General features: G+C 30.8%; 3 protein-coding genes and 2 long non-coding RNA genes across 5 annotated transcripts; all 5 read left to right on the top strand.

The window, feature by feature from the left end:
• Positions 1-25,624: 25,624 nt before the first annotated feature.
• LOC114180868 (receptor-like protein EIX2) lies at positions 25,625-28,934 on the top strand. The gene is made up of 3 exons (XM_028067159.1): positions 25,625-27,011; positions 27,075-28,169; positions 28,224-28,934. Exons 1-3 carry the CDS (start codon positions 25,625-25,627, stop codon positions 28,838-28,840), a joined length of 3,099 nt encoding a protein of 1,032 aa, XP_027922960.1. The 3' UTR covers positions 28,841-28,934.
• Positions 28,935-37,563: 8,629 nt separating this feature from the next.
• Positions 37,564-38,016, top strand: LOC114180254. Its single transcript, XR_003603649.1, has 3 exons — positions 37,564-37,644; positions 37,736-37,857; positions 37,942-38,016. It is a non-coding gene; the product is annotated as an uncharacterized LOC114180254 (long non-coding RNA).
• Positions 38,017-38,233: 217 nt separating this feature from the next.
• On the top strand, positions 38,234-39,558 carry LOC114180866. Its single transcript, XM_028067158.1, has 6 exons — positions 38,234-38,365; positions 38,445-38,599; positions 38,690-38,810; positions 38,878-39,057; positions 39,158-39,235; positions 39,349-39,558. Exons 1-6 carry the CDS (start codon positions 38,234-38,236, stop codon positions 39,556-39,558), a joined length of 876 nt encoding a protein of 291 aa, XP_027922959.1.
• Positions 39,559-42,355: 2,797 nt separating this feature from the next.
• LOC114180865 lies at positions 42,356-48,393 on the top strand. The gene is made up of 9 exons (XM_028067157.1): positions 42,356-42,443; positions 42,551-42,607; positions 43,245-43,301; positions 43,373-43,549; positions 43,772-44,210; positions 44,293-44,721; positions 44,842-45,221; positions 45,311-46,528; positions 46,742-48,393. Exons 1-9 carry the CDS (start codon positions 42,356-42,358, stop codon positions 48,391-48,393), a joined length of 4,497 nt encoding a protein of 1,498 aa, XP_027922958.1.
• Positions 48,394-51,457: 3,064 nt separating this feature from the next.
• On the top strand, positions 51,458-55,090 carry LOC114181202. The gene is made up of 5 exons (XR_003603770.1): positions 51,458-51,761; positions 52,119-52,218; positions 52,307-53,017; positions 53,102-53,268; positions 54,370-55,090. It is a non-coding gene; the product is annotated as an uncharacterized LOC114181202 (long non-coding RNA).
• The last annotated feature ends 16,999 nt before the right edge of the window (positions 55,091-72,089 follow it).

The raw sequence follows: 72,089 nt of genomic DNA, 5'->3' as shown, positions 1-72,089 counted from the left end.
AAATATTAATTCAAAATTTATCAATTGTTAATTTAATGTAATTAAATATTATTTTTATTTTTAAAATAGAAAAATTAAGAAGCAACAAATTGTGAAAGTAAATAATTTAATAATATAAAATTTACCAGTTAATTTAATCTAATTAAATATTAAATTTTATTTTTTAAATAAAAAATTATTAAATTTATTACGATATGTATAAAAGCATTATAGTTAACGGGCACAAGTTTTCAATCACTAATTTGAAGGGAAAGACCAAAACAAAGTAAATATTATTTTGGAATCCAAAACACGCACAAGGCGTATTTAGACTTGGATTAGAAGCTGCATGAATAATAGCGTCATTATTGATATCAAGTATTTGTACAAAAATTAGGTATTTGTACAGAAATCAGGTATACTAGTGCAGAAATTGATTTTTATCTCGGTTGTCCAGGAACCGAAGCATATAATGGCGCGGTGACATTTTTGCAATTTCAGACAACTTTTATGCCTCGGTTCAGCTTAACCCAAAGCAAAAGAGATGTATATGCTTCGGTTCGCCAAAAACCGGTGCCAAAGGAGGCTCATATGCTTCGGTTACACAGACCCGAAGCCAAAAACCCACTAGTCGTTACCTCTTTGGCCTCGGGTGGGTCTGAATCGGTGCCAAATAGGGCTATATGCCTCGGTTCAATTAATAACCGAGGCCATATGGTTTAATTAGGGCACCAAATTCGCGAGCCCCCTTTCTCTTCTTCTTCCCCGCGCCCCTCTCTGCAACAGTACCCTTTCTCTTCTCCCTCTGGCATGGTTGTTCCAGGCGCAGTGGTGATGGTTGGATGCACTGCTACCTGTGCTTCTTCTTCTCTTGTGATGTGGCTGTGCGACGGAGATGGTGGAGTTGCGGTGGCTAGTGCAGGTTCCATGGCTCGTTGACGCTGCTGTTGTAGGTTGTGTGTCGCGGCGCAATGAAGCTTTGCGTGAGCGTTAATGGTGCATATCAGAGTTGGAGCGTTGCGAAGAATGCATCTTGCTCTCGTTGCTGCAATGGAGGCGTTGGTCGCAGTTTTAGATCTGCGCAGCGTTGATGATGGTTCGAATCTGGCTCGCGTGCAGGCAGTGGATCTGTGTTGATGGTGAACGTTGCAGGTGCTGCCTTGGTGGTTGCAGGTCCAGACAGTGCTGTTGCTATTGCGGAACGCTGACTGTTGTTGCGGTGCCGGAACTCGCGGTCACGGTGGAAGAAGATGGTGGTGGCTGCTGCTTTTCGCCGGCGAGGTTACAGAACACTATGGCTCCGGTTCATTTAGAACCGAGGCATAAAAGGAATTTTATGGCTTCGGGTAACGACCGAGGCCAAAAGGGGTGTCTTTAGGCCTCGTCCCAATATGCCTCGGTTCCAGACCCGAGGCAAAATGAGGAAAACAACAGGGGCAAAACGCCCTTACTGCACTAGTGTATTTGTACAATAGATATACCTTGGAGGTATAACAATAAGGTATTTGTAAGTATCAATATTTAACTCTTTAATTATTACTCTTGGAGGTATCACTCTTTCCCAAACTGCTGGATGTGTGCTCCTAACAGCCTTCCACATGAGTATCTTTAATATTTGGCCAGAGAATCTTTTTCTAAAGTTTGCATATAGATGCCTCATGCAAAACCTGTGCTCAGCAGTGGGTAATAGGTCCTGAATGGCAGACACTAATCCTGTGCAATGATAAGATTATTAGTACTTACAACATTAAACAAAACTTAATAAATTGAACATCATGGAAGTAATTTAGAAACCATGCAGAACATCACAACAATCGAAAGACAAACAAACCCCAAAATAGAATTACGAAAACCCTAACCCACGAGCAAACACAACCCAAAAAACCCTAAACCCACTTACCTCGTTGATGATGATTAACTGGAAAATTGACATGAAGAGCGCAACTGCAGTCCAATGATGAAATGGCAAGTCTTAGCTGCTTCCTCTGCAAATTCGAGCTCAAGACAGATAAAGATGAAGAAATTTCCCTAATTGAAAAATTTCCCCTAGATTGAAAAATTAACGTTAATTAGCCATATGTACAGTACACGTAAAACACCCTAATACAAATCGTGTCACATGTACAATGCTCCGTTAATTATTTAAACGGCGTTACAGAAAATGACCAAATAAAACACAAATTGCGAAAATGAGGACCATTTTGAACATTCGATAAAAATGAGGACCATTTTAAACATTCTATAAAAATAAGAATCATCCGCAACAAACACTACAAAAATGAGGACCATCCGCAACAAACACTATGAAAATGAGGACCAAAAAGTATTTAAGCCAATAATGAATAAGAAAATCAAGAAACGTTGAGGAGGAAAATGAAGATGAGTGAGACTCACTTACCGGCGGAACGGAGGAGAAACATGATGTGTTTTTGGCGGAAAGGAAAACCTGCAAGAAAATGCAAGAAAACAGAGGATGTGTGAAATGGTTGGAAATACAGTTGAGACAAAATATCTATAATCAACCGTGGAAATAACGGAATTGGAACTGAATTGTAAAATTCCTATGCAAAGCTGACTTGAGAAATTTTTTTTTTTAATTTTAAATAAAAGTTAACTCAACCAATTAATATTAAGTGTGATCTGTAATTTATTTTCACTTAATTAATCTTGTTATTTAAGTTGTGGCTTTTAGTTGACATGTTTAGTTTATGAATACAACTATCGTTTGTTGTTTGAATGTATTCATATGAGTAGAGTTTTCTAAAATTAAATCAAATGTCGACTAATTTTATCAATTTTGGCGTTTTTTGGCACAATAAAATTTATTGAGATTTATTAATAGGCATCATACATAAAGATTATGTGTTGATAAAGAATAGGAAAATGGTGGTATTGTGGTTTAAGGATGTTAAACTAGTGAGAAGATACGAAGACATTGTATTTGACACTAAACTTGATGCGTTTAATGACTATACAAAATTGAAATGTTTATTTAATCAAAATGAATATTTTTTCTGATGTCAATACAATATCTAATGTGGTGAAAACACAGTTAATTTGAATTACTCTGTATTGCATAATAGATCAAATTTTCAGGTCATTTATGTATTATTTTCTGTTATTTAATAATATTTGAAGGGCATGTCTAGGGATGTCAAAAATATCCGTACCCGCGGGTATCCGCGGATAAAATCCGCAATGGGTAGGAAACAGATATTAAAAATGGATATCCACTATCCGTGGGTACGAGTATTTTTGATACCCGCATGTTAATGGGGTGGGTACGGGTTGCACATCCGTACCCGTGGATACCCGTACCCGTTAAACTTTAATTAACAAAAATACCCTTACATATATATATATATATATATATATATATATATATATATATATATATATATATATATATATTAGTAGAAAACATTCTGATATATTATTTTCTAAGTTGCACATCTTATCTTCTTCGGTCTTAATTCTTTTAGCTTCAACTATTGGTATGTTGTCTTCTTCCAAGTACACCCCTTGACATTCTTCTCTTTTCCTTCTTTGAAATTGGATATATACATCAAACTCTAGATAAACAGTGACATTTATAGTATGTTTGTTGTTAAATGATGAAATCAAAATAAGAATATTTGACACGTGGCAGTTGGGGTTTATTATTTGATTATTTTCAGGAATCAATTGGAGAAAGTGAGCTTGTTGATCAAAACACTAATTATATTTATTTTTATAATTATTTGGACTTGTATGAACTTGAGTTTGTTTGAAATTTATTTAAAATTTATGACAATGATGTATTTTATTTTATTTTATTTGAATTTATGATTAAATATTTATTTTTTAAATAATTTTGTAAATAGCCGCGGGTACTCGTGGATACCCGCGGATATGAAAAAAATTGACGGATACCCGCATAACGGATACCCAACGGATATGGGTACGGATACGGTACGAATATTTATCCAGCGGATAGGATAGGGAGGAACTATTACCCGTACCCTACCCGCCCCGTTGACATCCCTAACTGTTTATGTGTATTTCATATTAGAGGATGCGTGCAGTTTAGAGTGACTCATTAGACCGACTTAATTGTTTGAGATGTAGTACTTTTGGTGATGTGTGTAACTAAGTTCAGAGTCACTGCTTTCATTGATTGGTAGTGTTAGTTTAATTTCATTTCTCAGTTTTTAAAATATAATTTAATTTATTTTAGCATTTGTATAGAAAAACAAAACAAAATGAGACTCTGTACAAAAGACAAAGAAGTGAAAAGGAAAAGGAAAAGAATTTTTGAATTCGCTCATTATTTGCATCCATTTCCCATATTTATTGTTTGGGTACCTTTATTCAGTCACTTATTCTCTTAGCTGACCAACTCTTCTAGCCATCACATGCTAATTAATCAACAATTTTGTTCTTTCTGCAACCAAATGTAACTTTAAACATTGTGTAAATAGTCAAAACAGTAGGCATTGGGTTTAGTTTATTAGAGGCTAGGGTATATGCTATCATAATTTTTTGTTGAGTACGAAAATCACCACATGTATGGTTGAGTTTTTTCTCCTTAACTTTTGCTTACTTCAAACAATTCAAATGCCAAATGGGACTGTGTCTTCCACTTAGCAAGAATATTATTAATGTTCTCGTTTATAATGGTATCATATTAGTCAGAATTACGGATGTCGTCAAAAAAATTCGTATGCACATGTATTTAAAGAAAGACAGATGACAAAAAGACAGATACTTTTGAAGGCCAACATTTAGTGTGGACGTATAAATCAAACAATCCTTTCATACTTTTTTAGCATCTAAATTACGTGTTTCTCGTCCTTTAAAAAGAATATTCAAAATTTGATTTTAACATTTAGTATAGAAAATTTAAATTGTTAAATAAATATCGTATATATTTTCCTACTTTGAGGAATGGATTTTGATATGCTTATAATGGTTTAATAAAAAGTTCCCTGAAAGAATGGTGCATCTTGAAGAACTCCTTCTCCAAGGGACTTCCATAAAAGAACTACCACAATCAATTGAATATCTAAATGGGCTAAAAACCTTACTCTTAGATTCTTGCAAAAAGCTTGAGCATCTCCCTAGTACCCTTCATAATTTACAACACCTTACTGCAATTGGTCTCAGTGATTGCTTTCCGCTCAAGGAACTTCCAAATCTTCCACTAAATACAGAATATATAAACACAACCAATTGTAGATCATTGGAAAGCTTTCCAATACTATCCAACTCATCAAATTTACCAAGGTTTTCTCAAATGATGTTCTAACTGTTCTAAACTGATCTATAAACAGTTCCAGGACCACATAACAAATCTCTTATACCATAAGGTACACTACGTGTATGCTTTGTATGTGTTCTGCAAAATTATCAAAACCTTAAAACTAAATTTTATGCTTTAGAATCGGTTCGTGAAGTAATGCTTCCGGGTATCAGCATCCTGATTGGTTTCATCACCAAAGTACTAATGGTTTAATTTCTCTTGAGGTGTCTTCAAGGTTGTATGGTAAGGCAGCGGAGATGTTTTTTGGTGCAGTTTTTGAGTTGGACAAAGATGCTATTACAACCGGCATGCTTTCATGTGTATACGAGATTATAATCAATGACCAGAAGATACTTGCGATAGAAAGGGGTTTTGATTCATTGGACAGAAGTCATGTGTGGCTGACTAAGGAGAACTATGGTCGTTTGGTATGGCCCCTCAACAATATACATCGTTGGAATCACTTTAGGATTTCATTTGGGATATGTGAAGCCTCGTCAAAGGTGAAAGTAAAAGCATTCCAAAAGAGTGTTGGTTTTCATGTTTCATGAGTTTCATATAAATCAAAGATTACTATCGTATGACTTCCATCATTTTAATAGCATTTTTTAATATTGTATTATTTCATGAGTTTCGTATGTATCAAAAATCACTCACGCATGAGTTTTATTATTTTAATCACAGAGGACACAATTTTAGTTTGTCAAGATTAATGACAGGTATAATTTATGTATACTCATCCTATAAATTGTTTTTACAACCTCTTTGATAAAAATTTTTATAGTAAAAACATTAAAAAGTCACTTCATTTTGTACATTTATAATATTCTAAATATATATATATATATATATATATATATATATATATATATATATATATATATATATATATATATATATATAAAAGGATTCAGTTAATGAATTTAAGAGTATAAAACACGAATTGGAAAAATGAAGACCATTTTAAATATTCAATAAAAATGATGATCATTTTAAATATTCTATCAAGATGAGGACCATCTGCAACAAACACTACGAAAATGAGGATAAAAAGATATTTAAGTCAATAATGAATAAGAAAATCAAAAAACATTGAGGACGAAAATGAAGAGGAGTGAGACTCACTTACCGGCGGAACGAAGGAGAAGCGTGGTGTGTTTTTGGCAGAAAGGAAAACCGGCGAGAAAATGCAAGAAAACACGTGAAATGATGGAAATACAGTTGAGACTAAATAGTTATAATCAACATGGAATAACGGAATTGCAACTGTAAAATTATTATGGAAAGAGAAAATCTATTTTTTTTAATTTTAAATAAAAGTTAACTCAACCAATTAAAATTAAGTGTGATCTGTAATTTATTTTCAGTTAATTAATCTTGTTATTTAAGTTGTGGCTTTTAGTTGACATGTTAAGTTTATGAATACAACTATCATTTGTTGTTTGAATGTATTCATATGAGTAGAGTTTTCTAAAATTAAATCAAATGTCGACTAATTTTATCAATTTTGCCGACTTTTGGCACAATAAAATTTATTGAGATTTATTAATATGCATCGTACCTAAAGATTATTTGTTGATAAAGAATAGGATAATGGTGGTATTGTGGTTCAAGGATGTTGAAAACTAGTGAGAAGATATGAAGACATTGTATTTGACACTAAACTTGATGCGTTTAATGACTATACAAAATTGAAATGTTTATTTAATCAAAATGAATATTTTTTCTGATGTCAATACAATATCTAATGTGGTGAAAACACAAAGTTAATTTGAATTACTCTGTATTGCATAATAGATCAAATTTTCAGGTCATTTATGTTTTATTTTCTGTTATTTAATAATATTTGAAGAGCATGCCAGTTTCTGTGTATTTCATATTAGAGGATGCGTGCAGTTTAGAGTGACTCATTAGACCGACTTAATTGTTTGAGATGTAGTACTTTTGGTGATGTGTGTAACTAAGTTCAGAGTCACTGCTTTCATTGATTGGCAGTGTTAGTTTAATTTCATTTCTCAGTTTTTAAAATTTAATTTAATTTATTTTAGCATTTGTATAGAAAAACAAAACAAAATGAGACTCTGTACAAAAGACAAAGAAGTGAAAAGGAAAAGGAAAAGAATTTTTGTATTCGCTCATTATTTGCATCCATTTCCATATTTATTGTTTGGGTACCTTCATTCAGTCACTTATTCTAGCCATCACTTGTTAATTAATCAACAATTTTCTTCTTTCTGCAACAAAATGTAACTTTAAACATTGTGTAAATAGTCAAAACAGTAGGCATTGGGTATAGTTTATTAGAGGCTAGGCTATATGCTATCCTAGTTTTTTTTAATGAAACAATTAATTTCTTTTTTTTTTCAAGAATTTAGATTTTTTTTAACGAAATGTTCTATTTGGATAAAAAAATTAAAAAAATATTTAAAATGTAAATATTTTTTTTTAAAGTATTTTAATTAGTTAAATTAATAAAAATTTAAATAAAGGTGGAATTTAAAATCATTTCCACTCATGACTTGACACCTTGAACTTGTGAACCTTAAATAGTAAAAATTATTTAAATACTTTAAGTTGTCTAATATTTTTTAAATTTAAATTAAAAATTTTATGTATCAAAATAAAGTTTTAAATATGTTTTAAGTCCTTGAAAAATTTGAGAACTTTCAATTAAGTCCCTAATAAATTTATATGGCTCCTTAAAATTTTAAAAAATTTTAATTAGGTCCTTACAATTAAGTATGATGGTTAATTGTGTGATGCGACTGTAACATCCCGAAAATGTAACATTCCCTTTTAATAGTTTTTATGCTATCAAACAAAACATTAAATTATGATAATTCAAAGGCAGATGATAGTAATAGGCCGGTATAAGGTATCAATACAATCATCCTCAAAATAACTATACATGTACTGCCTATACATATAGCCTACACTAAGAGAGGGTTACAAAACACCCAAACATCTAAGCAAAACTAAGGGTGAAATATACTTCTGGAAGCGCTCAAACACTACTCAACTCCTATCCAGGAGGGGTGTATCTTCACCTGCACTTTTAGCTGCCCACGCCAAACGAATAGGGGCGATCATTGCAAAAGAGAAAGACACACAGAACAAACATATGCAAGAAGGGTAAGCTAACTTAATAAAGAGAAATCATGCAATTAAATAATTAAGCTTCAATCAAGGTTTATCACATTTATCAGAATTGTTCAAATCACCACAATCATACCACACAATCACCATTCTAGACTCGATATTCGGATTATGTAAGTGACATTGGAGCTCTTGGTGGCTTGCACCTATGACAGTTCCCAAACTCTGCAGAGTTTTGGGCACAAGGGGTATTCACCCAACCACTCCTAGGGTAAGCCCCCTTCGCATCTATGACAGATCGGGTCCATAGATTAGGACCTCCTGCTACTCCTCCCGACATAATCCATTATACCTCTATATGAGTCTTAATGGTTATAGGAGCGTCAGGATACCACCAATTTGAGTCCTCATGTCCTTACATTCACTAAAACCATCATCTTTAGAATTTCCCTTGAAATCCTAATTCCACCACATTCTCATACGGACCAAATTCACACAATTCCATCACACTGACTATCATTCATAAAACTCACATACAGGATAGACAATTATCACATCAATCCACTTAGCACAGCTTCATTTAATCTAAAACAGAGAAGGAAATCAAATTCGGCAATGAATCTCGCTCAAGCTAGAGGATCTCGCCTGGGCTAGAGAGTTGTCTCGCTTAGGCAAGCTGCTCTCGCCTGGGCGAGACCTCTTACAGTGACAATTCAATAATCCTGAGTGAATTCTCTCTCAGGCTAAGCTGGTTCGCAAGATGAGAGGACCTCTCGCTCAAGCGACCCCAGCTCGCCTAGGCGAGACCTCACGCAGTGACAGATGCAATCCTCTGATATTTTCGCTCAGGCGAGAGCTGCTCGCCTGGGCGAAATTACTAGGATTCTCATCTGTTCTTCACATGCAGAACCACGCAAATTCATCCAAAACTCAATTTCACACAACAAGCAGTTCCAAACATCAATTAAACACATGATCATGCAATTCAATCACCCAGAAACACATTTTACACGAAAATTGAGTGAAGAGTTAACTTCCCTTACCTATTTTTGGTGAATGCTTTGGGTGAAAGCAACTTTAGAGAGGATAAGCATAATTCTTTAGATCAACCTAGAGAATTCATCATCAAGACACAGGGAAAGGAGGAACACTTGATCAAACTCAGAACAGAAACATAATTTCGAGTTGTAATCTGAAATTGAACCCCAAAACGAAAATGGAGACTTACCTAGAGGGAGGGAGGCTAAGAGTGGAGGCAGCATGAGGCTCTTTTGAGGCTACTTTCCCAGAATTTGTTCCAAGAGCAAGGAGAGAGATTTAGATAGAGAGGAATTAAGGTGACTGTGCAGAGAGTGGTGGTGAAGCAAGGAGAGAAAACGCATGAGTAGTGTATGGCTTCAGTGTGCTGGAATGAGGGAAGAAGAAATAATAAAAGGGTTATCACAGCGACAGTTGTCTTACACGGTCACTTTTCATAAATGTCGTCATATAACTTTTAATTTTTTTATAAATTTATAGTTTTATATTTTTATCTTTTTTATAGTTTTATAATTATTATAAAACTATAAAATTATAAAATTATAAAAATAAAAAATTACATTTGTATATTTATAATTTCTTAATTATGAAATTATATATTTTTATAATTTATTAATTGTTGTAATTTATATTTTTTAATTTTTAATTTTATACTTTTGTTTTTGTGATTTTATAATTATATGTTTTATATTTTTGTAATTTTGTTTTTATTTGATTTTAATTAAATTTAAAAATATATTTTATTAAATACAGTAAATATTTGGAAAGGATTTTGTCTTCTCTTATAACAAAATATTATCTAACGACATACAAAGAATAACCCATCCGGTAACCAGGACGGGTTGGGAAACGCATTCCATTACGGGGAATGGTCCCGGCTGGTATTCGAAGTACTTAATAAACATAAAAATTTATTAAAAATTCAATTAAAAGTATTAAACCTAAAATAAATATTATCAAAATAAATTTTTTATCTTAAAAAAAATAAATTGTTTTATTTAAAAAAAAATATAAAATATTTTAAATTTTTTTATTTAAACAAATTATTTAAAAAAAATTAATTATAAATAATTTAAATATAATCCATTTCAATTTTTCAAACTTCAATCAAATCCTTCATCTAATATTTGTTTATGCCAGTCATGCGCTTAACTTTTTAACAAGTAAAATGAATTTGGAATTATAGCGCATGTAAACTAATCTTAATCTACTTATATTATAATCCGAACAAAATAAATAGATTAAATTTCAGCAGAGAAGAATGATTTTTTTTTTTTAAACAGGCAAATAGTGACAGAACTTTCTCTGAAATAATACATCTTACCATTTGATGTTTTGTTATTGTGTGAGGTTTATTTCTATGAAAGACTAAGTTTAATTAAGTCTTTGCAATACTTTGTTTTTATTTCTTTCTTTCAATCTGATGTCATTCATCTGCATTATTATTTTTTGTTTCCGCGATTGAAGAGAGTTCTAATACAATTTAATAAGATGAGACAATAATTTAATTTTTGTAATGACATCTTAGATTCATGCTCTTGTATTCTCCAAAAAACTTTCAATTCTAAGATTTTAATTGGCTTAAATACATTTTTGTCCTCATTTTCGTTCTGTTTGTTGCGGATGGTCCTCATTTTGACAGAATGTTTAAAATGGACCTCATTTTTACCGAATGTTTAAAATAGTCCTCATTTTCGCAATTTGTGTTTTGTTTGGTCCTTTTCTGTAATGTCGTTTAAATCATTAACGGAACATTGTACAGGTGGCACAGTTTGTATTAGGATGTGTTACGTGTACTGTACAGGTGTGGTAATTAGATATTTGGGAATAAATAAGTGAGCTAGGATTTTGGTAAGGAATGTTTGGGCACTTTGTGAGTTTTGGCAATCTTGTTCCTCCATTCTCAATTGCACTTTGTATTGTATCACTTCGTGCACTGTTGGTAGTTCAACGAGAAATGGATTAACCCCAATTTGTAGCTGCGAAGATATGGGAGCTGTGAGGATGACAAAAACTCCAAAAAATATTGGTAGAAAATTTTGGGTACAATTTCTTTTTATTTTTGTGTTAATAATAAATTGCTTTTAATTTTTGGTTTATTGATTTACAGAGTGGTGGTTTCAATAATGTGGGCTGCAACTTTTTCAAATGGTGGTGTTGATGAAAATGATGTCATCATCATGACACAAATGAGACAGATTAATGATTTGGAGAAGTCATTGAAGGTTACTGAGAAGAAGCTGTAATTCGTAATAGGGTTCACTTGTGTTGTTATTGTATTATTCGTACTGTTATTGTGTGTAATCTTTTAAAGTCCAATCTGTTTTGTACTATTGTTAAATGAAGAAATGAATTAGTTTGATTATGTTGATATTAGTCCCAACATGTTCAAAATGATATCTTAATCTTAGCATTGAAGTAAGTGATATTGATTTAAGCTTGGAAAAAATTAAATTGATCTAAGTCTGGAATAAGTTAAATTCATAACATTAATTCATCCTTATCAAAATGCACTACATCAATGTTTGGCAAAAGTGAAATTGAACGAAGTTTAAGGAAAGTCAAAATGCAGTATATCAATAATGAATTCTACATAAGAAATTCCAAAAATAACTAAGACGTTTGTAGTTGCTATCATGGCCTCCTCCTAATTTGTAATTTCATCATAAACTGCTGAGATGGTTCTTCTAGTGTTGGTAGTGGTGCTGGAAGGAAGAAGAAGATTGGGACCGTTACATACATATATAATGGGATTGCAGGAAGAAGAAGATTGCAGCAACACCAATTGAGAATGGAGGAACAAGATTGCCAAAACTCACCAACTGCCCAAACATTCCTTACCAAAACCCTAGCTCACTTATTTATCCCTAAATATCTAATTACCACACCTGTACAGTACACGTAACACATCCTAATATAAACTATATCACATGTACAATGCTCCGTTAATTATTTAAACGGCGTTACAGAAAAGGACCAAACAAAACACGAATTGTAAAAATGAGGACCATTTTAAACATTCGGTAAAAATAAGGATCATTTTTAACCACAACAAACACTACGAAAATGAGAACCAAAAAGATATTTAAGCCATTTTAATTTATGTAAACATTAAAAATAACACAATATCAAACCCCAGTAAACTATCAAGCTTAGAAACTCTGTTAAGTGCGTTTTAGAAAACAATATGCTGTAAATTATTTTTATTTTGAATAAAATATAGAAGTTAGTTTTAAAAAAAAAAAATTAATCATCTACTTATATTGGATTAAATAAAAGCTATAATTAGGTTAATAATACAGAACCTGTGTTGTTTACTTAACACAAGATTTCGTCCTGGAATGCCAAGGTTGGGAAGTAGGAAAGTATTAAAATAATTAACGGTAAAAATTATTCTCATTAAATTTAATTTTATCTAACAGTGACACTTATTCATGTCTCCGTATACCACCAAATTGAAATTTAAATATTTTATCCCATTACTCAATAAAAATAAAAGGAAATTATGTTTTGACATTATCAACAAATTTTTGATAAAGTACATGTGACACTATCTTAATAGATGAAAAAGAAAAATTTGATATAACTTGAAAAGAACAACAAAAATTAGTATGTGTTAAAAAATAAACTTCATCAAACTTTATTAAAAAAAATTGTCAAAAATATCATAGTCTTAAATAAAAATGGAGAGATCTTCTCCTCTCAAATAGAAAATTGTATGAAATATTTTACACAATAAAATTTTGAATAATAAAATTTTTCAAAGGGAAGATTATTGCGTATAAGGATGAGAGACAAATAATATTTTTGAAAAAAAAAATCCACTCTTTCTGAAAGTCGTTATATTTTATTTTTTGTGTTAAATTTACCATGTGTGAAAAATAGATAGAAACTTTTAAAAGGAATAATCAAACCATAAATGTAAAATTTACACATGCACTTTCCACAAATAACTTTTTTAAACAATTGAAAATGAAAACAAAAAGTTGCATATAAGGAAAAAAAAAATCTTTAGAAGTTAGGGCTTTTCATGACTTATATATTTATTCTTTTTTGCTTCAACTTAGAATATTCCAGCACATAAGAAAAAACAATCTTTAATAATTTTATTATGAGAAAACTTCTACTGAATAAATATAATGATTTATAATTATCGTTAATAATAATGATCAATTTAAATACTAATTTATGAAATTAAAAGTTATTAATTATTAAAATACTCATTATTATAAATAAAAAATTATAATTATTTATTAAATTAGTATTTAAAATTAATTATCATAATTTTAACTATCAAATAGGTCACTGCAAATCAGCTACCTAGATGTTGGATGTAAGACCCGTTAATATTATTCAGTACTCTTTTTGCCCTAAACTAAAGGGCTGCCCTTGTAAGTGGGCCTAAGGGGCTGACCCAGTAGATAAAATCCTTTTCAGTTGCACTAAGTCACATTTTCATTCCATTTTCAGAGAACTTGAGCTGCAGCCGTCAACCCCCTCCGCTAGGGTTTTGTTCCACTGTCACGTTAGGCTGAAGGAACTTATACTCCATGTAAGTGTCTCTCCCAGTCGTGCTAGTTCCCTTTTGCTATCTTGTTTTGTATTTTCGATTAAGAGCCTTCGTTAACTCAGTTTCCCTGGTTCTGTTCCGATGTCCCGCAAGTTCTACGAGCCCATCTTTGAGTTGTTGTGCTCCGAGGTCCCGTGTCAAAGCTCGGTTAGCCCTTTTCCAGGTACGGGAAGTTAGGGTTTCTAGTTTCGAGTCGTTTTGAACTGTGTTTGAGTTGGTTGTTGATGCGTGAGAATGTCTTGTATGATTTGTTTGGTTGGGAAACATGGCTGTTACAGGAGAACAGTGGCGAGACATGTTAATCTCGCCCAAGCGAGCCAATCTCGCCCAAGCGAGCCAGTCTCGCCTAGGCGAGATGAACAGGGAGCTCGCCCAGGACTTTTGCAAGAAAGGTCGCCCAGGCGACCAACTCGGCTTTTTGAGCGAGCGAGCATCTCGCCCAGGCGAGAGGGGTCTCGCCTAAGCGAGATCCCGCGAGTGCTCCTGTTGTCTTTTTCGAGCCCTCGCCTAGGCGAAGGGGGGCTCGCCTGGGCGAGAACGTCTCACCTGAGCGAGACCCTCCAGCCTAAGCGAGGTGCTGGGCGAGACAGTGCAATGTGAGATTGTTTTCTTGGCTTTGTATGGATAATGCTTGCTTGGTTTTGAGTATTGTGCTAAAGGTTTGATATGAATGAGTATGATTGAGTGATGCAAGTCATGAATTATGAATAATGGGTTAACATGAGTTTTGCATGAGATTGTAATGAAATGGTTGGTATGAAAGAGGCATGATAACGATATGATTTGGAAGTCCTTGGTACATGGATGGTTTATGATGAGATGAAATGAGTTGGGCCTGGAACATGAAAGGCGTTGGCTTTAAGGGTTGGTACAATTAACGTATACATGCATGGTGAATATTATTTTTGGCTGCGTGATTATGTTTCGTATGTGTCAGTGCATAATTCCTTGGGGTCTCTAGGTGAGACTTTCGAGGTCACGCTTCAGTGGTCGGGACGTAATTCCATGGCCCCTGTTAGTGGGTGTCCATGGTGGTGCCTAATCGGTATAACTAGGTAAGGATTCAAGATAAGGTTGCATCCTGACGCTCTAAGGAGTTAGTTAGTCTCATCTAGAGCGGACTGACTCCCGTGGTGAGAGTAGCAGGAGGCCCGAAACTCATTAAGGGCTAACCTTGTGGTGAGGAAAAATTGATCCATCGTAACTAGGGATGTCAACGGGGCGGGTAGGGTACGGGTAGTAGCTCCCCCGTACCCTACCCGCTGAATAAATATTCGCCCCGTACCCGTATCCATATCCGTCGTGTATCCGTTATGCGGGTATCCATCTATTTTTTTCATATCCGCGGGTATTTACAAAAGTATTTTAAAAAATAAATATTTAACCATAATTAGTGCTTGGATCAAGAAGTCTCTTTTCTCCGATTGATTCTTGAAAAACAAACAAATAAAAAATCACGATCAATTTATATTGTAGTTTATTTTTGAATAAAATATTAAAGAAATTACTAACTTCATCAATGTCCACCCTCTTGCAACATTTTATAAAGTTTCATGTTGTCCAATTTTAATCTAGAAGAGCCTGAAAACATAAGAAGTTCATTAAAAATTTCTAACAATCACTTAATTAAAATATCTAAGTAAAAGTGTTAATTTCATTACCTTCCATGTTGGTCCATAACCAGTCTTGGAGACACATCAATGCCTCCACAGTATCTGAAAGTAATTTATTCCGTTGTGGGGTAAGAATCTGACCACCATTATTAAATGAAGACTCATAATGTTTTTTACTAATATATATATATATATATATATATATATATATATATATATATATATAAAGGTATTTTTCTGAATTAAAGTTTAGCGGGTACGGGTATCCACGGGTACGGATACTATGATACCCATACCCGCCCCGTTAACATGCGGGTATAAAAAATACCCGTACCCGCGAATAGTGGGTATCCATTTTTAATATCCGTTTCCTACCCGTTGCGAGTTTTATCCATGGATACCCGCGGGTACGGATTTTTTTGACATCCCTAATCGTAACACTTGTAACACATAGCTCGGGGGTGAGCAGAGGTATCCACCACAAGTGCGGGCATCCGCTGAATCCGACCAAGTTATACGTATCCGGATGAGTCGAGTCGAGTCGAGTCGTAATGTATTGATTGAAAATTCATAACATGCTTGGTTGTTGTATGGATATTGGATGGTGAACGTATATTTGACTGTATGATGAAAATATTGTTGGCTCTAGCTTACCCTGTTTGTTGTATGGTTGTCTTGTATGTGGTTCTTCTTTCTTGCGATGATCATCAATTTGATTGATGGGAGCAGATGGGCGAGGTTCTCGTGGTCAGCAAGGAAATGGTGATTCCGCTGCTTAGCCTTTTAGGCTGGATTTATCTTATTCATGATTTCTTTAGGGCTATGGCCCATGTATCGCTTTATGCATTATTACTCTACTCTCTTCGATAGTCTTGTATCTGGTTTCCAGTTGGCATCGTGGTGTGCCCAGGTTGTAGGGGTTGTGTTGAGGGCCCCGGACTACTCCACATTACTATTTTGTGTGACGTGTCTTCTAATTTCGCTTAATAATTAAATGGGACGTTACATTGGATACTAGAATAAATTAGTTTTTAATTAATTAATGATCAATTATAATTTTTTATTTATAATAATAACTATTTTAATAAGCAATAATTTTTAATTTTGTAAATTAATATCTAAATTAGTTATTATAATAATTAATTATATTTTATTTTTAAACTTAATGTTTAATTGAGAATTTTTTTATAATAATACCTACCCATGAAATTGGATTGAGTGTGAAGTGAATGGCTAAGACCGGTCAATCAATGAATTTGATATTTATAGTCAAGCTCTCTCAAATTTTATAAAGAAAAAGGTAAAAAGAGAAAGAAACAAAAACAGAGAACTTTAGAAATGTTGCAGCGAAAATACATTTAAGTTGTGTTCTCTGGAAAAAAAAGATAGATGTGAAGATGAAATTTTTTAGATTTAATTGGTTAAATATGTGTGTTTTTTTATAGATTTAAAGGATAAAATGACTAGATTTTTTAAAAATAAAATTAATAAAAGTTTAGAAAGATTAAAAAAGATATTTTATTAAACTAAAATGTAAAATTACTTTTTTTACCCTTATAATTATTATTATTATTATTATTTGTTATTATTATTATTTGTTATTATTATTATTCATTGCTATTAAATATTTAGATATTATTGATTATTATGAAAAAAATTTAGTCACATTTTTTTTGTTGACATTAATAATAGTCGTAAAGGATATGTTTTTTCATTTCTAAAAATTATTACTATTCTTAAATGTAATTAATGGTAAAAGTTGTGAAGAAAGAAAACTAACAAAAGCAATGGCATCCGATAAAAAAAATACTGTTGCAAGTAATAGTTACACCAAGATAATTTTGTCAAATAACTAAATTCACTTACAAATCTGTTTATAACATAAAATCTTGAAGGACAGATCTCATATTTTCGTATTCTCCTTTACCTTCAATTCACTGTAAAGGAAAAAAAAAAAAAAAAAAACCTGTTGTAAATTCACGCCTGTGTAAATAGTAAATCATTATCCAAACGAATACACGTTTTGTGTGACTATTTATAAAGAGTCTTTAAAATATATTTTAATATTTTTATAAAATTAAATCAAGCTAAACAAAATAACAATTAAAAGTGATTTAAGAAGTTAGTTAATTGCAAAATTATTTTGAACGAAAAAAGTTAACTTGTTTAAATATATGATTCTCGTTTATTTTTTTCATACATTTTCATATAAAAGATTATATGCCGAAAATAAATAACTGGATCTTTAAAATACTTTTGATTTTATGATTTATGTGTGGTGTCGTAATTTTGCAACCCATATAATGGGTAGAACTTTAAAAGTATTTTGATTTCATTTTCAGAATTTCCTTGTCACGATGTTCCAATTTCATAACTCATAAGATGGGTTGAACTACTTCCATTTTTTTTTTCTTTCTTATGTTTTTAGTGTGCTTAATTTTCTAACTTATAATATGGACGAGGAATAAGAAATCCATGTAAACTTAAAAGACATTTAAATAATGAATACTTTTTTAGCACATAAATTATGTGTTTCTAGTCCTTTAAATTGATAGTTTTAAATATTCAAAATTTGATTTTAACATTTAGTGTAGAAAATTTAAATTGTTAAATAAATATCGTATATATTTTCTTACTTGAGGGATGGATTTTGATATGCTTATGATGGTTTAATAAAAAGATATTTGAGCCCAAATAAAAGGATCTTAGTAAAGTAGTTTATTTTATCTAAGTACTTAAAGAAAGTTACACAATAACTCTAACTAAATAAAGGGATCTAAAACTATCGAGAATCTTAACTAATCTTTAGACAAAATTACTAACTTAAGTCTCTTTCTTCGAAATTTAATTACTCAAATAAACGTTTTTACTCTTAATTATTGTTCATGAAAAAATAAATACAAAATATAAGTTTGATTAGATTCTTTTTCTTTTATTCCTATAAAAAAAATTAAAAGTGTAATTTACTGAATTATGTTTTTACAATAACATGAGGCATAAATCCTTTCGTTATCTATATGCACAAACTAATCAGTAAAATCTTAATCCAATTCGAACCAACTTGTAAAATTAGAGTTCAAGTTTTGTAAGAAGTACAATCATAACAATGTTTACTATAAATGAAAAGAATTAATTACTCGTTTTCACTTCAGTTTGAACGTTTGAAGTTCGTTTCACTTTGAAAAATATTTTAATTGCGTCCTAATGTTTAGAAAAAAATGTCTCTTAGGTTCTTTAAAAAATATTACAAAATATTACTAATAATGTTAATAACATATCACGAGTTTATCTTTACTTATTTTAATTCATTTTAAAATTTTAATATTCTTTTTTGTAAAACTTTTGTTATCACATATTACTTTTTATGTAGCCTGTGACATTGTGCCATATAACAGTACACGGCCACATATCAATGTTAATATCAAATGTTAGTGTTTTATTAAAAAAAAAAATTCTTTTCCTACACAACTCAAACAAAGTGGAGAGATATTACAATTGTATGAAATTCTACCATTTCTTTCTTAATAAATTTAAGTTTTAAAGTGAGGATTATGAAGTATAAGGATGAGAGACGGATAATATTTTTGAAAATATTCAACACTTTTCCGATCGTCCTATTTTATTTTTTGTGTGAATGCGTCATGTGTGAAAAATATGTACAAACTCTTAAAAAAGAAAAATCACACTAACCAATAAATATAAAATTTATACAAGTATTTTACACTTTTTTGGGTCTCCCTGATAATTAATTTATGTGAAAAAAAAACTGTAACATTCCATATTTAAAATAGGCAAGAATAATAATTTTGTCGAGCAATATGACTTGTAAAGAAAAAAAAAATTCTTTGTAAGTCAGATATTTTGATGACTTGTATATTTATTCTTCTTTCCTGCCATAATATATGAATTAGTGAGTATGAGAGTGAAAAGCTAAGACTAAGTCAAACAAGAAGTTGGGTTATTAATATTATACATCTTAGAAGTTTATTAGAAAACAAAGAGAAAAAGAAAGTGGAGCCAACAATAGAGACATTCAGAAAAATAGGTAAGATATTAGTGAGACCTTCACTGTTTATGAAGAGAGTTTGTAAATTGGATTCAAGTAATTCTTGGCTTTCAGTCAGAAGAAATCAAGCTACAAAAAGTAGAAAATTAAAAGGGATTTAGGGAGTTAGTTAATTGTAAAAATTATTTTGGTTAAATAAAAGTTAACTGTTTATTTAAATATATGATTCTGGTTTATGTCTGTAGTACAAAAATATTTAAACTTTGTCTTATGTCAATTTTTTCCATTGACATTTTTAATGTAAACTTTAAATATAACAATTTGATCGATTCTTATATAATAGATTATGACAGAATAATAGTTTTTTTTTTTAAATATATTTTCATTATAGTGGACTTCTATCCAAAATTAAAACATAACCATAATTAGTAATTGATTTTGTGTCACCAGAATTACTATGTAATTTACATTAATATATTCTTCAATAATCTCTAGAAATTGAACATGTTGTCATAACTAGAAGAATCACAAAAAAATATTATTACTAGATGACAAAACAGTACTAGAGGTATATTTTCATCCACTTTAGAATATATAACGAATAAATTTTATTTATTTTTATTAAGAGGTATATTAACCATTGCAAGGTATCTTCACACTTTGAAATATTTTAAATCTGGTTCTTTTTTTTTTAACTCATAAGAGTTTTATTAGAACCTTTTGTAAGGAAATATATTTGAGGATATGACAAACAAAATATAAAGTTTCATCTTATATCATTTTAAGCATGCTAGAATTTGTAGAATAACATTAACTATATTGAAACATTTTTTTCTTTCGTAGTACCATTAGATTAGCACTATACACTATATGAAGATGTTACTTAAGAAATAATATTATGAGTTTCACACAAAATCTCATTTATAAAGACATGTATTCTCATTTCTAAAGACATATATTTATCACTTCCCTTTTTAATTAATTTTGTACCTCAAAATTATATAATTTGAATTATCTCTAACCAAACTTCTCAACATTTCTAATAATAGTATATCATATATCACAAATTACGTTTGTAATGATCAAAGAAAAATTACTAAATATTTTATTACAAGATAAAGGTACTAACTCAAACAAATCATCACAAACAGTGGCGGACCTTTGTGGTAGCAGGGAGGGGCCATGGCCCCCCCAAAAATTTGATTTTTTTTTTTAAATTTTAGGTATTTTAAATTTTTTTATATTATAGATATTAGATAATATATTATAAATTAATGATGATTAAATTAAATATTTTATTTCTTTTATAAATATAATAATTAATGTTAATAAATAATAAAATATAAAATCAAACATAATAAAGAATAAAGAATACAAAGATTTATCAAGATGTTTTTATTATTATTTTTCATTATGGTTTGACCTTCTTATAAATCGTTTTCATTTCTTATTCTTAAATTTTTTTCTTTTGTTTTTGAAGAGAAAAATATTTATTTTTTTGCTCTTATTTCTCTTTGTTCTCTTTCATTCACGAGAAGGAAAAGAATTAGGTAATTCTTTTATCTTACTTGATAGTGAAATATTAGTTTAATAAATTATTTAATAAGTCTCTTTTATATTAATTTTTATTTTATGAACATAGAAGTAAAAGTATCTTATTGTGTGTTTTTTTATAACCGGATACTGTGGTTCATTATATGACTTGAGTTTCTCACAAATCGTTCTCATCTCCCATTCTCACCTATTTTTTTTTTTTGTTTCTTAAAGAGAAAAAGATCTACTATTTTTGCTCTCATATATAAGTTGTTGTCTTCCATTCTCGAAAAAATAAAGAAGAAAGTAATTCTCTCGTATCACATGATAGTGAAATATTAGTTTAATAATTGTATATTAATTTATTTAATGAGCTTGTATATTAATTTTTTATTTTATGAACATAAAAGAAAAAATATTGTACTGTGTGTTTTTTATAACTGGATCTTAAGTGTGGTTTGATTATCATCGAATTTTCTTTTGATATTTACGTCTCTCAGTTTTTTATTAGATTATGAAAATTTATTTTTTAGTATTTTTTTTAAATGGGTATACAAATTCAAGTCTTCCATATATTTATTTGTAATCTTTTTTTTAGTTATCGTTATACTAAATTATGTATTCATTTTTATTATATTAGTGACAATAATTAAATGTATAAATTTTGAACGTATTATTTTGGCTCCCACAACAATGTTGATCAAGATCCGCCACTGATCACAAATACATCATTTACCAACCAAATCACATGTCTAGAAATAATAATTCATTGTAATAAAAAAACCACTTTATAACCTTGTTGAGCAGCAAGAAAGTTTCAAAATTCATAAAAATGAGATATTAATTTTAATAAAAAGAAGATAACTTCTAGAAGACAAGTTTAATTTTACTTGACCATCCCCTCAATTTTTAATATGATTTTTTTTTCAGCACACACATGATCATAAGCATGATGTCAATTAAAATAATTCATTTTAATTTCAATGTCATAAACAATATTTTTAAGTTAATAAATCTTATAAAAATATTATTATCAACACACACACACACACACAATCAATATAAATAAAAACAATTATATATAATTTTTTAGGCTTAGTTGAGACTGATTTAATTATAACTATAACACACATTATTTCATATAAAAAAAATATTTTGAGTCTTCTATTCTATATTGTCTTTAATGTTAGAAATGAATAAGTTTTTCTCTTTAATAATGTTAGAAAATGATTATACAAATAATACTAATAATAATAAAAATATGAATAATGTGATAACAATTATTAGAGCAATAATAATACTGACATGTATATGAATGAAAGAATATGAATCGGACCCAACAATTCTTACAACAATAAGATATAACAAGTAAATGAGAAAAATAGTAAAAATATCCTGGGTTGAGACTGCAGAGTGTTGATCTTAGAGAGAAAAGTCCTACTACACATGGTAAAACAAAATCATGTATGCTGCTCTCCCAAGATACAACTACCTGTTAGGTCATTCTAATGTAGTGAAGGATCTCTGAATTTTTTATGAATATCAATATCTTAAAAAATAATACAGAAAATAATACAAAACAATTGTAATAAATTTGATTAAATAAAATGTAAATTTGTAATAAAAAATATAGACATTAACCATAAATAATATTTACCCATAAAATTAAAAGTCTAAAAAAATATAAATAACTATAAGATTATATTTTAATTATATATTTTGTAAATTATATTAGATATTTCCAAGACTCTACGGCAATAACTTTTTCAAATAATTGATAGTGAAAACAAAAAGTTGCCTAAAAGAAAAAAAAAAATCTTTACAAGTTAGGGTTTTTTATGACTTGTATTTTTCTTCTTTGCTACAGCATAGAATATTCCAGCACATAAGAAAAAAAAAAAAAAGCTTCATGGCTTGGCCTGATATTGAGTGAGTGAGTGTGAAGTGAATGGGTAAGACTGAGTCAAACAATGAATTAGATATTTATAGTCAAGCTCTTTCAAATTTTATAAATAAAAAAATAAGCAAAAAGAGAAAGAAACAAAAAGAGAGACTTTTAGAAATGTGAGTAGCGATAATACATTTAATACATCTCATATTTTAGTGTGACGGTTTATAAAGATTCTTTAAATATATTTGAATATTAATTTTATAAAATAATTCTTTGTTGTCAATTAATTAGAAGAAATCAAGCTAAATAAAATAATAACATCAAAAGTGATTTAAGAAGTTAGTTAATTGCAAAACTATTTTGATTGAAAAAAGTTAACTTGTTTAAATATATGATTCTCGTTTATTTCTTTCATACATTGACGAAAATAAAAAAGTGGATCTTTAAAATAGGTTTGATTTTATGATTTATGTGTGGTGTGTAATTTTGTAACCCATATAATGGATAGGACTTTAAAAGTCTTTCGATTTCATTTCCAGAATTTCCTTGTCACGATTTCCTAATTGAAATAAACAGCATAATACCTACGAAAATGGAAATAATGAAAAGCAAGAAAAGGAGTGAAAGAAGAATATTGAAAACCAAATGACAAAAAGACAAAGACTTTTGAATGCCAACATTTTGTGTACACTTACAATTCAAACAATCCTTTCATACTTTTTTAGCATCTAAATTACGTTTACGTTTCTTCTCCTCCTTTAAATTGATACTTTTAAAAAGATTATACAAAAGATAAAGATGTTACTCATTTTTTGAAAAGTCAAATTGATTTTAACATTTAGTCTTTGTTTTATTGTAGCAAAACATTAAAGTGGAAGTGAGTGTTGTGTTAGTATTTATTGATTTGAGTTGATTTATAAAACCAAATTTAGAGAAACAGAGAAGAGAGTGATCTTTTTTTGAAGCGAGAAGATTTAAGTACAAAATAAAGTAATTTCTTCGTGCAATTATCATTTTATTTTTATACCTTTTCAATTTTTTACTTTTACACTTTTTTACTTTTTTTATTATACTTAGACTTGATCTCAAATGTATAATTTTGAATTTAAATTATTTTTATTAATGTATAATTTGTTTTTTAACAAAATTATTCCTATTTAATTTATATTAATTTTAAACTAAAACATATATAAGTTTAAAATAATTTCATAATGTCAAATTATTACTTAAATTTTTTTAAACTAATCTCAAAAAATTAATTCCATCTTAATTTCTAAAAATCATATTTTTATCAATATTTTTTTAATTTAAATAATAACTTATATTTCATTATAATATAATATACACTATTTATAATTTAATTTAAATTACTATATATATATATATATATATATATATATATATATATAAGTGTAAACTGGTAATTTAATTTTTTTACCCATTAAGCTATTTTTTCTAATTTATCGCAGCTATCACATATTTCACTAATTATCATTAACTTTCCTTTCTTTTCCCTTCGAATCTTACCCTTCAAATCTTATCTTTTTCTTAGTCTAAACAAAACAAATTGTTAAATAGATAGCGTATATATTTTCCTACTTGTGGAATGGATTTTGATATGCTATAATGGTTTAATAAAAAGAGGTTTGAGCCCAACTTAAGGGATCGTAGTAAAGTTTATTTTATGTAAGTACTTAAAGAAAGTTACACCAGAAAGAACTCTAACCAAATAAAGGGATCTAAAACTATCGAGAATCTTGACTAATCTTTAGACAAAAATTACTAACTTAGCTCTCATTCTTTCAGATTTAATTACTCAAATATTTTTTTTTAATCTTTGTTCATGAAAACTTTAATACAAAATATAAGTTTGATTAGATTTTTTTTTCTTTTACTCCAGTAAACATTTTTCAAGTGTAATTTAGTGAATAATGTTTTTACAATTACATGAGGCATAAATCCTTTCGTTATTTTTATCTACAAATTAATCATTAAAATCTTCATCCAGTTGGAACCAACCTTCACTATTAGTGAGACCTTCACTATTTATGAAGAGAGTTTTTAAAATGGATTTGAATACTAATTTTAAAAAGTAATTCTTGGCTTTCAGTGAGAAGAAATCAAGCTAAAAAAAAGTAGAAAGTTAGAAGTGATTTATGGAGTTAGTTAATTGTAAAATTATTTTGGTTAAATGAAAGTTAACTGTTTATTTAAATATATGATTCTGGTTTATTTCTTTAGTACATCCTCAAAGAATGAAAAATATTTAAACGTTTTGGCTGGCATCGATGAAGAGGAGGAATGCTGATCTTTTGTAAGGTCCCATAAAAGAGAAGATAAAATATGAAAGTGATATTGAGAGGTGAATTTGATTTAATAAAATTAGCATAGAAATTAAAATTGATAAACAGATAGCGCAACTATGAAAAGGCGATGCAGTTCTCTCTATAAATAGGGCATTTAGTATGTAAGCATAACCCATAACCACTTCTTTGTAATGAAAAAGCACTTGTTTCTTTATAATAGCTTGTTAAAAATGACTTCCTCCTTTTTTACGGTTGTGTTTGTTTATTCACTATTTATGTCAACTTTTGGTGTGGGCAGAGAGACGGTGTGCATGGGAAGTGAGAGAGCAACATTGTTAAAGTTGAAGCATAATCTCACAGATCCTTCAAATAGACTTTCTTCTTGGAATGCTTCTATCAATCCCAATTGCTGCCACTGGGATGGAGTTGTCTGCAACAACATTACATCTCATGTTTCAGAGCTTCACCTCAGAACTTCATTTCCTGATTTCGATGACAGCCTTCCTTATCCATTGGATGAAGAAGCATACCAAGAAGCATTGAAAGAGTATAATAGAGTGGCATTGGGTGGAGAGATAAATCCTTGTTTGGTTGATTTGAAGCATTTGAATTACTTGGATTTCAGCGGCAATATTTTTCAATATATTCCAATTCCTTCTTTCATCGCAACAATTACTTCCTTAACTTATCTCAACCTTTCTTATGCTGGATTCAAGAAAAATATTCCTTCTCAAATGGGAAATCTCTCCAATTTACTCTACCTTGATCTCAGTTATCTTTATTTTGAAAGTTATGAAAATGTTGATTGGCTATCTAGTATGTCCAAACTTCGTTATCTTGACTTGAGCCACACTTGGTCATTTGAAGGAGGTGTGTCAATTCCTTCTTGTCTTGGCTCAATGACCTCCTTAATTCACTTGGACCTCTCTTATTCTGGATTTATGGGCAACATTCCTCCTGAGATTGGAAATCTTTCCAATTTGGCGTATCTAGACCTAAGCGGTGCTGCCAATGGAACACTTCCCTCTCAAATTGGAAATCTCTCCAACTTGCTCTACCTGGATCTTCGAAGTGGTGATTCTATTGACAAAAGTTATTTTATTGGAAATGTTGACTGGTTGTCAAGTCTTACTAAGCTTGAATATCTTGATTTAGGAGGTGCAAACCTATCCCAATCATTTCACTTGCTTCACACCCTCCAACCTCTTTCTTCTTTGCTGCACCTACATTTGTCAGGATGCACACTTCCTTACTCCAATCAACCATCATTTCTTAACTCCTCGTCTCTCGTCACTCTTGATGTTTCTGACATTTCTTATAATTCTAAAATTTCATTTGTTCCAAAGTGGGTGTTTGGACTAAAGAAACTTGTTGCTCTCTTTTTATATGTTAACAACTTTGAAGGTCAAATTCCTAATGGTCTTCGAAATCTCACACTTATTGAAAATCTTGATTTGAGTGAAAATTCATTTTCATCTTCTATACCTCATTGGTTTTATAGTAGTTTTCCTCATCTCAAGTTCTTGCACCTATCAAGCAACAACTTACAAGGAAATATTTCTGATGCCTTTGGAAATATGACTTCTCTAGTTACACTTGATTTGTCATACAATCAACTTGAAGGTCCAATTCCAACTTCTTTTGGTTATCTCTGCAACTTAAGGGCAATATATTTCTCATATCTTAAACTCAACCAATGTATTAATGAAATTTTAGATATTGTTATTCCTTGTATCTCCCATGGACTCGAAAGACTTGTAGTTCAAAGCTCTCAACTTTCTGGCAATCTTCCACTATCTCTTGGAAAACTTTCATCATTAAGAACTCTTTCTCTATCCAACAATCAACTTAGTGGAAATCCGTTTGAAAGTCTTAGATCACTTTCTAAATTGTCAAATCTTGATATTGGTTATAATCATTTTGAAGGAGTTGTCACAGAGGATCATCTCACAAACCTTACAAGTTTAAGTGACCTTTATGCACCAGGAAACAATTTGACTTTAAAAGTGGGTACCAACTGGCATCCTACTTTTCAACTTACTTATTTGGATATGAGTTCTTGGCAATTAAGTTCCAACTTTCCTTCATGGATTCAATCACAAGACAAACTTGATTATTTAGCGATGCCTAACACGGGAATTTTGGATTCTATTCCCTATTGGTTTTGGAAAACATTTTCTCAAGCTTCTTTTCTAAATCTCTCTCATAATCATATCCATGGTGAGCTTCAGACTACTTTAAAGAATCCAATATCTATAATTACTGTTGATCTAAGTGCAAATAAGTTAAGTGGCAAATTTCCTTCACTTTCAAATGGTGTGGGTTTTTTGGACCTTTCAAGCAATTCATTCTCCAAATCCATGGATGATTTTTTATGCAAAGGTCAAGAGAAGCCAATGAAATTAGAATTTCTCAATCTTGCATCGAATAACTTATCAGGGGAAATACCAGATTGTTGGGACATCTGGCCATATCTATTGGATGTAAATTTACAAAATAATAATTTTGTTGGAAACATTCCCCAATCCATGAGTTCCTTGATAGAGCTAGAATCATTAAGCATCCGTAAAAACTTGCTCTCGGGAACATTTCCTACAATTTTGAAAAAGACCAATAAATTGATTTTGTTGGATCTTGGAGAAAATAATTTTTCAGGAACAATTCCAACTTGGGTTGGAGAAAGATTTTTAGATATGAAGGTTCTTATCCTTCGATCAAATAGATTTTCGGATCATATTCCTAATAAAATATGTGATATGAGTCTTCTTCAAGTGTTAGACCTTGCACAAAATAATCTGACTGGAAACATACCTACTTGTTTTAATAGTTTGAAGACCATGACCCAGATGAACAAAAGTACAACTGCTCTTATCTATTTTTCTGCTAGAAACTATACATTTCTATATTCAGATTATATTGTAATCAGTGTTCGTCTTTGGTTGAAAGGAAGAGGAGATGAATACAAAAACTTTCTCGGGTTGGTAACAAGCATTGATTTGTCAAATAACAAATTAGTAGGAGAAATACCCAGAGAAGTCACAGATTTAAATGGTTTGATGTTTTTGAACTTGTCCCACAACCAACTTAGTGGTCACATTCCACAAAACATTGGTAATATGGGATCATTGTTGTCCATTGATTTTTCAAGGAATGAACTTTCTGGTGAAATCCCTCCAACTATTTCAAATTTGAGCTTTCTAAGCATGCTAGACTTGTCTTATAATCATTTGAATGGAAAAATTCCAACAGGAACTCAGTTGCAAACCTTTGATGCCTCAAACTTTATTGGCAACAATCTTTGTGGCCCACCACTACCCATCAGTTGCATCTCCAATGACAAAAGCTATATTCAGAATGGCAAAGGGAGTGATAGGCATGGATTAAACTTATTTTATGTGGGTATGACATTTGGATATATGGTGGGATTTTGGATAGTAGTTGGTCCTCTGGTCATTTGTAGATCATGGCGTTATGCCTATTTTCATTTCCTTGATCATGTGTGGTTCAAACTTCAATATTTTTTCTAATGTCAGTACAATATATCTAATGTGGTGAGAAATAAAGTTATTATAAAACATGGAAGTTAATTTGAACTACTCTGTATTGCATAGTTGATCAAATTTTCAGGTAATTTCTGTTTTGTTTGATTTATTTTCAAATATGGGAGTGTTATTTATTTAAATTACTAGTGGATTTCAAAGCTAAAGAATCTACATGTCCAACTTATTATGGATAAATTCTAGCTAATTTAACAAATTGCAATCTGTTGTTAGAAAATTTAGACAGTGTGAAGTTAATTTGAACCATGTAGAACTCTTGTTGAAAAGAATTGAAGCAATATATTTAATGAGTTGCTTGAGTTTTAGATACTCAAAGGCATTCGTATTCAAATTTATAGATGGTTATAATTTCTTTCTCAATAGCAAGATTCAAAGGCATTATAAAAAGACTACTTTCTTTCTCAACAGCAAGATTCAAATACTTTGTGAACGTTTAGTTTTGGATGTAACATTTTTAACTTTATCTCTTAATTTTTTTAAATTTATTCCATTTTATTTTAACATTTTACATATAAACAGGAGAAAAATGAGACTCTGGTATGAAGCTCTAATGACACCCATTGGAACTCTGTTGAATAGGCAAAATTGTCTTCTCTGCATTTGATAGACTTTTGATCAAAGATATGTAAAAAATTCTCATACATTGGATTAATCGGAGGAGTACTGCTTTCATTAATTGGTATTGTTAGTTTCAGTTTTCATTGTTAAAAGGTAAATGTTGAATGCCATAAATAAAAGCTTATAAAAGAAAAGTGATTCATGAAAGAGGTAGAGAGTAAAGAAAAGTAGTAATGGAAAGGAAGCAGATGCAGGATAAAATAGGTTAGTTTGATTGATTTGTATTGACCTCTATAATTTATAAATGGATTGAGAAAGTGCTTAATATCTATAAAAAAAAAAAAACCATTGAAATCATTACATCTAATACTATATACAATTGGGAACTAACAAAAGGAAACTTTTTACATTGAATAATATATATGATCTTCTTCATAATTCAAATTTTTATCTACAAAAGGTAAAACAGCTTACGTGTCACTCTCTCAGCGTTTTCAAGTTTTAAAAATAATTGCAAAAGCAGATGAAAAACTGAAGTTGATATTTTCTTTCTCTCTCTTCCGGAGTCTTCTCAGCTTCTTCTGTCTCAATGCTTTCTCTCTCTTGCTCATTTTCTCTGCGACCGCCTTCTCTCTTCTTTCTCTATCTTCTCATTCTCTCTGACCGACCCAGCAAAAAAACCATCTCTCTTCTTTCTCTATCTTCTCATTCTCTCTGACCGACCCAGCAAAAAAACCATCTCTCTTCTTTCTCTATCTTCTCATTCTCTCTGACCGACCCAGCAAAAAAACCATTCTGGAGATGCTTTTTTTATTTTTCTTACATTTCATCTGTTCATCTTCTTATGTTCATCATGTTTGTTTTGTTTACAGGCTTCAACTGTCGCTTATAAAGACATGCATCTCAGATTTCCCGTTGATCTATCCATTTTTGTTGTGGATGTTTAATTTTTTGGGTTTCTCAAGCTAACTGGTATTTTTGTTGATGTTTTTTCCAAAGATCTGATGGTTTCTTTTGTTCATCTTATTTTTCAGGTATATAAATGGTTGAAATCAAGAGTACTTGCACAGACATCTTTTTTAACCCCCCAAAAACCGAGTATGGAGATGTTTTTTCTATTTTTCTTACATTTCATCGTTTCATCTTCTTCTGTTCATCATGTTTGTTTTGTTTTCAGGCTTCCACTGAAGCTTAAAAAGACATGCATCTGAGATTTCCCGTTCATCTGTCCATTTTTGTTGTGGATATCTTTTTTTTTGGCTTTGTCAACGTAACTAGTATTTTTCTTGAATTTTTTTACAAAGATCTAATGGTTTCTTTTGTTCATCTTATTTTTCAGGTATATAAATGGTTGAAATCAAGAGTACAACCACAGACATCTTTTTTTTCCACCAAAAAACTGAATATGGAGATGTTTTTTCTATTTTTCTTACATTTCATCGTTTCATCTTCTTCTGTTCATCATGTTTGTTTTGTTTACAGGCTTCAAGTGAAGCTTAAAAAGACATGCATCTGAGATTTCCCGTTCATCTGTCCATTTTTGTTGTGGATATCTTTTTTTTTGGGTTTGTCAAGCTAACTGGTATTTTTCTTGATTTTTTTTACCAAGATCTAATGGTTTTTTTGCTTTATCTTATTTTTCAGTGTAAATGCTTGAAATGAAGACTACAACCACAGTGGTTTTTTTTAAGCAGCCAAAAAACCAGTCTGGAGTTGCTTTTTCTATTTTTCTTTCATTTGAAGCATTCGTCTTCTTCTGTTCATCATGTTTTTTTGTTTTACAGGCTTCAACTGACGCTTAAAATCTGAATGTCAGATTTGCCGTTCATCTGTCCATTTTTGTTGTTCATCTCTTTACTTTTTTTGTTTCTGAACCTAACTGGTATTTTTCTTTATGTTTCTTTCAAATATCTATTGGTTCTTTGCTTCATCTTATTTTTCAGTGTTTAAATGCTTCAAATGAAGAGTAGGAGCACAATTTTCTGTTTAAAGCAGCAAAAACTCGACTCTGGCGAGGCTATTTATATCTTTCTTACATTTCATCTGTTCATCTTCTTCTGTTCATCATCTTCCTTGAAGGGGTTTGCGTTCAACTGAAGACTACAAACACATTCATGTTATATTTTCCTATGATTTTTTTGTTTTTGTCGAAACCTTTTATTTTTTTTGGTTTCTCAACCGAACTTTTATGGTTCTTTATGTTTTTTGCAAAGATCTGATGGTTTGTTTTGTTCATTTTATTTTCCAGGTATATACAAGGTTGAAATGAAGAGTACAACCACATACATCTTTTTTAACCACCAAAAAATCCAGTATGGCGATTCTTTATCTATTTTCCTGAGCTTTCTGCAGATCATATTCTTCTGTTCTTCTTTTCTCGATATTGCTTCATCTTAAGTTTGAGTTTTTTTAATTCTTGAAATGAAGATTAAAACACAAACATGTTTTTTAAACCGCAAAATAACGATTCTTATGTTCATCATTTTTCTTTTGAACGCCAGACTACCAACACATAGATGTGAGCTTTTTTCATGTCGTAATTTGTTATTATTTTTAATTTATTTCGACTTCTTCTTTTAATTTTTAAAACCCCTTTGTATTCTCTGTGTATTCAAAATAACAGTTCACAAAGCTTAAATTTGTAATTGTAATTATTTATTTATTTATATTTATTTTATTATTTCAACCCTATTATCTTTTAAGTCGTCCTTTTTTTTCACTTTTATATTCACAATTAATTGAATAAATTGTGATGCACGCTTCACCTGTAAGTACGGACCCTACCAAAAGGAATGACTTATCCTTTTCTCTTTCTATATATTTGCAACAGTAATGACCTTTCGTTTTCTCTTTCTATATATTGGCGTCTACATACTGACAAATCTTATTTCTTTTGTGTGACCCATTATCTTCTCTTCCAATTATTCTTCATACCCACTATTTTCTCTAACAATGGAATCCGTGCGCACACAACAAGCCATACTTTCTGGCAAAATGCTTGGCGGTTTCGTCACTATGTTTTTGAAAGACCAGGTTTTTTTTTATTCATTCACATTCCTTTCTATTTTTGGTTTGTATTTCTTTATTCTAAACTTCCTTATTTTGAAGGGTTTTGGGTACGTCGACCGTCTCTTCATAATACGTAATTTGAAGGACCTTGGTTCACAGTGGACCATTGTTGATTACGAAAGGAATGTTCATACTGTTACGTACAACATGAATATTCACACTCCAATGATCACCCAAGGCTGGAATGATTTAATCTCTTTTTATGCAGATGAGTCTGACAAATTGGTTGTGTTCAAATATTTTGGAAATTCGTCCTTCCAACTACACGTCTCTAAACGTGTTTGCGACTCAACATTGAAAGCCAACTTCTTCAACCATCTTTCTATTCGTCGTCCTCTACATACTTCAGACTTAAAGCATTTTGAAGTTCAACTATCAACATACTACTGTCGATCCAGCCACTTGGTTAGTTTTTTTTTTCTTTGATTATTTATTTACATGGATTCTGAATAAGTAAGATATTTTTTCCTTTTTGTTGCAGTATTTGAAAAAGAATTTGCCACTTATTTTAAAAATAGTGGTCTTAGATCTATTGTTCTACACGGACCACGGGGACAAGTCGAATGTAAACTGATCATAAGACTTTATTCTGTTAAGATTGGAACTGGCTGGAAAAGTTTTTGTAATCTTCATCAACTTTCTGCAGATGATCATCGTGAGGATTTTTTTGAAGTTGAAGGACACACAACAACGAACCATATCAAAGTGTTTTATCCATTAATCTGGTTTTAAGTTATAACATGTTGTATATTCTTTTTGTTAATCTTCTTTTATATATATATATATATATATATATATATATATATATATATATATATATATATATATCAATCTATAAGAAGATTTTTAGGTCAATTATATTTTGTATGCACTTATAACATATATTAGTCTATGTGTTTGCTTTTATACATTTAGTCTGTATGATCTTTTTTATTTTTTGTTATGTTTACGACTTTTGTACATTTTTATCAAAGACATTAATGACTAATATATTTTTATAAAATTAAACTATTACATTTAAATCAAAACTTTAAACAAAATATAAATGAATGTGTTTTACAATTATAATTTTAATCAGACACGTCATTAAAAGACATTAAATATTAATCATTATATATTTGCTGAGCAACATCTCAATATTTATATTTTTAATTAGTGTAATTCATTTTATTTAATATTTCAATAAATATTTCTTTTTATTAATTTCAATTCAACCAGTCTATCAGGTTTCCCCGCATTAATTACTCCACTGCTCGAGGTAATGATGATTGAACTCCTCGATCATCTGCAACACTCTTTCATTATTTCAAATCATTCAGCCGATTAAATTAATGACCATTTCTTTTTCCAAGAGACGTTTAGATATTTGAAACGTTTTTCTCATTATGTTTTTCACATCTCACGAGAATGATGATTGCAGTGTCTGTTGCCGTGTCATACTTATCTCATTCTCCAGACTCTTCCACTGTCTGGTATATATTTGTTTCATTAATATTTTTTGCAGGATGAAAGTAATTAACTTATCTTCTCTGCTTCACATTAACACCATTACACTGCGATAACAAGCCATCCGCTTCCACTTCAAGAAGTTCTTATTCATTACAAAAAGGTATGACTGTTAAACCCTTTTATCAACTCTACTTCTCTTCATCTCCTATATTTCTTTGTCGCCATATTCTATGCATGTTTTTAGAAACAGACTTTTTTATATTCGGTTTTGATCTTCATCTTCGTTTCATTTTTCTAACCAGACGTTTCTATAAGCAGTGGTTTTGATAATATTTTCTGTTCATCTTTCTCGCCATATTGTATGCATGTTTTTATAAGCAGCCTTTTTTATAATCGATTTTGATCTTCATCTTCCTTTCATTTTTCTAAGAAGACCTTTCTATAAGCAGTGGTATTTATAATATTTTTTCTTCATCTTTCTCTGATTTTTTTAAGCAGTCTTTTTTATATTAGGTTCTGTTCATTATCTTTCTCTCATTTTTTAAAACAGACGTTCTTAGAAGCTATTATTTTCATCATGTTCAACAATTTGTTCTACACTGTTACAGTCCGTTTAATTTATATTTCCCAAAACAAACCTATTTTTCCAATTTTACAGATGACCACTAAGCAATGCATCCTTGGTGAACAATCCATACTTGGCTCAAAATGGAAGGGTGGATTCTTTACTATTTTCATGGAAGACCAGGTTTTTGTGAACTTGCTTATTATAAAAAATTTACCATCAGTGTTCTCCGACATCCTTTACTAATTCTGTTTTTATATTGGTTTTATTATGAAGGATTTTGCGTTCGTCAATCGTTTGTTTGTCATTCAATTAGGCATTGAACTGGGTCCACGTTGGACTATTTATGATAAAAAAGGCCATGTTCACCATGTTACCTTCAACATGAATACCTATGGTCCGCGAATTACTGATGGCTGGGTTGATATAAGAAAGTTTTATCAAATTCAACCACCGAAACTATGTTATTTAAGGCATACCGGGAATTCTGTTTTTGAAATACACTTTTACGATCATTGTTCAGAATCAACTGTCCATAAATTCCTAAGTCATGTTAGAACAAATGCTCCTCTCATAAGGACCAAGTTAATTCATTTTGAGTTCCGGCTTTCTAAGTACAACTGCAAAGCAAGCTTTCTAGTGATTTTTTTTATCTTATTTTTCCATCATTTATTTTCTTTAATCTTGACACGTACAAAATTAATTTTTGTCGATATTATTTTTTATATTTTTTATTCTCAGGGCTTAAATTCAGACTTACGACAATATTTTGCCAACACTCAGTTCTCACACATTGTTCTTTACGGTCCAAAGGCACGAGTTGAATGCAAGTTGTTGATTAGACCTAGATCAGTCAAGATAGGAAGTGGATGGAAACGTTTTCGTGAAGTTCATGGACTCGAGGAAAAAGATATAATTCTTTTTGAGGTTGACGGTCAACAAGCAAGCAATGATATCAATGTTCTTCTTAATATAAATGATTATTATCATCCGCTATGAACAATCTATAAACAATATTTCTTAACAGATTTATAATCTGTATGTTTTGTATGAAGTTTAGTTGTTTATTATTATATTATATATATGTATATGTTTTAGTCGGTGTATTTTGAACTTCTGCAAAGTTATTTACTCATACCTGCTCCATATCTTCTTCCATATACGTAAATCTGTGGCAGTTAATTACTGTCAGACACAAATCATATCATGTCTCTGCTTTTTAATTTTTTTTTATATATATTTAAATATATAACTTTCCAGAACATTTTTCATACACATCCCTTATAATACTTTTTTAATATTTGATTTCAATGTCTATTGATATGACATATTGCACTGCTTCATTATGTTTCTTTATCTTCCACCTTCCACGAGATTTCTTCTGCTGTAAGCATCCGTCATTTCATAAAATATTTAATTGTACTATTGATATATTTTGTTTTTTATTTTTTCACGTTATTAACTTAAATAATCCAAAGTTCTCCTCGAAGTTTCTAACAAAGTTCCTTCTCTTAGAAGATTGTTTTGCTTCTGCACCATACTTTTATTTGTCTTTTTGTATAGATCCAACACAGTTTCTTCATCCAGAAGACGTTTCACATACATTAACGTATTCTTACAAGCCATTAACGTTTCCAGTCATCACAGGTATGTACTTCATTTGTTTTATATACAAATATAGTATTCTTGCTTTACAGACGAAATGATATGACATTTGCAGTTCTGAAATTTCGTCTAAGACATTATCGTTTGGTATCACTTTTTTCTACATTTCCTCTTTCGTAAATGCATAAGAAACCAGCATGTATGCATGTATGTGCAGTTTTTCATTGTTTCCACATTACTGTTTCAATTAATTGTTCATTGCTTACTCCATCACGCCAACCCTTTTTTTAATGACTTTCAAGTAATCTGCTTCATGCTTTATTTTCATCAGAATGCTTTTCTCTGAATTTTCCTTTTCTATGAAACCTTTCAATAAATGAATATCAATACTTTATTTCTTCTGACATCAATAGATGTTATTTGCAGGTTTCACCAATATATATTCCCATGACTTTTGTCAAAACGTTCGTACTCCATGTTTGAAGAGTCCTTATTTGAATATATTCTACTTTTTGCTTTCTTCTAGCATTTCAAAAATTTCCATATCCACGTCTTGATTAATCGTTTAACTTCTTTTACTCTCCTTTGACTAATAAAAATTTTGTCTTATTATTTCAACCTTTTTTTGGTATTTCTTTACTTTAGTTGTATGCATTAAAATTTTGTCTTATTAGTTCCTTATTTATCTATGTAAGTATAAATATGTCTCCAATCTAATCCGGACTTTTTTACTTTTCACTTTTCAATATTGTTCTTGTGAGTTCAACATGTCTCTCTGTGAAGTTCCAAACCAAAGCCAGAGCATAAGCGAAGTAAGCCCTCAGAAGGAAAATTGGAATATTATCGCTAGGGTCATTCGTTCATGGTTTGTTCCTGATTTCACTAAACAGAGGTGTCCTTTTTCCATGGAGTTCGTTATTCAAGACAAAGAGGTTATTATTATTGTTATTCTTGAAATTCTTCCATTACACCTACTTTCGTTTAAAAATTTGTATGAATTAAATAGTCGTATGCTAAACATATTTATACTAAAATTTATAAATGTTCTTTTTATCTGTTTCAGGGCTCTAAAATACATGCTTCAATTAGACGTACTCTAATTTACAAATTTCAAAATGACATTTCTGAAGGCCATGTTTATGCCATACAAAACTTCAGTGTTGCTCCGAATTCTGGAATATACAGAACAACACACCACCCTTATAAGATAAATTTCCAGTTTGGTACAAAAGTTTCTTTGGTTAATGTTAATTTGGTTCCTGATATTAAACCACAATACACACCTTTGTCTTTATTGACAACCACTGCATTTGATACTGATTATTTGGTTGGTAAGTTAATCTTTTTAGTTCCGTTACTATTAATTTTTTTATTAATAAACATTTTTTGTTAAAGTATATGATTTAATACATATACAATGCATTTTAGATATTTTGGGATTACTGGTCGGAGTGGGGACTGAAAGAGAATTGCAAGTTGATGGAAAGACAACAAAATTAAATGTCATAGCAATAGAAGCTGATGGGTATTGTATATCTATACTATACTATATTAAATTTCTTTTAATATTTCTTTCCAAATAACTACATCACATTATATTGCACTTTAATTTTTAGGTTTCGAATAGAGTGTACTTTGTTTGGTATTTATGTGGATGAACTGAATGTATTTCTTTCGAGTGGAGAAGTACAAAATACTGCTGTAAGTATAGAATTTGCGAAAGTCAAAACTTTTCAAGGTAAAATTTTCTTATTACTTTTACAAAGTAGTTTGTACTACTTATTCCATGTTACTCTCACATACACTATATTTTTAAATATAGATAAGGTTCAAGTTCAAAATTGTAAGTTCTGCACCCGTATTAAGTACAATGTTAACTTCAAGGAAGCATCTGAACATAAATCAAGGTAATTTTTATTCGATATTTATATTTCAAAATATAGTGTATCTGATATTTCAGATATGACATACACTATATTATTCCAACTAACAATTTTTTCTTTACTTTGTAATGCAAATTATCCTTGATTGCGTCAACTTGATATTTCAGATATACATACATTCAATAATATATTTAATTTTTATGAGTATAACTATATTTCCTTTTGCACAGAATGTTTGAGAACAATGAATCTCCTTCTCAAGGATTAACGCAACTTTCTCAGACTTCCAAAAATACTGTCGAAGAGGACTTTTTAACACTTACACCTAGAACCAACATTCAAGGTCTAAAAGATTGTAAAGAGGTTAGAATATATTTTTGTATCATTGTGCAATTTTTCTTATTCACAATAATACATTCATTAATGTTTTTTATATTGAAAGGTCACCACTTTCATATTGTTTGGAACAATTAAGCATATCTTGGTTGACGATGACTGGTGGTATACTGTTTGTGTGTGCAACAAAGCTGTTTATCCAGATTCCAAGATGTTCTTTTGTGAGAAGTGTAACAAGCATGTTATAAAAGTCTTTCCAAGGTTAACGAATTGGTTTTTAATATTAATGTCAATTTAAAACAACATGGTAATTACAACTTTGGTTGATGAAATTTATTTATCAATTTTCAGATATAGGATTAAGATCCGAGTTATGGACTCTTCCGATTCAACCACATTTGTCCTCTTTGATAGGGATGCAACAACCCTTTTCAAAAAAACTTGTGCTGATATGTTAGACGCTCATGATAAGGTATACTCTTCAATATGTCCACTTATATATTTAACTACACAATGTTTAATTATTTTTTTTTTTGTAGATGAATTCTTCTGGAAATTTGCCTAAGCAGTTTGATGAGTTAGTTGATAGAAGTCTGCTTTTTAAAGTGGAAAGTAGGAACGATCAGAATTTCAAACTTGAACAGTCTTTCAGAGTGAAGAAAATATGTGTTGATGATGATATCATTGACAAATTCAATGATTCTTCGTTGAAATCTGTGGTAAGATGTAATTTAAGATAATATTTTTTACATTGTAATCTCTTTATAATGCAGTCATCTTTTTCTTTTTTATAATCTCATTATTTCTACCTATTTGAAGGATGTTTATGCTGGGAATGGTGAGTTTAGCAGGGAAAAAATGCGTATAGTGAATGAGTCCACCGTTAATATTTCAGAGGTATACAACTTATATTATTGTTTTTAAAAACAATGATTTCTTTAATAATTTTAATAATGTTATCAATTTTGTATGTGGATTTTGTTTTAATAAATTTACTTTTAATACTGTAGGATTTATTAGTCCGATTTACCAAAGAAACAATTGAGTCTGGATCCCAATCACCTGAACTAATTCAAGATAATCCAACCAACGATGATGCTAGCAGTTCACATAAGAGAGAATCTGGAAAGAAGACTGCATCACTTGAATCCATCGAAGAAGACAATGTTTCATTGAAGCTTTTAAAAAGAAATATTAAGAAGGAAAAATCAGCAATTTGAGATCCACTTTTAGTTATTATATTTCAAGACAATTATTTTTATGGCTTTCATTTTGGGGATGTAATATGTCTACGTTATTTGTTGTCTTTAAATTCATCTAAACATCAACTTCTATGTTAAATTTCATCTTTAATTTCATCTGAACCTCAACTTCTAGTTCAATTTCATGATTACAATATTATGCGCTTTTGAGTTAAATTTTTTAGAATTAAAATTATTTTATATGCTGGTGCACAAGATATTGTTGACATTTTTCAATTTTTGTCAACAAGGATGACTACCAGCTACATCAAAACTTACTGAAATTGATTTCATTTTGTAGCATCATGTAATGAAAGTCGTATAAAACCTGTTTTTTGTGAAAAAGAAATCTTCTTTAAAATTGTGCCACTCATAAATAACATATCTATATTTTTTCTCATAACATTATTTATAAATGTCTATTTTTCATAATATTTACTTTTCATAAATAATATAAATATGGCAAAGGAATTATCTGTTGACAGATTTTAAGTTTTGACAACAGAATTGGATGCCATATACATTTTTTATTCAATATTTTTTTTGGCTTATCTTCTGTTAATTACTAACTTATAAACCTTCTACGATATATTTGACATTTTATTATACAATAAGTACGAATGAAATATTATATTTTTACGTATAATATCATACATTACAGAAGTTTATTTTTGGAAATTTGTTATTGGTTTATATTACATATATTATATTATTATATTTGTAGCATAATAGAATAATTTAATATATCTTTAATAACGTTATATATTTTTAATGTTTTATTCTGTTATTATCTTCTTCCTGTTTTCCAATGCAGTAATAATTACATTACTGTTCAAGAATCTATTTGTAATCGTCCCGTCTTTTCATGTGTCATTTGTCTTCTATAAATAAATATTCATCTCCATTCTACCATGAACATTAAACGGCAAGATCAGTTCAAGGATATTCTACATTCTTCAAACTTTTACTGTACTATCTCTCTCAAATTCCAAGCAAATGGAAAACAACTTCAATGAAGATGATGTTATTAATAGAATGTGTAGGTACCAGTTCTCTATTATTCACCTTCAGGACGAGGTAAGTTCATTGTCAAATTTTTCAGACATATTTTCTTTTACAAGATTTCTTCTACTCTTTCTATTTCATAGACGGATTTCTTCTTCTCTTTTACAATATCCTGTTTTTCACCTTAACTAATCCAATTTTTTCTTCAAAAAATTCTGTCTTTCGAGGTTGTTGGTTTTGTGGATCGTGCATTCGCCATTTTTTATGATGACGATCTTGACCGTCAATGGACTTTAAGAGATGAAGAAGGCAATAGACATGTGGTTACTTATAACAAGAATTTACAAAAACCAATGCTAATTGGAGGATGGACTGAATTAAGGCACATATATGATCTTCACGATTTTCACACTATTTATTTTGGATATGTTGGTGATTCTTGCTTCCACATCACTATTTTTCCCAGTAAATGCAAACCTTTGTCTATTGCACGTTTTCTTAAAAGAATTGAGGCAGATCAACCCCTTTTCAATGGACCGAAGTTGCATTTCAAAATTTTTCTGAATCCAAATCAATGCAATGCTAGCCATCTGGTGAGATTAATTTCATATTTTTTACTGAATGGATGTTTGTATCATATTTTTATTTATATTTCGAGATTATTTTTAAAATTTAATCCATATACTAATTTCATTAATACTTTATGTATGTTTTAGGATTTGCCAGCTGATTTTGGCAATTATCTTCGTCAAGGAAGTTTTAAATACATTTTTCTTTATGGACCGCGTAAAACAGTTAAGTGCAAACTACTGTTGAGAAATCATCCTAAGAAGTCTAGCAAAATTGGAAGTGGCTGGAAGGAATTTTGTACTGCTCATGGATTTCATCAAACTATTGACTTGGTGTTTGAAGTGGACCACATGAAAAGCAATCAGAATGTCAAAGTGCTAACATATTGTAATTTTTAATTTACAGTTACAATAAATAGTTTTGTTTTTATTTCTGCCACTTAGGTAGTTTTCAACCTACAAGTTCTTTTATTTTCAGCAATGCATATGTATAGTTCTACCTTCTTATCAATGAAATCTCTTTGAAGCTTCTCTGAATTACTCTGAAAGATGAAAATTCATACATGTTATGGTATCATATTCATAAATAAAATTATTTTGTTCTATAATTGAAATGAAATATATATGATGAAATTGAAAGATATATAGTTGGACGAATAATGAAAAGTTATCATGTCTATAATCATATGTATGGATGTATGTTGCTTTAGTATGTGCATACACTTACTGTATGTTACCATTTTTATACATAATGAGGTTAACATTGTACATAATTCCTTTGAAAAAGTTCTCTTTGTTTTACTATATATAGTACTGCATAAAAAACACGTCTGATTGTACCTACATAAAAAGGAAATGTTTTCTTAGTTGCAAGAACAAATAAACTCTGAAATAAGTGCTATATATATGAATGATTCAGATATAGTAACACTCAGTACTGCATGCTCTTTCTGTTTTTTATGTTTGTCTTCTATTTTAATCTTTGTCTCTTCTGAAAAAACTGCTTCGTACTATAATTACATATATTTCTGTTTCCACAATTGTGATTAGAGGTACAAGCTACACAAAAAAGTTGAACAAAGACATTCACCAATATAGAAATAAAACAGTAATCACTTTTTCATCCATTGAGTCAACTTACCTTTATTTTTGCTTCTTCCATTGTAACCTTTGAAACTATTCCATAACATTTCTGTACTGTAATGGAGCATAACGATTGTAAAAATGCAAGGCTGAGAAGGAAACTGGTTCTACAACAGAGGTTCAATGCAAAAAATCATCAACATTCATGTAAGTCATTAACATCTTACTTAATCCATTTATGTTTTCTAATTCTTCATCAATAATTTATTTATAAATGATGCATTTGTATGTTTCTATGTTTTTCGATGTTGCAGATGACAAAGAAGAGAATGCAAGAAAGAAAACTAAATTTGTAAACCATACGTCTCAAAGTAAATAAATCTCAGAATTTCTTTTTACATATATATTTGTAACTGTATGTTTTGGATTTTAACTTCACAACACAGATGCATACTCAATCATCTTTGTTGTTTTACTCACAGATATACCAACTGTAACACAAACATCATTTCACCAAAATATAGACAGGAATCCATTACAACAGTTGGATATTAGTAAGTTCTTTTCTTTCTAATCTATATCTTTAAAGAATGTTGTTAAATGAATCAATGAAGTCTTTTTTTTTTATTTCTTTAATAACAATGCTTCTACAATAATCCTTTTCCAGATGTTGACAACAACAACAACAACCTTCACAATATGAATTCATTATTTCACAGTCAAATTGGTCAGTTGTGAAGTTCTTCCAATACTTAATTTTAACATTGTTTATGAATAATATTAATTCCGTACCACTTAAAACTAACCTTCGTTTCAATGCAGAAACTGTCAACAAATTCTCAAGTTTTTCAAGTACTTTACTTGAACAACAAATCACTTCACAATCTGCAACTTCTACTTTAACTTACCATAGTCCTTTCGGTATATTTGTACATCATTCTTAATTTCTTATATAAATGTTGAGATGACAATTTTAGATTTTATATCAATGTTTTTGAATGACTCCAGCTTTTAACAATAACAGTCAGAGAAATTATGGACAAAATAGAAACAATTCCAGTGCAGGTAATTACATTTGGATTCATACTCACAATGCCAATGCAGGTAGGACAATTGTTTTTTGTTGTTTTTCATAGGTGGGAGATCAGATGTTGTAACTGGGTCGCATTCTGTTTCTAAGAATAAAGTTGTGAAATATCCTTTTCAAGTCATACAATCACTTCAAAACAGATTCAATCTTGATGATGAAACAACAAGACAACATAATTATTCAGACACAACAAACGATGATTCAGCAACAATAAGAGATGATGGTAATTCTGATATTAAACTTATTGATGTTAATATAAATTCCTTTTAAATCATTAATTAGTTTTCATCTTACTAATATTGAAGAACATCATACAAGTACTACAACTACAAACGAATTGTATTGCAAAGGAGAGTTACAAGGTACATAATGTCCAACACAATTGTATATAACTGCAGATTAAAATATTCGCAGCTTCATTCTAATGTTTTATATTGATTTTCAGAATTGCTCAATATTGGAGAACCTTGCTTGGAATGCCAATACTGTAAAGCTCAACTTTGGTATGAAGAAAGAGCAGAAAAATGTAACACATCAAAGGGAGTTGAATTCTCATTGTGTTGTCAAAAGGGAAAAGTACAAATTCCACTATTAAAAAGACCACCTAATCTTCTTGAAGGTTTGTTAAATGGTGAAGATCAGAGAAGCAAATCATTTTTACAAAACATAAGAGTATACAATAGCATGTTTTCATTTACTTCAATTGGTGGTAAGATTGATAATTCAACGAACAATGGTTCTGCTCCTCCACAATTTATTCTGAATGGACAGAACTATCACCGTATTGGCAGTTTATTGCCAGAGCATGGATCAAAGCCAAAGTTTGCACAGCTCTACATATATGATACCGAAAATGAAATGACTAACAGAGTCAACCATTTCAGGTCAGTGAATCTATTAAATAATTTCATTAGATGAAATATTTAAATAAATGTGTTGTCATGTTTTCTCTTTATTATTTTTTAGTTCAAACACAAAGGAATATGTTATAGATGAATCATTGGTTGCTGATTTGATTCAAATGATTGACAATCACAATGTTCTTGCGAAAACTTTTAGAAGAGTAAGAGATTTGTCACTGGAACATATGGAATCCGATTTCACGCTAAGACTATTTAGAGGCAGAAACAAAGACCCTAGAGTCTACAATACACCTTCATGTGATGAAATAGCTGCACTTATAGTTGGTGATTTTGGCAATATGGATGTAGGCAGAGATATAGTGGTCAAAAAATGTTCTGGTGAATTAACCAGACTGCACGAAACTCACACAGCTTTCATTCCACTGCAATATCCTCTCATGTTTCCATATGGAGAAGATGGTTATCAAGAGGATATACCAATAAGAGAATGTCATTCAAAAACAAAATCCAGGGTAAGAGTTAGAATTTCTTTGTGAGAATTTATTGCCTTTAGAATACAACAAAGAGCTGTAGAACCAGGAAATATTGTGAATGCATGCAGATTGTTCCAACAGTTTCTGGTGGATTGCTATACAATGGTTGAAGCGCAAAGGTTGTCATTCATCAGAGTGAATCAGAAGTTAATTCGCTGTGATATTCTTAATGGATTACAAGAAGCTGTTAATAGAGGAGAGACAGATCCTTCTTTAATTGGAAGACGTATTGTCTTGCTTGCTTCTTTCACCGGTGGTACCAGATACATGTTCAACAATTGTCAAGATGCTATGGCAATTTGTAAAAAATTTGGATATCCGGATTTGTTCATTACTATAACATGCAATGTCAATTGGAGTGAAATCAAAGAATTTGTCTTAGCAAAAGGCTTATTAGCTTCGGATAGACCTGATATTGTATGTAGAGTGTTCAAAATGAAGCTGGATGAAATGATGACAGATTTTAAGAAAAAGGACTTCTTTGGAAAAAGCACTGCAGGTATGTTATATATGAAGTTATATACATTATATAATTTTCTCTTAAATTAAATTCTCACAACTATATTTACTTTTTATTTATATATGCAGGAATGTACACAGTAGAATTTCAAAAAAGAGGTCTACCTCATGCACATATACTTTTATGGTTGGATGGAGAAAGCAAGTTGAAGAATTCAACTGATATTGATAAAGTAATATCAGCTGAATTGCCAAATTCTGATTTGTACCCCAAATTGGAAAAAGTTGTCTCAAGTTACATGATTCATGGACCATGCGGACCTGCAAGACATAATTCACCTTGCATGAAGGAAGGAAGATGTTCTAAATTTTATCCAAAAAAATTCACATCTTCGACTTCAATTGATGAAGACGGATATCCATGCTATAGAAGACTTGATAATGGTAGATTTGTTGAGAAGAATGGAATTAAGCTGGACAATAGAAGTGTTGTTCCCTACAATCCACCACTTCTAATGAGGTATCAAGCACACGTCAATACAGAGTATTGCAACAAGACCAATTCAATAAAATATTTGTTCAAATATGTGAACAAAGGTCCGGACAGAGCTACTCTTAAAATAAGCAACAACTCTGCACAGTCTGAAAAATCAACCATTATTGATGAGATCAAAAGGTATTACGACTGTAGGTATCTATCACCATGTGAAGCTGCTTGGAGAATATTTTCTTTTGACATCCATCACAGATGGCCTCCTGTTCAGAGATTGACCTTTCATCTTCCTGGCCAACAATCAGCTTTGTTTAAAGATGATGATGATATTAATGTGATCTTCAACAGATACGAAAATGCTAACACAATGTTTCTAGCTTGGTTTGAGGCTAACAAAGTTTATGAGGAAGGAAAACAATTGACTTATTCAGAATTTCCAAGCAAATTTGTGTGGTTTGCCAAAGAAAAAGAATGGAAACCAAGGAAGAAAGGCTACAACATTGGTAGACTTACTTATATTCCTCCTGGGTCTGGAGAACTTTATTATTTGAGGATATTACTGACCATTCAAAAAGGTTGTATTGATTATGAAAGCATTAAGACAATTGATGGAAAGTATTATGAAACATACCAAGAAGCTTGCTATGTTTTGGGATTGTTGGCTGACGACAAAGAATATATTGATGCAATCAAAGAAGCAAGTGAATTTGCTTGTGGGTATCAACTTAGAAGATTATTTGTTACTTTGTTGTCCATGAATACAATTTCTAAACCAGATATAGTTTGGAATTCTACTTGGAGTATCTTATGTGATGGAATTTTGTACCAAAAAAGGAAGGAGATGAACTTACCAGGTACTTCATATTTTTTCTTTTAATTTCGTATACATATATATTTTAATTGTATTATTTACTTATTGCAGGTCTTCTCAATCTATACACAATATTACTTTACAGATTGATAATCTGTATTTTTTGTTTTTTACTTATTTACAGATCTTCTCAAGTTTAGTTGTTTATTATTATATTATATATATGTATATGATTATTATATATATGTATTTGCAGGTCTTCAAATTGAGACTGCTGAATTACAAAAACTATGTCTGCTGGAAATAGAGGAAATGCTAATGTCAAATGGTAGAAGTTTGAAAGATTATCCTTCATTACCTCAACTTGATCTTTCAAATGTACATACATTCAATAATAGATTTATTGTTGATGAGCTGCAATATAATAAACAAGACATGGCGAAAGAACATGACAGTTTGTTTAAAGCACTGAATGATGAACAAATTGATGTATATCAGGATATCATGACAGCAGTTCTTTCAAAGAAGGGAGGATTCTTTTTCTTATATGGCTATGGTGGTACAGGTAAGACTTTTATGTGGAAGACATTGTCGGCTGGTCTAAGAAGCAAAGGCATGATTGTTTTGAACGTAGCATCAAGTGGAATTGCTTCTTTATTACTTCCTGGTGGAAAAACAGCACACTCTACCTTTTACATCCCACTGTTAATTAATGAAGAATCAACTTGCAACATAGCACAAGGTAGTCTTAGGGCAAAACTTCTTATGGCTACCAGTTTGATTATCTGGGATGAAGCACCAATGATGAATAGAATGTGTTTTGAGGCATTTGATAGAACACTAAGAGATATTATGCGAAATGTTGATGATGCCAATAAAGACAAACCATTTGGTGGCAAAGCAGTTGTGTTAGGAGGTGACTTTAGACAAATTCTACCAGTTATCAAAAAAGGATCTAGGTTTGATATCATAAAATCATCAATCAACTATTCAGAGTTATGGAATTGTTGTAAAGTGCTAAAGTTATCCAAGAACATGAGATTAAGTACTACATCAAATACTGAAACAGCCAATGATATTCAAGAATTTGCTGATTGGATTTTGAAGATTGGAGACGCAAAAATGGATCTAAATGAGAATGGTGAGTGCATGGTTGAAATTCCCGAACAGATCCTGATTACAAACACAGATTTACCTTTATTGTCATTGGTTGAATTTGTCTATCCTCAATTTGTGGTTAACATGTTGAATCCTAATTATTTTGATGATGGAGCAATTTTGTGCCCAACAAATGATTCTGTAGAGCAAGTAAATGATTTCATGTTGTCCTTAATTGGTGGTGATGAGGTGACTTATTTAAGTTCAAATACACCTTGCCAATCTGATGAACAAGATGAAGTGCAATCTGAATGCTTTACATCTGAATTTTTAAATGATATCAAATGTTCAGGGATACCAAATCATAAACTGAAGTTGAAAACAGGTGTTCCTATTATGCTCTTGAGAAACATTGATCAAGCAAAAGGTATATGCAATGGCACAAGATTGCAAGTCAACCATTTAGGCAAGAATGTAATATGTGCAACTGTAATTACTGGAAAAAACATTGGTGACAGCATTTTTATACCAAGAATGGATTTAGTGCCATCTGATTCAGGGTTGCCTTTCAAATTTCAAAGAAGACAATTCCCGATATCTTTATGCTTTGCAATGACGATTAACAAAAGTCAAGGACAAACACTTTCTAGAGTCGGCCTTTATCTTCCACAACCTGTATTCACACATGGCCAACTATATGTTGCTATTTCTAGAGTCAAAACCAAAAGAGGATTGAAAATACTTATATTGGATGAAGATGGAAAGGTAACAAACACAACTAAAAACGTTGTGTACAAAGAAATTTTTTAAACTCTTTGAAAAGAAATCAATTATAGGTATGTCATTTCGAATTTTATTTTTCATTTCAAAACTGTTATAAATATATATCAATTGATTTATGTTATTTTCTGCCATGTAGGAAAATCATTGTACTGAAAAAGTTGAACAAAGAAGTCATTGTGTACAAAAGGAAATTATGTCCAAAAGGAATTTATGAACTTCAATACCAAAGGATACATTCTAGGTATGTCATTTATTCTTTTTTAATTCTTATATTAACAAAGTAGTATATTAGTCATATTTTTGTTGTTGGTGCTTGACGACAATATTCAATGAAATCATATCTTAACTTGACATACAACTTTAATTACATTCTAAATTGATCTATTCCATTGATACACGTCAACATCTTTTTAAAACATTAGATTATCATCATATAGATTATTAAATATCCAAAAACCCATTGCTATTACCACAATTATTACATATTAAAAAAACCCGTGCGTTGCACGGGTAGAAGGACTAGTTGTGAACATTTGAGAAACATTGAAAACTATAATCTATTGTGCCCTCTATGAAAGACCAATTGCAGACTCCATCTATGTATTGAGAAATGAAAGGTGCTCAATTCTGTTTCATACACGATAGTCTTCTTTTGACATTAAAGATTTTCTGTGTCTGCAATATTTTTAAGGACACTTCTCCCTGTTTTTGTAATATTTTTTTTTTTCAAAACTGGTCATCTTTTGAATCTAATTTCAAGAACCATAAGAGTAAGGTGTTTGGGAATTAGCTCCTAGAACGTATTTAATAAATTCCAAATTAATCTATAATTTATGATCACTGAATGGAGAGTGATTTGTTCTTAAAATTAATTGTTTTTCTCTTTCGTTCTTTCTACTTAATTTTTCTCGTATTGTTTATTGTTTGTGATTTACACTAGTTTTTCATTTGAAAAGTCCAGATCTAAATTTCCGTTTGGAGGACCAACAAGAAGTGTGGAATATTCTTCTAAATATAATTACTCCTTGTATTTGGTTCAATTATGAAAAAAAAAGGTTTTCTTTATTTGTTTAAAATCAATGGGGTTAAGCTACAAATATTATGCTGATAAAATAAATAATTGAAATGAAAAGTAAAATAAAAAAATTAAAACATAGCAAACTAATAAGAAATGTTAAAAAAACTTACAATATCTAACATGACATAAAAAATTGTATATTTAAATCTTATGAGCTCAACAGCATTAAGTCCATAGTTTAACAAAATCAAATAAATTAAAGAAATAAAATATTAATGGAAGAGTTGCATGGGTTTGCATATCACATACTCAAGTGTGTATTTTTCAACATTTATTAATTATAACCTAATCTCATCAGAAAAAAAGGCCTATGCATATATATATATATATATATATATATATATATATATATATATATATATATATATATATATATATATATATATATATATATATAAAACACTCAAAAAAATAAAATAATAAAATATGGGCAATATGTTTAATAATATAATGAAAATAAAAATAAACAAAATTATACAAGACAAAAATTTAAACATGTATTCTCTAATAATCATGACTAATAATGTTTAATAATAAAGGATTAAAATGTTTTCTTTAATATGATCATTTTTCATGATACTGTATTGTTCAACTTAAAATTGAATTGGAAAGACAACATAACAACCTATCCAAAGACTTTGAATGGGAAGACTTTTCAAGTAAACAAAGTTCAAACAAAAAACAAAGCGTTCAATACGAAGACTCTTCCAATAAAAATGAGTGTAGACTTTTCATAATCTACGAACTCTGTTGATATGGAAAGGTTTAATTATGCCTTTGGTTCCCATTTTGGAGTCAAAATCTCAAAATGGTACCCAAATGTTTAAAAGTCTCAAAATGGTCCCCTTTTTTGTTGAAACGTCTCACGTTTGCCCTTGCCGTTAAGTCAACGTTGACACCATTAGAGGGAGTGCCACGTGTCAGTTCCTCGATTTTTTGAATTTTTTTATTAATTTTTTTTGAATTTTCTTTATTTTTAATTTTTTTTTTGAATTTTTTAAAAAAAATTAAAAAAATTGCCACGTGTCAAGCTGTCATCGTGCCACGTGGCAGTGATAGTGACACGTGTCAGTATGACGCCACGTGTCATTTTCTTAGTCTCAATTTGGTCCCTTTATTTTAATTTGTCTCAATTTAGTCCCAATTTTTGTAAAAATTGAACAATTTTGTCCCTCTCCAAATTGAAATCAAATTTAATTTCTGTATAAATGTACACAAATATTTCCATCAAAATTGATATTTCAAGTAAATATTTTTAACCAAATTAAGTTCATTTAATTAATATTTTACATTGAACTTTATTTAAAATGGTTTAAAAGTTGTTAATAGAAAATAATGTTAATAGAAAAAAAAATCATAAATTACCTAGTTCATGTTACAATAAAACACATATAAATTCAAAATTTGAAAACAATTTTAAGTAAAGTTGAATGTGAAACATAATTTTAACTAAACTTAGCTATGTTAAAAATATATAATAAAAATATCAATTTGAATAAAAATATCAAATTTAATAAAAATATTGGTATAACATTTATATAAAATTAAATTTTGTTTCAATTTGAAGGGGGATAAAATTGCTCCTTTTTACAAAAAATTGGGACTAAATTGAGACAAATTAAAATAAAGGGACCAAATTGAGACTAACAACGTAATATTGACACGTGTCACTGTCACTACTACGTGGCACAATGAGACAATTTTTTGATTTTTTAAAAAAATTCAAAAAAAAAATTCAAAATAAAAAAAAATTCAAAAAAAATTAATAAAAAAATTCAAAAAATTGAGGAACTGACACGTGGCACTCCCTCTAACGGCGTCAACCTTGACTTAACGGGAAGGGCAAACGTAAGACGTTTCAACAAAAAAGGGGACCATTTTGAGACTTTTAAAAATTTAGGTACCATTTTGAGATTTTGACTCTAAAATTGGGCCATACATATAATTAAACCATATGAAAATTTAAAGTGAATTACTGATATAAAAGAGTGAACATGTTTAGAATGGAGAAAGAAGGCATTGCGCCAGGAGTATATATAATAGAGAGAGTTTAATATGCAGAACCAAGATTTCTGCTGTAAAAGAAGATTTAGTTTCATATACAAAGACGGTGTGATGAAGAACTGTTCCATTTTAATTCTCTTCCACCTTTTCTATTTCTATTCATATTTCCTTTTTTGGTAAATTTTAATTAAACGAATAAATCGTCCATTCCCTTACCTCTTCCTTTCTTTCGTCTTCATCGTGTAAGGAAGAAAATGCACGCTTCGTGTGCGTGCCTCCACTGTACCTCCATCGTTCTTGTATGAAGTTCAAGGTAATGAATTTTTGATTCCAATTTCGTCTCCTTGCTTTTTATCATTATTTCGCTTCCGATCTCATTTCTCTGCTTTCAATTTCGATTCCGTTTTCGTTTTCGTTTCTCTGCTAATTCGATTTCGTTTCCCTGTTGTTTTTGATTTCGTTTCCCTGTTGTTTTTGATTTCGTTTCATGCGTCATCTGTTTCGATTTCGTTTCCCTACATCATTGCTTTTGATTTCGTCTCCCTCTTTCAATTTCATCTCTCTTAATCATGCCCTAACTCACTCAAATTTATTCCATGATCTATGTCTTCAATTTACACGATCCTATTATGTTCTCTTGTTTCATCTTTTACCGATGCTTATTTCGAAGGTTTCACAGAAGTTCATGGATCATCTACCTTGTCTTCATCACAAAGTTCTTGCAACCACAACTGATGATGCCTTTAGATTTTCTACAGAAGAAGAAATAGGTTTGAGGTTCTTTGAGTTGCCTTATTTTGGATCTTAATGTTCACACCATTAACAAGTTTTTTAATCAACTTAACCATTTTGGTGCAGACCATGGTGCTAGAGATTCTAGGTGGCATTGTCAAAGGACTTAAAGCAGGAAAACCCTCTCAAACAAATGTGACTAAAGTCCAGCCTCCAATTTTGGAATTTGAAAAGCATTTTCTTTTGGATTATGATACAACACGGGCTTTAATGATGAAGAGGCCCACTAGAGTGCACAAGAAACCTAATTGGCTGAAGGATTTTGTTTTAAAAAAAAAACAAATGTTTTTTTTCAGTAGTTTAAATATGCTTGTTTTATGAAAGAGGCTTTTAAGTCCAATATGCATTTTCTTTCCTCTGTAAGCTACTGGACCACAAGTTCCCTATTTAAGGGATTGGAACGTAATGGAATGGCAGAGAGATAAATTTTTTTTAACCTAGTTTTCTTTTCCTTCCCTTACCTATCTTAGCAAAACTGTAGCAGGTACCTAACAGATTCTGTATTTTGGCACAAATTATATTGAAATAGATGAGCCCAAGCCGTAAATAACTAAGAGTTATACTTCACCTCTTGATGTTAAAAACAAACAAAAAGGTAAATCACTTTCAAAACATTTATTACATTTTGACTATAAAGACTAGTAGCAGTTTCTTCCTTCTGCCGTAGATAAGTTATGAGATAGGGAGAAATTATTTGAAGGTTGCACCAATAAGGATGATGTTAAGCCAATACTTAGAACATTTGAAGAAAATATTCCTACTTATAGAAAAACTGGGGTAATGCCAAGTTCTTCATCCTCTCTGTCTTTTAACACTATTGGTATCAATGAGTTAAATATATTAATCAATATTTGATTACAGGATGCTTCTTCAGCTACTGCCCTATCAATGAGTTAAACCAATGAGTTAAATATATTGGAGTGCAAGAGCAAGAAGAGAGAGAGAGAATGGGAATGGAAATCGTGGAGTTGAAGAGAATTACAGATCATAATAAAAATTGTTGCTGGAGATGGTGTTTTGGTTGGAAAGTAAGTATCTTAATTGGTTGATTTTTCCAATTAATTTTCTTCCAAATCAAGAGCTCTTCTAGTGAATGGAATCATTAGGCTAAAACAGCTTTGCTGGTTTAATATCTACTATTTTTTTTTCAAGTCCTTCCATTTAAAGAGAAATTAGAATGAAGAAGTGAGTGTTATTTTGTAATTAAATAGTGAAGATTGAGAGGCATGAACATGTGGTTTGGAGCATGAAAAGGCAAAGAGGGAATGCATCTGAAGGGTGGGTTATTAAATGTAAGTGTAAGGTGATAGGGGCTAATGAGGAGATAAAGGGAAAGTAGAAAATGATAGTACCGACTACAAGCTTGTGTTCTGCATCAATGGCTTACCAAATTGCTTCGATATTGGGAGGTTTGATGCAGGGAACGGTGAGGATGGAAGACGCTTGAGTTTCACTGTGCAAGATGCCTTTGATGTTGTTTAGTATATAAAAAAAAATTATACATTGAAACCACAGAAAACAAAATATTATACTTAATTAATAAAAATAAACTTTATTATACTTAATTAATAATAATAAAATATCATACTTACGTGAATAAAAATAAAATAATACTTCTTAGGATTGTCAAATAAAAGTATATAAAAAACAATATTTTAACATATACAAAAATTATAATTTGACACTACACAACTCAAATATTATTTTTATGAGATTGTTTGTAGAATAGATTATGTTATGAAGTTAACACTAGAAGAAATTTCCTCTCATGCTTCAAAGAGTAGTATAAAATATATGGTTATGGTGCCTTAAAATACTATAAAAGTTTATGTTCTTTGTCGTTACATTTACTAAAAGTTACACGATTTTAATATTTTGTGAAGAACTAAATATGTCAAATTATCTACCATGGACCTTGACAACATGTTCTTGAATTTTTCTCTGTATTATATTGTAATTTGCAATTTTTCTTTGTATAATGAAGAAATCACAGACTATGGATGAACTCCAATGAAGCTTGTTTCAGTCATAGTTACACTGACATAGAATTATTGATTTTCTTTCCCATTATGTTCTTGGTGTTGAAGTTGAAGCTAAATTGATTAATATTTTTACCTCTTTAATGACAGGTTGGGCTGACCTGACGATCCAGACGGATTAGACTGACCTAACAACACAAACAAGTTGAGCAGCCCGATGACCCAGACGGATTGAGTGGGCCCAACGACCCAAATAGGTCGAGCAGGCCCGATAACCCAAACGGGTTAGGCGGGCCTGACGACTTAAACGGACGAGGGTGACTTGATGACACATATGGGTCGGGCGGGCTTGACAACTCAAACAGGTTGATCAAGTCCGACAACCCACACCGCCCCAGGTAGGCCTGACGACCAAGATGTGTCGTGTTGGCCCTGCGACATAAACGGGTCGGATGGGCCTGACGACCCAACTAGGACTAACGACCCAAACGAGTCAGGTGGGCTTGAATACATAGACGAGCTGAATCGACCTGACAACCAAGACAGGTTAGCGAGTCTGATGGCCCAAGTAGGACAGGCGAGCTCAACGACCCACACAGATTTGGTGGACCAGAGGACCTAGAGGTGTCAGGCAAGCCTGACGACTCATACATGTCGGGCAAGCCCAACGACCCAACCGACCTGTTGACCCGACAAGCATTGCTGGGATCAAAGATGTACATCTAGTGACAGACCTAAGTGTATATAAGTACATTTTGAACATCTCACATGAATAATTGAAAACTACTATGTATTGTGTCTTGTATGAAAGGCCAATTATAGAAACACTCTCCTTTTAAATGCCAAGTTTCCAAATTATAGTTTTGTATTATGTGTTCTCCATCTACGTATGTTTTGTGAGGATAAAGGTAGGGACTTAAGTTGGTGAAACTTGGGAGACAGAATATTTGGCCACAACTCTTAAGTGAGTATTTATTAAAGTCTCATATCAATAAATATGAAGAATGAAAAAGGATAAGTCTACTATAAATATGAAGAGTAAATTTAAGTGTTGTTACTACAATTCAATAAATCTATTACTTGGATACTTATGTTAAACTTTTATTTTTACTCTTATTTTATTGGTGTGCTTCTGCTAGAAAAAATAATTTTTCTATTGTTTGATTATTAACACATAAGGAACAAACAACTCCATCTTTGAAATAGCTTAGTCTTTGCATATGACAACCTAATCTTCTAATCCATAAAATGGGCACAATTAGAAAGACTAAAAATTTTGGACTAGTTATACATTTTTTTCTATTTCCTTGTTACTAGTGAGCTATTTTCTAACCCATCAAATGTGTGCACTACTAGAAATATCAACAACTCAAAGCATCTCCATCAATATATCTCTTTCCCTTTTTCGTTTTTATTGAAGAACTAATTTTGCAATCAACAAAGTCAATAACATTATAAAGACTAACATTTTAAAGACTAAATCCTTTTTTCTTTTTATTGTGAGTCGTGCGCTTAATTTTTTAACATGTAAAGTAAAAAGAATTTAGAGCGCATGTAAACTAATCTTAATTGACTTATATTATAATACGAGAATAATAATAATAATAGTAGTAGTAATAATAAGATTAAATTTAAGTAGACCCTCTCTGAAATAATACATATTACTATGTGATGTCTTGTAATGGTGTGAGGTTTATTTCTATGAAAGACTAAATTTAATTAAGTCTTTGCAATACTTTGATTTTATTTCTTTCTTTCAATATGATGTCATCCATCTGCATTATTTTTATTCGTTTCAGGGAGGAATCCAATTCCGTGATCGAAGAGAGTTCTAAAAGAATTTAACACAATTTTAAGATGAGACCATAATTAAATTTTGTAATGACATCTTAGCTTCATGCTCTTGTATTCTCCAACAAAAAAAAAAAAAATTTAAGATTTTAATTTATCCAAACATAAAAAATAACACAATTTCAATTTTGTTACAAAATTATCAAACCCCAGTAAATCTCTGTGAAGTGGGTGTTAGAAAACAAATTTACTGTAAATTATTTATATTTTGAATAAAATCTAGTAGTTCGTTTTTTTAAAATTAATTATCTATTGAGATTGGATTAAAAAAAAAGCTAGAATTAAGTTAATAATACAGAACTTGTGTTATTTACTTAACACAAGATTTTTGTCTTGGAACGCCAAAAAAGTGGGGAAGAAGAAAAGTATTAAAATAATTAACGGTAAAAAATATTCTGATTAAATTTAATTTCAACTATATATTTTAAATGTAAGATCAGAATTTCTTTCTTTCTTCCACACTTTTTCATCTGAATACTTTTTCATCTGAAACTTATTCATGCCTCTAACATCATTAAATTGCAATTCAAATATTTTAGGTTTAATTATGCCTTTAGTCCCTATGTTGGAGTCAAAATCTCAAAATGGTACCCAAATTCTTAAAAATCTCAAAATGGTCCTCTCTTTTGTTAAAACGTCTCACATTTGCCCTTTCTGTTAAGTCAAGGTTGACGCTGTTAGAGGGAATGCCACGTGTCAGTTCCTCGATTTTTTTTTTATTTTTTTATTATTTTTTTATGAATTTTTATTTATTTTGAATTTTTTAAAAAAATCAAAAAATTGCCACGTGTCAAGTTGTCATCGTGCCACGTGACAGTGACAGTGACACGTGTCAGTATTACGCCACGTGTCATTTCCTTAGTCTCAATTTGGTCCCTTTATTTTAATTTGTCTCAATTTAGTTCCAATTTTTGTAAAAATTAGCAATTTTGTCCCTCTCCAAATTGAAATCAAATTTAATTTCTATATAAATGTACACAAATATTTCCATCAAAATTTATATTTCAAGTAAATATTTTTCACCAAATTAAGTTCATTTAGTTAATATTTTACATTTAACTTTATTTAAAATGGTTTAAAAGTTGCTAATAGAAAATAATGTTAATAGAAAAAAATTCATAAATTAACTAGTTCATGTAACAATAAAACACATATAAATTTAAAATTTGAAAACAATTTTAAGTAAAGTCGAATATAAAACATAATTTTAAATAAATTTAGCTATGTTAAAAATATATAATAAAAATAACAATTTGAATAAAAATATCAAATTTAATAAAAATATTTGTATAACATTTATATAAAATTAATTTGTGTTTCAATTTGAAGAGGAACAAAATTGCTAATTTTTACAAAATTTGGGACTAAATTGAGACAAATTAAAATAAAGGGACCAAATTGAGAATAAGAAAATGACACTTGGCATAGTACTGACATGTGTCACTGACACTGCCACGTCACTCTGTTATTGCCACGTGGCACGATGGTAGCTTGACACGTGACAATTTTTTGATTTTTTTAAAAAAATTCAAAAAATCGAGGAACTGACACGTGGCACTCCCTCTAACAGCGTCAACCTTGACTTAACGAAGAGGGCAAACGTGAGACGTTTCAATAAAAAAGGGAACTATTTTGAGACTTTTAAGAATTTGGGTACCATTTTGAGATTTTAACTCCAAAATAGAGACCAAAGGCATAATTACGCGATCAAATTTTGAACGATTAAAGTTTTAAAAGGGAAGATTATGTCGTATAAGGATACGAGGAACAAATAATATTTAAAATATCAATTTAAAAATTAATTATAATTTTTATTTATAATAATTATTATTTTAGTAATTAATAATTTTTTATTTTATAAATTAGTTAAAAAATAATTATTAATAAAATATTTTTTAATAGTGAAGTGTGACTGTTTATAAAGAGTCTTTACAATATATTTTAATGTTAATTTTATACTAACTCATAATATAGACGAGCAATAAGAAATCCATGTAAACTAAAAACGCATTTAAAGTGTAGAAAAGAGTTAATAAAACATTACTTTAATTAAATATAACTTTTGCTGTCTGTTTAAATAGGATAAACAAAATCAGCCATTCATCTCTGTCTGATCTGCTTAATTTGATTGTGTTTCGGTATGTTCAAGAAATTTTATATCATTCAGAATTGATGTCAAATGTAATTTAAATATTCTCTTTGATACCTGAGGTGTCTTTTAAAACTCTTTGATACCTGAGGTGTCTTTTAAAAATAAAACAGAGACAAATTTCTATAATATCTCGAGAACGCTATACTTGTTCGTGATTAAGAATTTGAGTAGGGTTGGAACAAACTGTGGATTTTCGTAGTCAAAGAGTAAAAATTATTTAAAGGTTCTGGCTGAATCGAGATGTGGTGGCCATTGATCAAGAGGGAGAACGTGGAATTTTTACAACGTCTCAAATATTTTGTTATAATAAGTTGGCTCACGGCCCTTAATCCTACGAAACGCCATTTGGTTAATTCTTACATCATCAGTGTGCCTTCATTTTTGAAAAGAACCTTTGAATTTGCTTTGCTCTGCAAAAGACTACATAATTTATTCATAGTGAAGATGAAAAACTAATAAATGGCTACGTTATTATTAAAGAAAAGACGTGGATATTTACTTCTTATAATACCATGTATCCAAGAGTGTATAATATTATAGATATGACGCCATAGCGGATCATCACGACTCTCCCAAAGTTTTACTATTATTTATATTAAGTTTTTGCAGCCAGTTATATATAGTATAGATTATTCTTTATCTCTAGTCAATATTGAATCTCCTACGTATAAACATTCGTTACATAGTTCTGTTGCAAATTGTGCTCATAACCAACATAAATTCCATTTAGTTTCTAAAACTGGAAGAATGGGTTTGAGTTGTGAGTCCTACGAGAGGAAGTATGATGTGTTCTTGAGCTTTAGAGGGGATGATACCCGAAAGGGTTTCACAAGCCATCTCCATGATGCTCTTTGTCAGAAAGGAGTTAACACTTTCATAGACTACAAAGAACTGAAGAAGGGAGAAAAAATTTCACCTTCACTTTTTTGTGCTATTGAAGGCTCAAGGATATCAGTTGTTGTATTATCCAAGACATATGCTTCTTCCACCTCTTGCTTAGATGAACTCCTTAAGATCCTTGAGTGTAAGAATTCCAAAGCTCATCTTGTTTTGCCTGTTTTCTATCACATTAATCCATCTCAGGTGAGAGAACAAAAGGGAAGCTTTGAAGAAGCTTTGACCAACCATGAAGACATGTTTAGGGATGATGTGGACAAGGTGAAAAGGTGGAGAGCAGCGTTATGCGAAGTAAGTACTTTGTCTGGGTGGCACATAGAAGATGGGTATGTATCCTTTAAGAGATTACTTACCCTTCTTCTGTTCCATGCTTTTTGTTCAGTATATATATATAAGTAGAAAGACATAAATTTTCGCTTTAAGATTTTGAACTGAAGATGATGTATGATGATGTATGATGGTAAATGTCATTCATTGTTGTAGTTTACAACATAGTTTGAAGTCATTTTGGTTTTATGTGGCAGGTTGGAATCTAAGTTTGTGAAAAGAATTGTTGAAGAGATATTGAGCAAGTTGAACCACACACCTCTCAATGTAGCTAAACATGCTGTTGGACTGGATTCAGTAGTGGAAGATATTAAATCACTTTTGGAAACTGGATTAGATGATGTGCGGTTTCTCGGAATCTATGGCATTGGGGGAATAGGGAAAACTACTGCTGCTAAAGCTGTTTATAACCACATTGCTAATGAGTATGAAGCTAGTGCTTTCATTGCAAATGTTAGAGAAGTTTCGAATCAAAGACTTGGCATGGTTCAACTACAAGAAGCACTTCTTTCAGAGGTTTTCAAATATGGAGATTTTAAAGTGGGAAACAAGGATAGAGGAATTAATCTGATAAAAGCCAAACTTTATTGTAAAAAGGTTCTCATAGTGGTTGATGATGTTGATTCAGTGCAGCAACTGGAGTGTTTGGTCGGGGAATGTAGTTGGTTTGGAGCAGGAAGCAGAATCATCATAACAACTAGAGATGAGCATTTGCTAATTGTTCACAACGTGGAAGCAGCTTACAAGGTCAAGGAATTAAGTCATGGCCATGCTCTTGAATTGTTCAGTTGGTTTGCTTTCAAAAAACCCTTTCCTCCAACAAATTATGAGGAACTTTCCTTACACATAATAAACCATGCCAAGGGCTTGCCATTGGCACTAACAGTTTTGGGGTCTCACCTGTGTGGTAGAGCTAGAGCAGAATGGGTTAGTGCATTGGCTAAACTGGGAAAAGTTCCAAATAAGCAGATTTATGAAGTACTTAAAATCAGCTTTGATGGGTTGGAAGAGAATGAGAAAGCCATATTTCTGGATATTGCATGTTTCTTTAAGGGAGAGGACAAAGAGTATGTGAAAATGATATTAGATGGTTGTGACTTCCACTCGGATATTGGGATTGGAGTTTTAAGAGATAAGTCTCTCATTACTGTAGAACTGAACAAGCTTTGGATGCATGAGTTGCTGCAGGAAATGGCTAAGGAAATTGTTCGTTGTGAATCTCCCAAAGAGCCTGGTAAGCGTAGCAGACTCTGGTTTCATGAGGATGTTCTTCATGTATTGAACCAAAATATGGTATACACTTTTCCTTGAACATATTTATGCAACTATGCAACTTCAAAGATTCACTCATAATGTACCTAACTATTTTTGTGTGGATTGTTATCTGTCACTAGGGAACTAATAACATTGAAGGAATAAAGCTAGATCTACCAGAACCAAATGAACATGTCAGCATAAGTGGAAAAGCATTCACAAAAATGAAAAGACTTAGACTTCTTATGATCAATAATGCACAGATTTCACATGACATTCGATATTTATCTGATGAGCTAAGATTAATTGATTGGCCCGGATACCCTTCTTCAACTCTACCACCAACCTTCCAACCGAAGAGGCTTGTTTCTTTGAAGTTGACTGATGGTCTCATGAAAACCTTGTGGAACGGAATTAAGGTATACACCATTTTCTCAATGAATGTAATGAACTTTTAAATTGAGGTGTCAATTTGACTACTGCCTCGTGGACTAGCCCTTGCTTAACCTTCATTAAACCCCTCTTAGGGAGTCTCAAATGAGGGGACAAAAAAAAAGTTACAGGTCCAAAATCCTTCTCAAGTGGGTTAGAGACAAGATTAAGGTGGATTTGACTCCAATCAAAAACTTTAATTAATTCTTAAAAATAATCCCTTGAGTTTGAGTTAAAGATCGAATTGAGTCATCTTAGACCAGTCCAGGCTGAAAGCTGAGACAGACCAGTTCTAATCAAAAGTTTAATAATATATCTAAAATATATATATATATATATATATATATATATATATATATATATATATTTCATGCTTAAAAAGAAAGTCCGTGACACTCACCTACAAGATTTTTGTGAGTTTTTTGACTTTGTAAACATTTTTGAATGAGGAGTTTTTGGTTTTATGGACTCTTTTGGCTCCAACCCACATGGATCAGGATCAACCCTCTGAACTGACCCAAATTGACAATTCTATTCTAAATGTCAAGGGTTGTTGTTTGTAGTTTACTAATGGTGATAATTGTCTTTCATTTTGTTTTATTAATGTTGTTTAATCTTCCTCAGATTTTCAGAGATTTGAAACTTGTATCCTTTAGCTGCTGTGAGCACCTCACTGAAATTCCAGACTTTTCAATGATTCCAAACCTCGAGAGTCTGAGCCTAGACCACTGCAAGAGTTTAACTAAGGTACATGAGTCCGTGGGATCTCTTGATAAACTTGTTACTTTAGACATCTTGTTGTGCTCTAATCTGAAGATCCTCCCAAGTTGTTTCAAGTTGAAATCTTTACGTACTCTTATCCTTACTGGCTGCTCAAAAGTTAGAAAGTTCCCTGAGATTGTTGAAAGAATGGTGCATCTTGAAAAACTCCTTCTCCAAGGGACTTCCATAAAAGAACTACCACAATCAATTGAATATCTAAATGGGCTAAAAACCTTACTCTTAGATTCTTGCAAAAAGCTTGAACATCTCCCTAGTACCCTTCATAATTTGCAACACCTTACTGCAATTGGTCTCAGTGACTGCTTTCAGCTCAAGGAACTTCCAAATCTTCCACTAAATACAGAATATATAAACACAACCAATTGTAGATCATTGGAAAGCTTTCCAACACTATTCAACTCATCAAATTTACCAAGGTTTTCTCAAATGATGTTCATTAACTGTTCTAAACTGATCGATAAACAGTTCCAGGACCACATAACAAATCTCTTATACCATGAGGTACACTACGTATATGCTTTGTATGTGTTCTTCCACAAAATTATCAAAACCTTAAAACTAAATTTTATGCTTTAGGAATCGGTTCGTGAAGTTATGCTTCCGGGTAGCAGCATCCCTGATTGGTTTCATCAACAAAGTACTAATGGTTTAATTTCTCTTGAGGTGTCTTCAAGGTTGTATGGTAAGGCAGTGGATATGTTTTTTGGTGCAGTTTTTGAGTTGGACAAAGATGTTATTACAACCGGCATTCTTTCATGTGTATACGAGATTATAATCAATGACCAGAGGATACTTGCGAGAGAAAGGGGTTTTGATTCATTGGACAGAAGTCATGTGTGGCTGACTAAGGAGAACTATGGTCGTTTGGTATGGCCCCTCAACAATATACATCGTTGGAATCACTTTAGGATTTCATTTGGGATATGTGAAGCCTCGTCAAAGGTGAAAGTAAAAGCATCCCTAAAGAGTGTTGGTTTTCATGTTTCATCAAAGAAAGAAAAGTATCTGATTGATCATGAAACAGTTAGGAAGTACACAGTTATCTGATTCATCAAGAAAAGTACCTTAGTGCAGTTATGTTCTCAATTACACTCTCTCCCAATTTTACTTGTTTTAGGTTTCAATATTAATGTTTTTTATGCTCTATGGACGTGTTTTATGTTCAGATGTAAGATTTAAGTGAAGTACATAGAAGAGTGGAGAAGTGTATGAACATCTGAATCAATTGTTTATGTTTTTTAAACTTCTTGAAATATATCACTCTGAATCTATGTTTTATGAGTTGATCATTAAAATAAAATTAAATATGTTTTTTTTTCTCTTAAATTTTAAGTGAAAATTATAATTAATTCATTTTTGAAATTTTAATCTAATTTAATTTTTTAATTTTCGAAATACATAAATTTAATTTTTTTAATTAAATTTTATTTTAGTTTATTTGATGTTTAATTAATAGATTTTGTTAAAAAAACTAATTTCACATATTTTTAAAGATATGAATTTAATTGGATCAAAATTTAATTGTGTCAAAATTTTGAAAAAAGAATAATTTTAATTTTCACTAAAAATTAAAAACCAAACACATGTTTAACTCTAGAGAAAAACTAAATTTATTAACTATGTCAAACCAATAAGTTTAATAAAAATTTAATGATTTAAAATAATTTAGGATATATTAAAATAATGATTAATGTAATTTCAATTTTCACTAACATATATGATAGATAGATGAAATGTCAATTAACTCTTAAAACAGTTTCAAGCATAAATATTGATAGTTAAATATCTTACAACACTGCATTAAAAAGGAGTCCTTATACTTCATAAATCAAAATGTTTTTTTTTTTTATTTTAACTTTCTCATCAACACATAATACACAAGAGATCTGAGACCATAGTTAAATCACTTGTTTTTAAATAAAATTAATTTTAAATATTAAAAATAATATAATGTAATAATAATAAGAATTTTTTATTTTTTTTTCAATTAAAATATATTTGAAACCCTGATTTCTGCCTGTTATGTTTGAAACTCCAGTTATTCCTGAAAGATTTTGAAATCCACTATTACTTGAAGTTTTAAAACTTGTCTGAGATTTTTGAAACTCACTATTATTTGGCGGTTTTGAAACCCCGCTGGTGCCATGTTGGCAGAGTACGCGACTCGGGCAGATTTGCGGGTATAACTGACGATCAATGAGGACGAAAGTTGAACTTTAAGCAAAGTTCTTTGAACAAGTTTGATTGCATTAATAGAAAATGATGGAATTCAAGCATAGTAGTCTACGTCAATACAAATTGTGTCGGTGCAACAAACATAAACGATATGTACAACTTGTTCAACCTGGTACTAGATTAGGTTTATACAATAGAAGAAGATAGAAAATAAGAAAGAAATAAAAGACATTATCTATATACTTAAGAAGATGAAGAAGGAAACTTTCGAAGGTGATGATGGGTGTCAGAGAGAGATGGACAGCATCGGCACCCCACCAAATTGGACCTAAAATGTCATAAGTTTGGAGGGCAAAGTAGAGAAGCACACCCATGAAAGCAAGTCCTAAATCTAATGCAGCTGAGAGAATGTAAGTGTGGCGAGTCCACTATGACTTGTTGTAAATGTAGAAATCGAAGAAGATTCCAACGGTTCACATTCTGGCTGGAGGAATAGCACCAACACAACACCGAGATTGATGAGTTCAATCCACTTCTGGTTGGGTTATTTGCCAACAAAGAACCACACTGGAACTGGAAGAAGTGCACCAATTAGCACCAATTGAGCTCTCCAAATCCAATCTTTGAAGTTTCTTCATCAAAGGATTCTTCCTTAGTTTCAATGCCATGTTTGTTGCTTCGGCTATTCAGACCATTTTTTACTTGATCTAAACCACCTTTTCCATGTTAATTTCACGCTAAACATGTTAATTTTACAAACATGTTAATTTCACGCTAAACTAATTTTCCATACGACATTTTTCATTCTAATAATGGAATTTTTGGTGGTTATGCTAAGTAAATTTAAAAATCACTAACCATTAATAATTAAATAAAATCCTATAAATTTAGTCTTGATTTCCTTAATTTCTATTCATTCCTATCCTAATTCCTTCTTATTTTTATACGCTAATATGTAAATTAATTTCTAAATTTTCCAAAGAAAAATAAATAAAATAGACATTTTGAATGATAGTATGTTGAGTTGTTTTTATTTTCACTTTATTATATTGTACCTATCAATCACTTTTCTTTAGCCCATAAAATGGATTACATAAGGAACAAACAACTCCATATTTGAAATAGCTTAGTCTTTGCATATGACAACCAAATTTTCTAATCCATAAAATGGGCACAATTAGAAAGATTAAAAATTTTGGACAGTTATACATTTTTTCTATTTCCTTGTTATTAGTGAGCTATTTTCTAACCCATAAAATGTGTTACTAGAAATATCAACAACTCAAAGCATCCCTATCAATTTTATCTCTTTCCCCTTTTCGTTTTCATTGATGAACTAATTTTGTAATCGACAAAGCGGACAACATTACAAAGACTAACATTTTAAAGTCTTTAGGCTAACAAGTAAAATGAATTTGGAATTAGAGCGCATGTAAATAATCTTAATCTACTTATACTATAATACCAAAAAAAGAGATTAAATTTAAGTAGAGAAGAATGATATTTTTTGTAAACATGCAAATAGTGACAAAACCCTCTGACCTGGGATATATTTCTATGAAAGACTAAGTTTAATTAAGTCTTTGCAATACTTTGCTTTTATTTCTTTCTTTCAATCTGATATCATTCATCTGCATTATTCTTATTTGTTTCAGGGAGCAATCAGTTCCGTGATTGAAGAGAGTTCTAAAAGAATTTAACACAATTTTAAGATTAGACAATAACTTTTTGTAATGATATCTTAGCTGCATGCTCTTGTATTCTCCAAAAAAATTTCAACTTTAAGATTTTAATTTATCCAAACATTAAAAATAACAAAATTTCATTTTTGTTACAAAATTATCAAACCTCAGTAGATTATCAAGCTTAGAAACTCTGTGAAGGGCGCGTAAACAAATTTACTGTAAATTATTTTTATTTTGAATAACATATAGAAGTTAGTTTGTTTTTTTTTTTAACTAATTATCTATTGAGATTGGATTAAAAAAAAGCTAGAATTAAGTTAATAATGCAGAACTTGTGTTATTTACTTTAACACAAGATTTCGTCTTGGAACGCCAAAAAAGTATTGGGAAGAAGAATATTAAAATAATTAACGCTAAAACTATTCTGATTAAATTTAATTTGAACTATATATTTTAAATGTAAGATCAGAGTTTATTTCTTTCTTTCACACTTTCATCTGACACTTATTCATGTCTCTGCATATCACCAAATTAAAATTCAAACATTTTATCTTTTTACCCAACACAAATAAAATTGGAGGGGTCTTCTCCTTTCAAATAGAAAATTGTATGAAATGTTTTTTTACGTAATAAAAGTTTGATAATTAAAGTTTTAAAAGTGGAGATTATGGCGTATAAGGATGAGGGGCAAATAATATTTTTGAAAAAAAAAAAAAACCACTCTTTCTGAATGTCGTCATATTTTATTTTTTGTGTGAAATGGAGCATCTGTGAAAAATAGATAGAAACTTTTAAAAAGAATAATCATAGTAAACCATAAATGTAAAATTTACACATGCACTGTACGCAAATAACTTTTTCAAAACAATTGATAATGAAAACAAAAAGTTGCATAAAAGAAGAAAAAGAAATCTTTACAAGTTAGGGTTTTTTATGACTTGTATATTTATTCTTGTTTGCTACAGCTTAGAATATTCCAGCACATAAGAAAAAAAGTTCAAATGTGATGGCTAAGACTGAGTCAAACACTGAATCGGATATTTATAGTCAAGCTCTTTCAAATTGATAAAAAAAACTTGACTGTTTATAAAGAGTCTTAAAAATAGATTTTCGTATTAATTTTAAAAAATAATTTTTTGTTGTTTTTTAATTAGAAGAATTCAAGTTAAAAAAATAATACCATCAAAAGTGATTTAAGAAATTAGTTAATTGTAAAATTATTTTGACAGAACAATTTAGAAAAATAAGATTAATTTGGTGGAGAGTTTAGAAGAGAGGATTGTGGATTTAATTATCCGCGGACAAAAAATTAACAACTAAAAGTTAACTTGTTTGAATATATGATTCTCGTTTATTTCTTTCATACATTTTCATATAACTGATTATATTAGGAAAATAAATAAGTGGATCTTTAAAATAGGTTTGATTTTATGATTTATGCGTGGTGTGTAATTTTGTAACCCATATAATGGATAGGACTTTAAAAGTCTTTTGATTTCATTTTCAGAATTTCCTTGTCACGATGTCCTAATTTCGTAACTCATAAAATGGGTTGGAATACTTCTATTTTTTTTTCTTTCTATTGTTTTTAGTGTGCTTAAAGTCCTTCATTTGTGCCTTAGTTAACTGAATTTTCGTAATCAAAAGAGTAAAAAATATTAGGTTAAATGACTCTTTTGGTTAGGGGTGGCAAAACGGGCTGAGCCCAAAGGAACGGGCTGGGTTGAAGATTTCAACCCGTCAGCCCGTTCTGGCCCGTCCCGTCCAGCCCGTCAACTTGACGGACCAAAGTACGGGCTGGCCCGTCTTGACCCGTTGGCCCGTTTTAAAAAAATAAAATAAAATAAAAATAATTAAAAAGATTAACTTTTTAGATTATATATTTTAAATGTAAAAATATATAATAGTATTGTAATTTAAATCATCAACACCTACAAATTAAGTTTGAATTATTAGTTATAATTGAATAATTTAATATGTAAATTTAATAATTATTTTAACTTATCTAATTAAAAACATTAACTAATCAATTAAAATTTAAAATAATATTTTATTTGATTAAATATGACTTTAACAATAATTTATATGTATATATAAACAAATTTAAAAAATAAAACAAATTAAAAAATTTGAAAACTAATTAAAAAAATTAAAAAAATTAAAAAAAAAATTAGACGGGCCAGCCCGGCCCGGCCCGTTAGCCTGTCCTATACGGGACGGGTTGTGATTATTGGCCCGTTTCTATTTGACGGGCTGGCCCGTCCCGGCCCGTTTTTTAACGGGCCACATACGGGCCGGGCCAAAACGGGCCGGGCTGGCCCGTTTGCCACCCCTACTTTTGGTTATCAAGTAGTACCAAATTGGTCCTCCAGAGTTTTTTCGTTATCTCAATTTGGTCCTTGTTTTATTAAAAATGATTCAATTTGGTCATTGCTGTCAATTTTGACAAAACGGTGTTAAAGTCAATGTTGTCAATTTCTGATTTTTTTAAATTTTTTTATTTTTACACGTGTCACTTCACAGTTGTGTCATGTGTCAAAATGATTCAATTTGGTCCCTATATTTGTTTTTAGTTTCAATTTAGTTCCAAATTTTGTAAAAATGAAACACTATTATCCCTTCTCAAATTAACACTCAATTTACCTTTTGTATAAATCTTATGATCATATTCTTACTAAAATTGACATTTTTATTAAATATTTGTAGATATATTTTTAAACAATTTTTCTTTTTAGTTTTATTATTAAACAAAGTTAAACCCCAAACTTAATTTCAATAATTTTGTCATCATATATAAAGGCATCAAGTGAATTTCAATATGACTTATACATTTATGGTAGAGTTTTTTAAGTGAATTTCAATAATAATTTAAAAAAATTAATTCTTGGCTTTAAGTCAGAAGAAATCAAGAAGAAAAGAAATTAGAACATTGAAAGTGATTTAAGGAGTTAGTTAATTGAAAAAAAAAATAGTTAACTAGTTACTTAAAAATATGTTTCTCATTTATTTGTTTCATGTAGAATGAAAAATATATAAACTTTTTGGCTGCCACTGATGAAGAGGAAGAATGTCGATCTTCTATAAAATCTCGATACTGATTTTGATACGTCAATTTAATTTTAAAAGTTTAGCATAAGAAATTAAAATTGTTAGATGCATAACTAAAACAAAATCACCTCTCTGTAATATAAAAAGAAAGGATAATGATATTCCAACAAAAATATTTGACAAGAATTTGACACAGCTGACGTGGCAGGGGTTTTTTATTTTTTTAAAAATGAAAACGTTGGTCGCACGTGCAGCGGAGAGAAGGAAAAACCGCTTATGTTTATGTTAAATGTTGTTTTAGAGAGAGAAAGTTAAGAAAAAAAGGGGGGAAGTAGGGCGTCCGTTCTGCAGTTTGAGTGTGAAGACAGAGAAGGTCGAAAGTGAGGCGGACGGAGTTGTGGGTGCAGTGGGTTTAGGGTTTCCGGCAACCATTTCGCCGGTGAGAAAGTGGAGGGTCGTTGTCGAGGAAACCGAAGACCGTCCGTAGCATCCAGAAGACGCCGGTTTTGAAGTGGGTAGTGTATTTGGAATTCTGAGTCGACGCTGCTTGGTCGGCGGCAACCGTGTGGTGGTGCTGTGTGTTGCATTGTAAGTTTCTTTTGCTCCCTTTTCACCTTTGGTTAATGTGTTGGTTGATGATGCAGTTTTTCTCTAAATCGTAAAATTTTGTAATTTTTTTGGGAATAAGTTGGTATTCTTCATGTTCGTTATTGATGTTGTTGGGGAAAAGTGATTTGGTGGTGTTAGGGTGAATGTTAGTGTATATTTGAGAACCCATTTTTGTCTTTCGGTGTTGTCTGTGATAGCGGTTTAGGTAGTTGAAAATTTAGAAGAAACCCCATGTTTTGTAAGTCCGTATGTGTGTGGTCGTTTGTTGTTGTCTTTATTGTGAAATTTTTTGCGGTTTCGTCATTTGTATTTGATTTCTATGGTTTCCACAGTCGGAGGTTAAAAATGTGAGTCTGATGAACCATGTTAGGTATTCCGTGTTGTGTAAGAAATACATTCTGCTTTGTGATTACATCCCCATAATGTTGGTTTGGGTACGTTAGAGTTGTCCTTCGTGTGGCAGTTTCATTATTGTCATTAAACTTTTGCAGTAGATACGCATGGTTGTTGGCCATTACCAAAACAAGAGGAGAAAAATATTATGTGCAACCTTTGAATATCATCTTCTTTTCAGGTTGTTTGAGGGTCACTGAAAGATCCTTTGTCCATGAAAACGTATTGGCCGGTGTAGTATGTCATCACAAAGATATGGATGGTGAATGTGGATTGAATGAGAAGGTATTTTTATGTTGTATATTGTAGACTGGGTTGACAGGAATTTTTTGTTTAAATGTTAATGAAGTATTAATTTTTGAAAATATTTTGAATGTTAGGCTCGATTGCGTACTTTTTGTCAGACAAAGTGGATTGGGCAAATGAATGGGATAATCTTAGATAGGCATCGCGAAAGGATTCAGGGTACACCATTCAAATGGTGTTTGGACATGCAAGAACCATTGAAGATATGTAACCCTCTATTGCTTGAGTTATTGAAGCGTTAGCTACCTGCTCAGGAATCATTTCGTGTAATGCAACGGTCAATTCCTTTTACCTGTGCGGACATTTGCATGTCTTTAGGGTTGTCGGTTGTTGGGTTAGATGTAGATTTTGATAAAACTGTTTGTGGGGTAGTGGGTGGACTTTTGCAAGACAAAATAGTAACCGTTAAAACCATTATTGAAATAATTCAGAGTTTGGTAGGTAGTGATTCTAATGAAGTTGATAACGTTTGTCGTTTGTACATATTTGTTTGTTTTGCTGTGTTTTACTTCCCTAGAAATTCAAAAACAATTAGTAACATACCTTGTAGTGTTTTAGATGATATAGATGGGCTGTCCAATTACAATTGGGGTAAGACAGTTCATAGTTTTTTAGTTAAAAGTTTGAGTCGGGGTTTCTGGCACTTGGGCAGACAGAGCTTTGCTTAAGTGGTGCAGCACAAGTGTTGCAGGTACACTAAACTTCATTTACTAAATTATGTTGATGTGTAGAATGTTTAAAATGAAATAATGCATCATGTTGTTTTTTGTAGATTTGGGCTGTAGAAAGACTTTCATTGGGTGGCCCAGAATTGCAGTTAATTTTTTCGAGAATATTGGCGTGGTCGGAAGTTCACTTCAAGTCAAGACGGATTGAGAAGTTGTTCCAGGAGAGCAAAGTATTATTTGTTTTGAACAATTTGTTCTTGATAGCATATTTTTTATTTTCTGAAACAATAATTTTATTGTGTGCATGTTTATTAGATATGTGTGGAATGGAGGCTAAGAGAAGAAGACAAGCAAAATATTATGATTCGTGAAGCGTTGCAACTTGGAGACGAAGCAAAGTCTGAAAAATCGCATGTGGATATCAAGTTGGCTTCCACAAAAGTTCTGCTGCAGAGGCTGAGAACCCATAGAACACGGCTACGCATGATGAAGGACGAAATGACTTTGATGCGCGAAGAGATATCATTGCGATGTCATGGTGGAATTGAGAAGGGTGTGCAACAAGAGCAGGACAACGACGGTGATGAGGTGGAGGTGGAGGTTGGAGAGCGTGACACTGATGAACAACTTCCTGCTGATGATGGAAATGTCGTTGAAGGAAGTAGTGGTGGTGATGTGGGGAGTGGCCTTGATATGAACCGTGCATCCCATGGAGGCATTTGTGATGAAGTTGAACCGCTTCAAGTCATAGTTCCCTATGTTCCGCAACAGCCTCAAATGACTCAATTTAAAGTTGATTACATGAAGTTGTATAGCAATATTACGGTTTTTGGTGTACCAAACAGGTATTAGTTATATTTGTGTGTATTACAGTAGTTATTTGGTTATTTTTAAAAGTTAGACATTTAATTACGAAACTGTTATTGCAGGGTGGTTTGCAACATCAATGGGCAAATTCTGGGTACGAATGAGTGTTGAGGTTTTGGTCCTGGAAAGAAGGTGGACAATATGGTAAGAAACTTGTTCATAACATTTCAATCCGACAATTATACGTCACGATTGTTAATACATAATACTTTGTAGGCTGTTCTATTTGCTGCGAGCACAATGATGTTCTTTGAACGACGTCGATATGGTCATGTCAAGAGAATACATTTCAATCCTTTATATACGGTAAATAGAATGTTTGTTTAATTTGGTATGTTGTTTCAGATTATTTATAGTGTATTCATGTATGTTATTATTGTAGACCCATGTACTGACTGACTCACGGATGATGATTGTTAAGAG

This window comes from Vigna unguiculata, chromosome 4, assembly GCF_004118075.2.
Source record: "Vigna unguiculata cultivar IT97K-499-35 chromosome 4, ASM411807v1, whole genome shotgun sequence".
Taxonomy (NCBI): Eukaryota; Viridiplantae; Streptophyta; class Magnoliopsida; order Fabales; family Fabaceae; genus Vigna; species Vigna unguiculata.
Note: the sequence above shows the minus strand (reverse complement) of the source record. Positions and strands in the feature narration are given on the sequence as shown.

Excerpts from the sequence above, each read along its gene's own strand:
- LOC114180868 (XM_028067159.1), top strand. The coding sequence starts at position 25,625 with ATGGGAAGTGAGAGAGCAACATTGTTAAAGTTGAAGCATAATCTCACA. Across the intron at positions 27,012-27,074 it reads ATATCTTAAACTCAACCAAT|TTCAAAGCTCTCAACTTTCT; the intron begins GTATTAATGAAA and ends AAAGACTTGTAG. Across the intron at positions 28,170-28,223 it reads CATGACCCAGATGAACAAAA|ATTATATTGTAATCAGTGTT; the intron begins GTACAACTGCTC and ends TTCTATATTCAG.
- LOC114180866 (XM_028067158.1), top strand. The coding sequence starts at position 38,234 with ATGTTTGAGAACAATGAATCTCCTTCTCAAGGATTAACGCAACTTTCT. Across the intron at positions 38,366-38,444 it reads GTCTAAAAGATTGTAAAGAG|GTCACCACTTTCATATTGTT; the intron begins GTTAGAATATAT and ends TTATATTGAAAG. Across the intron at positions 38,811-38,877 it reads TGTTAGACGCTCATGATAAG|ATGAATTCTTCTGGAAATTT; the intron begins GTATACTCTTCA and ends TTTTTTTTGTAG.
- LOC114180865 (XM_028067157.1), top strand. The coding sequence starts at position 42,356 with ATGGAGCATAACGATTGTAAAAATGCAAGGCTGAGAAGGAAACTGGTT. Across the intron at positions 43,550-43,771 it reads AGCAACAATAAGAGATGATG|AATTGCTCAATATTGGAGAA; the intron begins GTAATTCTGATA and ends ATTGATTTTCAG. Across the intron at positions 46,529-46,741 it reads GAAGGAGATGAACTTACCAG|GTCTTCAAATTGAGACTGCT; the intron begins GTACTTCATATT and ends ATGTATTTGCAG.